The 62,326-nt window shown below is 28.0% G+C and overlaps 8 protein-coding genes across 8 annotated transcripts; 3 read left to right on the top strand and 5 right to left on the bottom strand.

Annotated features, from left to right (window-relative positions):
* Positions 1-347: 347 nt before the first annotated feature.
* Positions 348-1,923, bottom strand: LOC132925307 (uncharacterized). Its single transcript, XM_060989715.1, has 4 exons — positions 1,875-1,923; positions 986-1,099; positions 831-938; positions 348-511 (listed from the first exon to the last, which is right to left on the bottom strand). Exons 1-4 carry the CDS (start codon positions 1,921-1,923, stop codon positions 348-350), a joined length of 435 nt encoding a protein of 144 aa, XP_060845698.1.
* Positions 1,924-17,129: 15,206 nt separating this feature from the next.
* LOC132926710 (uncharacterized) lies at positions 17,130-18,707 on the bottom strand. The gene is made up of 2 exons (XM_060991111.1): positions 18,553-18,707; positions 17,130-18,471 (listed from the first exon to the last, which is right to left on the bottom strand). The coding sequence occupies exons 1-2, from the start codon at positions 18,705-18,707 to the stop codon at positions 17,130-17,132; spliced, it is 1,497 nt and encodes a 498-aa protein (XP_060847094.1).
* Positions 18,708-19,956: 1,249 nt separating this feature from the next.
* On the bottom strand, positions 19,957-20,612 carry LOC132925308 (uncharacterized; the record flags this gene model as incomplete). Its single annotated transcript, XM_060989716.1, is given in 2 exon segments — positions 19,957-20,141; positions 20,144-20,612. Coding segments are annotated over 2 exon segments (654 nt in total), but the record flags the coding sequence as incomplete, so codon positions are not given.
* Positions 20,613-21,098: 486 nt separating this feature from the next.
* Positions 21,099-23,048, bottom strand: LOC132925309 (uncharacterized). Its single transcript, XM_060989717.1, has 5 exons — positions 22,754-23,048; positions 22,337-22,686; positions 21,735-21,924; positions 21,298-21,617; positions 21,099-21,212 (listed from the first exon to the last, which is right to left on the bottom strand). Exons 1-5 carry the CDS (start codon positions 23,046-23,048, stop codon positions 21,099-21,101), a joined length of 1,269 nt encoding a protein of 422 aa, XP_060845700.1.
* A 242-nt stretch (positions 23,049-23,290) lies between these two features.
* On the bottom strand, positions 23,291-24,719 carry LOC132925310 (uncharacterized). Its single transcript, XM_060989718.1, has 5 exons — positions 24,642-24,719; positions 24,202-24,291; positions 24,011-24,091; positions 23,635-23,880; positions 23,291-23,511 (listed from the first exon to the last, which is right to left on the bottom strand). The coding sequence occupies exons 1-5, from the start codon at positions 24,717-24,719 to the stop codon at positions 23,374-23,376; spliced, it is 633 nt and encodes a 210-aa protein (XP_060845701.1). The 3' UTR covers positions 23,291-23,373.
* Positions 24,720-25,668: 949 nt separating this feature from the next.
* Positions 25,669-27,615, top strand: LOC132925311 (putative nuclease HARBI1). Its single transcript, XM_060989719.1, has 3 exons — positions 25,669-25,676; positions 26,718-27,085; positions 27,203-27,615. The coding sequence occupies exons 1-3, from the start codon at positions 25,669-25,671 to the stop codon at positions 27,613-27,615; spliced, it is 789 nt and encodes a 262-aa protein (XP_060845702.1).
* Positions 27,616-31,451: 3,836 nt separating this feature from the next.
* Positions 31,452-42,539, top strand: LOC132927237 (uncharacterized). The gene is made up of 9 exons (XM_060991734.1): positions 31,452-31,846; positions 36,556-36,761; positions 36,839-37,110; positions 37,178-37,340; positions 37,416-37,568; positions 41,439-41,576; positions 41,645-41,791; positions 41,875-42,106; positions 42,169-42,539. Exons 1-9 carry the CDS (start codon positions 31,687-31,689, stop codon positions 42,327-42,329), a joined length of 1,632 nt encoding a protein of 543 aa, XP_060847717.1. The 5' UTR covers positions 31,452-31,686; the 3' UTR covers positions 42,330-42,539.
* Positions 42,540-44,145: 1,606 nt separating this feature from the next.
* Positions 44,146-46,208, top strand: LOC132925312 (E3 SUMO-protein ligase ZBED1-like). The gene is made up of 4 exons (XM_060989720.1): positions 44,146-44,330; positions 44,695-44,807; positions 44,878-45,077; positions 45,192-46,208. Exons 1-4 carry the CDS (start codon positions 44,146-44,148, stop codon positions 46,206-46,208), a joined length of 1,515 nt encoding a protein of 504 aa, XP_060845703.1.
* The last annotated feature ends 16,118 nt before the right edge of the window (positions 46,209-62,326 follow it).

Raw genomic sequence — 62,326 nt, forward strand, 5'->3', positions numbered from 1 at the left:
TCTCACCAAAGCAACTTGCAACTGCAACTAGATTGAAACTCAACTGCAACGCGACCGCGCGCACTAAACTGATGAACATGTTCTCACTGGTTGCAACGCGACCAAAAAGTGATCCAACTTGTACGAAACTTATTTGAAACCGTTTAAAGCAACTCGAAATGCACGGTTTTAGTCGCCAGTTCTAGTTGCAGTTGCAAGTTTCTTAGGTGAGAACACGGCCTAAATGAAAGAACCACGTTTTCTCCCTAACCATATTCAACATTACCATCTGATTTTTTTTCGGTGTACACTTCAAAGTTTAACAAAAATCCACTTTGAGAATCAGCTAGAGCCCAAACTTTAAAGCCTCATTTTATTGGCATAAATTGTTTCATTGATGAACGGCCTTTGAATGCCACCATACTCTCATCAACAGCAAGGTGTCTTGAAGGCTGGTATATAGTTTTATAGGTTTCTTGGAAATGAGATAACAGAGGACGAATCTTAAAAAGCTTGTCACTCTTGACACTGTCTTTGTGGCATTTTTGAATTATTATTAAGATGAATACAGCGAAGGAGTTTTAAAAACCGTTTAACCGACATTACTTGAGCGAGTCGATCACAATATAAATTTGGATCATTTGACCAATACAGTCTAATACCGGGTAGCTCATGGCAACCCATATATATCAGTAACCCCAGAAACAATTTTAATTCTTCAATTTTGGTGTTTAATGTTATATTATGTGGTTCAGCATATAAATTAGACTCAAATACAATTTCTTGATACATATTGCCTATAATCATATCAAATATCTGTATGGGACACATTTTATAAATATGTTTATCACCTGAACCTTGCAATTCTCTAAAATGGGTTATTTTATATTTTTCTGGAGAACATCCAGATTTTTCAAAATCGAAGTCTAATATATTAGGTGGATTGTCTGCAGCTAGGTCTGCAGTATCATAAATATATTTTCATTGTTAAGAAAAAGGTCCAAACCAAGGGGGAAGTCTTCAAGTGATTCATTTACATCTTCATTGCATTGTAATATAGTAGGTATATAATCTTTATCCTTGTCTGTTTCATCTATTTCTTCATCATCACTTGACAACTCTTCAAAACCAATAAACACATTATTTTAAGATTCTAAAAAAATTATTTTATACTTTTAAAATATTTACTATTGGAAGAAGATTTCTTTGCTTTACATTCATTGTAAGAATTAATTATTTATGTTTTTGCATTTTCAGTTAATTTTTCTTTTTGATTGTTAATACAATAATTATTATCATTAATAATATCTAAAATAAAAAAAATAATTTTATAGGAAGGCACACCTAGCTTATTCTATAATTACCAGTTGTATAAATTAATGTTTCTATATTATGTTGTTCAGGGTCGTCCTTAGGGTTTGCGAGGCCCAGGGCGAAAATACTTGTACAAATTTTAGGTATTATATATTTATATCTATCTATATTATAGATAGATTATAATATATTTATAGATTCTATAAACATATAATGAAATCAATAATTCTTATCACACAAACAATTTGGTAGGTACCTCCCTAATTATAATTAAAAATGAGGGTTTTTTTTATAAAATATTATAATCTAGGTAAATAAAATAAAATAATTTTATATAGTAGACTCAAATACCATGTTTTTCTTTATTTACTCATATTATATAATTCATTAATCGTCCCATAAAGATATTTATACAAATTTGCTTTTTTATAAAATAAAAATAAAACATAACAATAAAAAGACAAATTCAAATACTAAAAAATACAATAAAAATCATGTTATTCATCAAAAATTAATTTTTCAGACTTTTATTTCTGCGAATTTTTCAATAATATCATTATACTCTATATTTTCACACAAACCATGTTCAATTGAAATAATTGCTAAATCAAAAAGACGATCTTGCCCCATTGTGGTTCTCAGATAATTCTTAATGATTTTTAACTTCGAGAAATTTCTTTCAGCAGTGGCAGTGGTTATCGGAAGAGTTAATTATATTCTTAATGCGATAGCAATATTTGGAAATGAACCACATGTTGATTCTATTAAATCAAGACACTCGATAGAAGTTTTTTATTTGTTTAAAATTCTACAAAATATTTTTAACTCGTCAAAAAGTTCAATTCCATTTAAATCGCAATTATCCATTATAATCAAAAGAAAAAAGAAAAAAGGAGAAAAAATTGCAGTGAAAAAGTTATATCTGACTACAACAAGCATATGGGTGGTGTGGACAAATTCGGCCAATATATGGCTAATTATTTAATATCCCAAAAGTCTCGCCGTTGGTGGTTGAAGTTATTTTATTACATGATTGATACTGCTGTTATAAATTCATTTATTTTATACAAAGAATGTTGCAATACAATTAGTCAATTGGAATTCAGATCGAAACTTACTGATGAGCTTATAATTAATTTTAGTTCTAGAAAAAAACAAACTTCCTCACCTCAAGATAGAATTAAAAAAAAAAAATTCTACCATTAGTCCATCATTATTCATTTGATAATGTTCAACATTTGCCAAAATGTATTGATAAATATAAACATTGTAAAATGTACAGTATTAAAAAAAAAGAAAAAAGATCAAATATAGTACCTATGCATAATTTGTTAAGTGACTCTATGTAAAAATAGTTTTGAAGCTTACCACAAACGCATTACATGTATTTATTTGTATTTAATTTTAGTATTATTACCTACAACTACTACCAGAAACTCAAATACTTACAACTATTTTGTTTTTATATACATATATATTTGAAGTACAGAAAAAGTTATTTTGATATAAATTAACCTTAAATAGGTTAAACTTTTGTTACATTGTTATCATTGAATTATTTTTTTTATTATTATATTTATTCAATTGTTATGAAAAGATTTACAAAAAATATGATTAGTTTTATTATTAAGAAAGAAAAGTATTTTACTACAAACAATGACATTAACAAATACATTACATGTATTTATTGTTTTAACATTGTTACCTATTACTAACAGGAACCTAAAGACTTAAACTATTCAGTTTTTCTATTTGTATTATTTGAAGTAAGGCAAAAGTTATTTTAAATATAAAATGTATTCTTATTTCTATATTTTATTTTTAAATTTTAAAAGGTTTTGTTATATATTTTGTACTAGTATTAATAGTATTATATTATATTATATTGTTTATTCTACTATTATGAAAGGAATTACAAAAATTGTTATTATTTTAATTATTCAAAGAAAGAAGTTTTTATTTATTTAATTTTAATAAAATTGAGTTTGTTTTTTTATATTTGTTTTATTATTTTTGTAGAATTATATTTCTTAATCTTCAAAATTCATCAATTTTTAAAGACATTTTTTTTTATTTTTATAAAATAATATCTGGGTATATTTTCTTAGTTGGGAAAAATAATATATCCATTACCAGTGTGGATTTTATTTACCGTAGATGGGCAATGGGATACTATTTTCTCACCACTTTTCCAACTATGCAAATCATAATAACATTTTTCCCAAAATCCAAGTACTCCATACTACAGTGTACTAATTTTCAGAATCATTGGATATTTTTTTACGTTCTGCCCTATAAAGGGTTAACTGTACCTAGAGATCTAATAAAAAAAAAAAATTGTACGAAGGAGTAAATATATCAAAAATGGCTGTTATACAGTTATATTTAAATATTTCCAATGTACCCTTATTATTAAAGTTATAAATAAATATTTCTACTGTGGTAGAACTTAAAGGAATAAGATTTTAATCAAAATATTTATCTTATGACGTTTAAAATTTATTAACCGTTGGCTATCCAGCTGACTGCCCAGGATACATGATTACAATATTACGGACAAAACATGAAAACACCTGGCTTAGTTCCCATCTAAGTGAAACAAACAGGTTAAACATCTTTACTGAGTAGAATATTGTAACAGATGGATTTAATTTAAATTCAATGATAAATCATAAAAAAAACGATTCTATGAGCATATAGAATATTAATATTACACAGATCCCCTGTATTATTTAATAATTACCTATAATATCTTTTAATACATTTTATACTATTACTAGCTGCTTTATAATTAATCATTTTATACATCAAACCTGTATCCAAGATGAATGTACCCAAGTGTGTGAATAGGCTCACGTTATAAATTGATTAAATTAAAAAAATTAAACATTTCTACCATTAATATTTATTTTAATTACGAAGAAGGAATAAAAATTAATAATTATTAGTTAGTTTTACATAAAATTTATTTTACGAATACTCCTGTTTTAAACTATTTTATTTTTGTTTTTCTCATTATTTTTAAACGTACTTTGAAATTTTTACTTAACTCCCCCAATTATCAACTAAATGCAATTTTCTATCAGAAACACCCCTTGAAATTGAAAATTGATGTAATTTTATACTGCTCCAAAACTAATTCAGAAACAGAAAAAACAGCATACATCATTGTAAAACACAAATTGGAACTGTATCTGTAGATAATATTATCACAATTTTAATAATTATATTAAACCATAGATAACGCACGCATAAAATAAGTGCAACACTTAAATTACTTAAGAAGTTAAATAACGGAAGATGGCCGTAGTAAAAATGAAATTCTAAATAGAATAGCACAAGCGAAGAGGGCTTTCTAGAATAAAAAACAACTATTAACCACCAATAATATGGCCTTAGAGGTAAGGAAAAGGTTCTTGAAAATATATGTATGGAGTATTGCTTTTTATGGCTGTGAAACCTGGACAATCAGTAACTAGAGGCCTTCGAAATGTGGTGCTATCGTAAAATGTTAAGAATTAAATGGATTGATAGAATAACGAATGATGCAGTACTAAATAGTATAAAAGAAAAGAAAGTACTATGGCATACAAAGTAAATAAAAGTTAGAAGAGCTAAAATGATAGAACATCTACTACGCCATGAGAATCTATCGAAAACCGCCATAGAAGGCGACGTTGAAGGCCATATAGGAAGAGAAAGACCAAGGATGGAGTACATGAAGCAAATCATAATTGACATGAGGAAGAATAGTTATAAGGAACTAAAGGAATTGAGTAACGATAGGGACGCATGAAGAACTGCAGCAAACCAATCTAAGGATTGAAGACTGAAAAGAAGATTAAAACATTGTTTTATACTAGAAACCGGTTAATGGTAGGCCATTTAAAATCTAACCTATGAATTATGATGATATGGTATTAGAAATAAAAATGTTTTAATCAAAATATAATATTTTGTTCATTGCTTGTAATTAAAAAATAAAAATGATACCGATAATAACGAAACAACAATATATGATTAGGATTCTACGTGTACTATATATCAAAGTAAATTACGTTCTCAAAACTACGTCCATCTTCTTGATCCTTCGTTATAAACATAAAAAAGTGGTTTGACAGTAACATGATTTATCGATATTCACTTGTGTAGTACAAAATAACTGTAATTAAGGTTGTTATGAGGGTCATGGTATATTATAGTGGGGTAGTGGAGTCGGATCAATGATCACATGACCTTGGTCGGGAGGTAGGTATTAAACACCTGCAAAACCGGTCCATAATAACTATTATACAACATACATGCTTTTATAAGTTATTAGATAATATTGTTTAAAACTATAATAATATATCCAGCGCCACGGTCGAGGCGTGAGCTAAGTAAAAAAAAAAAAAAAGCGGCGGCACAACACGCGACAGTGTATATTATCTCAAAGCAGGAGTGGCCCATTTAAACGGTGTAAATGTGGGTGTTTACTATAAACGCATCTGTCTTAATTTGACATTAATTGACTCATCGTTAGAAGTATATAAATTATAAATTCAAATGCCACGCATTTCGATTATACAGGTACGCTCACAAAGAATATTGTTATACTGCAGGTGATGGTTCATATATCTGTTTGTATGTTTAAAATAGTCGTGTTCATAGGCGTGCGCACGGGGGGTTCCGGGTGTGCCTGGGCACCCCCCGAGATGTAGTTGGGGCCCTAAAATGTAAGTCCTATAATATAAATATGGGTCCGTATTTTAACTAATGTTACTAAAATAAAAATGTTATTTTATCTAAAATGTGGTAAAAAAAAAAATTGTTTCGGGATAAAAAAAAATAATACAACGTAAAATATTTTAAATCTGCGCGGTAAAATTTATTATGATTATAACAGTGTTATTGACTATACAAGTAAAAATAATAAATTAATATTGAAATTATCTTAAAAATAGATTTTAGATCCAACTATCTAATGAAATACTTGGTACCAGTGTCCAGTAATACCACTGATTAATATGATATAATTCCATGATACGATTGGAGACGATTATACGGGTTATGGAGTTATTTTTACATTTAGTGAAATCGAAAATAAACACAACAAACTAATATCTGTTATTTGTTATAATTATAAATATTATGAACTATTATGAGTTGACTGTTTATTAAAATAAATATTATTTACGAGTTATTCTACAACGATCGCTGTCCAGTGCGACTACTGAACCAACAACCAATGTTATTATATTGTTTAATTTTTTTAAACTAAAATCATGCCACCTAAAAGCGGTTCACAGAAAAGGAAAGAAAAAATTAAAAATGATTTGGAATTGAAGAAAATTCGAGGTTCTTTAGATAAATTTATTTTGCCCAGATCAAATCGTAAGTATATACATTTTATATTTTTATATTAAGTAATAGTAATACTAAATAGTAATGTTTAAGTCCTATAAATACTGTTAAATACTAAAATATATATATATAAAAAAATAATGTTTATTGTTATTTCTCTTTGCCATTGCCATAGCCCATAATACATTGTTTATTATTATTATTGAATTTAAAAATGAGTTACTTTATTATCTACCTACTTAATAAAATCAATAAATAAACTATTCAAATAATTTGAAAAAATTTAACAAAGTATATAATTTAATTATAACATAAAAAAAACGTGAATATAATGATGTTTAGCAGTGCCTGATTTAATAAAATTAGGGCCAAGTGCACAAATTTTTTGGGGGCCCTCAAGTCAAAAAAATGTTATAGAAAAAATTTACATAGAGGGGGGAATGTTGATAATAATAAAAAAAAATTATTTTTTAAAAGCATAGAGTATACTCTATGGTTAAAAGTATTAAATGCCAAAATACCTATCTCAAAACTCATAAAATATTTGTATGTTATTTCATGTACTATAAATACAATTTAGTTATTTGGTCTAGTAAATTAAATAACATAACAAAATTAATAATTATACTATATTAAAATATTAAAAATACTTAAGGATTTTATTATACATATTTAAATTAAAATAATTAATTTTCAGTCTTCCATAAAATTATAAAAATGGAAAATAACTTATTAATTTAACAATTTATTTTATGTAATTAAAATGAAATAAAAAATTACCAATTTCTATAATTTCTATTTTTATAACATTTTATCATAAAAAAGTTTAAATTAGTTATTAGGTATCAAATATTTCCAATGTTCAAACAATTTTCTATTATTATTATATTTTGTGATGGTACCTGATTAGCACTAGGGCATGGAATGACAAAAATAACCAAAATTCAACTAACAATTTAATGATAAGAATATACTAAACTTTGAACATTGACAGTTGGTATTACATTTTAGAAAATACATTTTTGTGGAATTAATTTAAAAAAAAAAAAAATAGGGCCCTCAGAAATTGGGGGTAAAGTTCAAGTGCTCCATCTGCATTTGCATAAATCAGGGCCTGATGATTAGGCAAAGTAAAAAATATAAATTATACCTAATTATTAAAACAATTAATGGAAGTAGAAAGTAATAGTTACAATATAGTATATACTTTTAAAACTACCAATTACTAAGTCTGTATTTTATTATATTTTAATATTTTATATTACACAAAATAAGTGCAACATAAATCATAATCTCAAATTAATATTTTTAGTATAATTATTAATGATTATAAATATTATATTCTAGCTACAGTTGGTGACGAAAAGCAAAATTGTAAAAAAGATGATTTAGTATTAATTACTTCTACAAGTTTTTCTTCTATACCTTTTGTAAAGTTGCCTACTGAAGAAGACAATTCTAATTTACAATGTAATAGTAATATTGAGGAATTTGAAAATGTTAATGATGGTATGGTAATTTGAATATTTACCATATTGTCTGGTAAATTGTTTTTTTTACGAAATCCAGTAAAATAACGATATACAGTAGAATCCGCTTATTTGGGACACCACATAAAGGGGACAACCGCTTAATAGGGACAGATTGGCATAGTCCCGAACGAATGTATCTGTTTATTTGTTAATCGGTTAATCTGGACAGTCAGATAATGGGGAAAGATAGGTCACCGCCCAATGTGTCCCAGTTAAGCGGATTCTATTGTATTACAATTTAAATATAGGTTATAATATAATATATCCTACTAATTAATCTAGACTGATAAATCATCTCCGTTCAGAATCTTTTTTTGTATACAATGAAACCTGTCATTGCATTCAAATTTAACACATCCATTATAGTGACCTACTCATCTCCATCTCTACTATACAGCAGAGCGATATCCACTTGCCCACATTTTTTATTTTTATATAATATATACTTAGTCACATAAAAATATAAAACATACTCTTGTAGTTAATGTACTTAAGAATTATCAATTTAACATAGTACCTATAGAGTTACTCTTGCAGTTTTGAGTAAGTACACATTACTGACGTGATCGAGGACATGTGTGACAGACAAGAATAGGTGTGACTGTTCTTTTTTTAAATTGGATTATTATATAATAATTTAAAAAAAATTAAAAAACTAATGTTTTTAAACAAGACATGAAATAAAAATATCTGATATGCATTATTGTTCAAACATTTTGGTAGGTACTGTTTTAAATATAGTATCACAACCAGCTGCGCGGACCTAAAAATTATATACAGAATTGTACTTAAAGAAATCTCCATTATATTTACATAAATTTCTTAATTTTTGCTCGAATGTCTGCTTATTGGGCTGTATTGCAAAATAGGATACTTTTAATAATTCCATTCACAACTAATGATCCTTGATAAAATCTCTATACCTAGGTAATTACCTATTAAATAGATTTAATTTATTCAATTTAATTTTGTTATCAAATTGTATTTTACTGTGATTGTTGTAATATTAATCTAAAACTTTGGTTTTCATCGTTCATTAATAGATCACGGAACTGTGAAATACTTTGTGGTATTTCTGGGAAGAACTGTGAAATACTTTGTGGTATTTCTGGGAACAATCCTTATCACGATTGCCTGATTCTTTCTACATACAAAATAAATGTGTAGTTATTTGCAGCTTCCAGAAAATGATAGAGTAAAAATATTAGATTCAAACATTACATCATTATTATAGGTTACCTAAATTGTTAAATTTAAAATTTAGTATTAAATTACTTAAGTTTGTTTTATTTTTATACAAAGAAAAAAATGAATACTAACTTCACAATCGATTTCATATAAGATACCACGGGCACGTATGAATTCACAATTTTTTAAGCCTTTTCTGTTATGTGCTGTCGAAGAAATGGAATATCTAAGTCAAATGGTTTTACTGGATGATTATGTTACTTTGACAACACAAAACTTTTGTTTTCTCTATTTGATGGTATGAATGTAGTTTCCCAACATTCACCCCCTTGTTTATTTCCAAGGATGCCAAATAGCTAAAAAAACTAGTTACAATCATAAGGTACTGAGTAAATTTAAATAAACAGTAATAGTAGTATTAGTATTTGTTCATAAAATTATTACCGGCAATAGTCAAAAAACTCATTTCTTTTACTTCTATAGTAATGTTATCTTTTTGAACAAGTGAATCCTTAGTTTTGAAAATTTAAACAGCGGTTCATAACATTCATTATGAGAAAAAATAATTCTTGTTTCTCGCTATTTTTATGATATATTTTAAATTGTGTATCTAAAGATTTTTGAGCTTTAAATGTTTTCACAAACTGTACAAATAAATTATTTACAGTTACAGAATCACTTCTGTGTATATTTCTTAAGTAAGCGTATTATAAAACTTTTTTTTTTGTATAAATTTTATATCATGAATTGAACATTCAATTTCAAATATACTAAATGATATGATGCTACGATTCCTAGATACTAATAAAAATAAAATACTAGCATAATGAAAATCACAATAAGTTTAAATACTATAAACACAGTACCTATGTAGAGTATGAGGTTCAGCATATTACAAAAATTAATTAGAATTCCATAATACAAGAGGAAGAATTATTATTCTTTATGATGAGTGTGAGGTATGCGAAAGTTTAAAAATCCATGAACACGCAAAAGACAATTTAGTTGACGATTGTGAAATTTGCCAAACTTACTCTGTACATAAAAAAAGCGGATGTTGCAAGAGCTCTGTACCAAGAGCACGCGAAAAATGATGCAAAAATCTATTTATGTTACAGTAGATCTGCAAAAAGTTATTATGTTACCGCGTGTTGATACATTTAAAAAAGTTTTGTTTACTAAACGAATAGTTGCATACAATGAAAGCTTTGTACCTGTCAGAAGAAATAAACATATTTTTCCATTTGCATGCGTATGGCATGAAAGTGTAAGTGGGCGTAAAAAGGAAGACTTGGTCAGTACAATTTATTCGTTTTTCTTGCACTATCGCGATACCCATAAGTTGACAATTTGGCTGGATAACTGCAGCAGTCAAAATAAGAACTGGTGTTTATTATCATTTTTAGTATACATAGTCAACTCAGATGATATTTGTGCCCAAGAAATTGTTTTAAATTATTTCGAAGCCGGGCACATATTTATGTCGGCCGATATTTTCCACCATCAAGTGGAACTCTCTTTAAAACTTCAGAAGAAAACATACGATTTAAAGATTTTTCTAAAGCAGTAGGGACGGCCAATAATGGAAATGTTAACTTTAAAAAATGAGTTTTTCTGATTTTTTTCAATGGAAAGATTATAAGGTAAAGCAGAAACTATAAAAGTCCACAAATAGAGTTTTTTTGAGAGACATTGTTTCAATAAAAGCTGAACGCGGAAATACGTATTATTTACTAAAACTCAGTTTAATGATGTAAAATACACAACATGAGATTTCGTTCAAAAAAAGTACATGAACAAAAAAGGGATGACTCTGTCATCTTCGCATACAGAAAATTGTGGAATACCAAATGAAAAACGTGACGATATTCTTTCGAATTTGTTATTGTATCTCTTTTAATAAATTATTTTTATATTTCCATTTTTATATGTATTTTAAAAATGTATAATGACTAGATATTATTTTGATTTCAAGATAAAGATATTGTTATTACTTTCAAATTGTGTTATAAATATAAATTTATAACTAAAAATTAGTATTCATAATATACGGCGTTATTTCTTCAATCGTTAGTGATTAGTACATATGGTATGCTACGTAAAGAAGCCGTAACCAGAATTACGGCATTTTTGCCAAGTAAACTATTCTAAATAATTGATAACGTACTTAGTATGAATATCAAAACAAAGCATATCTTGGTGAAATAAAAATTTTAAATAAAATTGAATAGATCCATTACATTCATCGAGTATATTTCCATAAGAAACTATGTATTTTACTTTGAAAAATGTTAAAAATAGAACTACCAAAAACCACTAAACATAAAAACTCATTTTTCTCGAAATGTCATGAAGGAAACTTACGGCATTCTTCCTTAGGACGGCAGAATAGTGGTAATTCAAAATTAATCTTTATTTTTCATTAAATAAATTAATCGAAAAAGTAATTCCTTAATTACTACTCAACACTAAAAATATAGAGCATAATTGTTTTAGTTAGAACAGTGAAACAAATAAAAAAATTATTCAAATTCGCGCGCGCATAATCAGATTATCATATTTGGAAATATGAAATAATATTTGTATAACAACCGTAGACCTTATACTAAGGTACTATCTATAAAGGTCATCTCTAGTGCTATACTTGTACTAACAGTACTATACTACTTAGTATAAGGTCTATGATAGTATGATAACAACTAGAGATGACTTTATTGCTGAACCATATATGTCTGAAATTAAGATAGTAGGTGATCTACTTAATGATTGGACTAAAAGAGAAGTATTAAAGCGTAATTCAATTTGCAATGCATTACGACAAGAACACATTTAAATATATATTTATTATTTTTCTAATTTCACTTATTACTTATTGGATATTTTTACCATTTATAAAAAGTTATAAATAAATAAAATGTCAAGTATACACAGGGGCGGTAAAAGCCTACTGTCCTAGAATTGTAGAAGGCCCCCTTTTTAACAAATTCAGAGAAACAATTACTTTTTTCTTACATTATTTGTGTAGGTATGCATTATTAAATGCATATCCATTAGTCATTACACTTATAAATCTGTACGACTATAGACACTGTGCAAGTTATGGAAAACAGCGCGGTCTGGGAGACAACTGTTACACTTAATGGAGGGATAAATGCTATTATAATAATGTATAGGAATTAAAATATTAAATTAATATTGTTGTTATTTATAATATTATTTGCAATAATCAGTGTTGACATTTTAATATTATTATATGATTTATTATTATTTATCATATTTTGAATAGATAAGATATTTAACAGATAAAAAGACAAAAATAATAATTAATAAGCCAACTCAAATAATTCAAATTATTGCACATTAGAAAGCCAATACCTAATTAATTTAGTTTACCTATTAAGCTTTAATGTAATGTTAACATTTTTAAAAATGACATCTAACCCAGATATCGTAATAACTTGTGGTTTTCAAACCATATTTTACGAAGTTGTACAAAATAATAAAAAAGGCATGAACTTGGCTTACAGTGGATATGTAATAAATTGCACTGAAGTAATAATTAATGATGGTATTTCATTTATTAAATCACTTGTAAATAGACAAGCATCTGTTAGTAACCCACCATATGAAGTTAAACTTGAAGTAAGCAAAAGAGTAAAACTATAATATGTATATTAGTATACTAGTTACTACTTATATTTAAATTGTATGTTTTCTTTGTATTTTAAATTAAGTTGGACTCTACTAGAAATGTTACTAATGCAGAATGTCAGTGTCCAGCTGGTGCTGGGAAGAAGTGTAAACACATTGCTGCATTGGTACACTATATTAATCAAGAAGATGCTAAGTCTAAAACAGATTTTGAGAAACAATGGGGGAAACCTTCAAAAGCTGGTGAGCAAAAATACAAAAAAGGAAAAACAATTTCAGAATTATTTATTCCAAAAAAAAAATTTAAAACTAATGACCTAGTAGAAGTAAATCATATTGAGTTAGTTTCAAACTATAATATTCTTGATATTCCATGTAGCTTCAGTAAACTTCTAAGTGTAGAAACTAAAACAGAATTAGACAGAGAATGTGAAAGCTGTGTTAAATGGTTAGTAGATCAAACAGAAATAAATGAATTATATTCCAGACATGGACCAAGTTTAGATTTTATTTTGGTTAGACAAAAATTAATTAACTTTTCTAATTTCAACAATTTTTACAAGTTTCCATTAAATATAAATGAATATAATTACTATTTAAACAATATTGTTGTCAATGACAATGAAGTGAAAAAGATATTTATTCAAACTATCAAACAGTCTGAATCAAAAACATGGGTTGAACAACGAAAAATAAGGATTTCAGCTACAAAAACTCATCAAGTTATTAATACAAGAATGTCTTACCAAAAGGTTGCTAATATTTTGATGTCAAATTCTGTACTTAAAGGTAAAGCATCAATAAATGTGTGTTATGGTATAATGACTGAAAAAACTGCAATTGAATCTTACTTAAAAACATATACTGAATGTGATTATATTGAGTGTGGTTTAATTATTCATACGGAATACCCATGGATTTGTGCTTCTCCAGATGGGTTAATTATAAAGAATGGTAAAGTTGATAGAGTCTTGGAAATTAAATGCCCTATTTCATGCACAAATACACCTATAGAGACTGGTGGAAAATTAAACTTGAGTTATCTGAAATATGACAGTTATGGTAAGGTAACATTAAAACCAACACATACATATTACACACAATGTCAATTTTTAATGTTTTGTACAGGTTTAACAAAATGTGACTTATTTATTTTTAATTATGTTAAACCACTTCTGATTACTGTAGAAAGAAATAATAATTTTATAAGCTTGGCAGTATCAAAAATTGAGCAGTTTTATTTTTCCACATATTTGACAGAACTTTCATTAAAAAAATAATATGTACATACTTAATAATTAATTATACATGTAATATTTATATTTCTTAACAGGTTGACTGCCATGCTAAAAATTTGTAACCTGCTATAATTGCTTTGTGGGATCTAATAACCCTATAGTATACTTTTACCACTGGGCTTTGTGGGGTCTTTGAACCCTAAAGATTAAAATCATTTTTAGGCCTCGTAGGGTTATGAAAACCGTCAAAATATACACTTTCGTACGGAAACATATTTTGTCATGGCCTCCTGGGCAATTCTGTTGAATGGTTTTGAGATTAAAACATTTCTTATGAATCTAAATCTATTTTTAATTTAACGACGTATTTTTCCAATGAATGTGCGTATACGGGTAATATACGTATAAAGATAAGCTAGTTTTATTTTTATTATTATACTATTTTATGTTATTACTTAATCGTGTTCTATCGCTCAGTGTACACTGTTAACTGCGTTGTTATTTCTACATTGTACGGTTTGTACGGTAACGACAACAATATATTATCAACTGTTACAATATAGGTATTGAACGTAATTAATAATTATTAATTACAACCATTTATTCAAGAAATGGAAGAAATTATTGAAAATTGGTTAAATGACAGTGATGCGGAACTTATAAGCGACAGTGATGAGGAAGTAAATACTTACAAATATTTTTATTTTGATACTTTTTAACAAAACAAATTTATTTTATTTATAAATAGGAAGTTGATGTTCAGACAAAGATCCTGATTGGAATGATGGTGAAAATTACGAAGATATCGGTGAAGAGATTGAAGTTGAACATTTTGAAAACGAAAGAGCTGAAGTTGAAAATAACATTCAAAATGAAACTACAACACTAACTTGGGGACCAGTTATAGGTAATCTTAATAATATACAATATAATCTTCATAATTTGGAAGTTGGTATAAATTCAGACATTATGGAAACAATGACGGATTGTTTGCCCATTGATTTTTATGGTTTATTTCTTGATGAAGAAATTTTAGACTTTTTAATAATAGAAACAAACCGATATGCCTCGCAATCTCTTCGTAACCGTAAATTGAAGGCATATTCTCGATTAAAAAAATGGACCCCGATCGATCGTACAGAAATGAGGAATTTTCTGGGCCTTGTTATGTGGATGGGATTGGTAAATATGCCCAGTTTAGTTGATTATTGGCGGAAAGATATATTGTATGCGAATAAAGTTACTGAAGTAATGAGTAGAAATAGATTTGAGTTAATTTTAAGTATGTTTCATTGCTCGAACAACGAAAAACCAGAACATGGAAGGTTAGATAAGATACAAAAATTGGTGGACTTATTAGTATTTAATTTTCAAAAATGGTATATACCTGAAGAGGTCTTATGCATCGATGAAAGTGTTGTACCATTTATAGGAAGACTTATTTTTCGACAATATTTAAAAAATAAAACACATCGTTACGGCATTAAAATTTTTAAGCTTTGTGCAAAAGATTTCTACACGTTACAGTACAATATTTATGCGGGAAAAGAAGCGGTTCGTGAAACTAATGTTTCACACAAAATAGTTTTAAAATTATTGAAACCTTATTCAAAATTTTGGAAGATTCATTGATAATTGGTATTCTAGTGTAGAGTTGGCCGAAAAACTTAACTGTGAAAATACTCATGTGGTCGGAACTTTAAGAGCTAACCGACGTGGTAATCCACGTGATGTAATAAGTAAAAAATTAAAAAAAGGAGAACTTTTCGCTCAGCAAAGTAATTCTAATATTGTTGTCATGAAATGGCGAGATAAACTTGATATATACTTAATTACAACTAAACACACTGATGAAACCATAGAAATACGACGAAGAACTGGAGATATAATAAAAAAAACCTCTTGCGGTGGAAAATTATAACGTTGGAAAATCTTTTATAGATCGTTCAGACCAAATGTCATCTTATTCAAGTCCCTTAAAAAGGTCAATAAAATGGTACAGAAAAGTAGCGTTTGATATACTTTTGTCAACTTCTGTTGTGAATGCTCTTTCACTTTACAAATCTGTTACTATGAATAACATCACTATTACAAGATTTAAAGAAGAAATTATTAAACCACTTTTATTCAAACCTACTGTACCAGCTTTACCAGTGACTCCTACCTCTCATAAACTTATATCTTGTGGCAATTTAAAAAAAAGGATTTGTCAAAAATGCTATTCAAGGTTGTCATCTGAATTTGGAAGGAAAGTGGCACAAAATAAAACAAGGAAAATATTAACACGCTGTGAAGGATGTAACATTTTTATGTGTAGGGATTGTTTTATTAAATTCCATAAAAGTTCTTTGTAAATTATAGAAATATGTTGTTGCCCATAATTAACAAAAAATACATTATAATTATTTATGTGTAATTTTATTTTACTTTTATCTATTATAATAAAGATAACAATATGTTGTAATATCAATTTATTTTATGATAACCTTGTAAAAAATATAGTAAGTCGAAAATATTAGTTTATAAAGACTATCTATTGTCTTGTAGGGTTTTTTCACCCCACATGTGTCATAGAGGCCTCGTAGGGTTCAATGACCCTACTTGATTTTATTAAATAATTGGGTTCTTCTAAGTGAGATAATGATATAATGTTATTAGGTAATTTTTTTTAAATTCATTTTTTCAAGGTCAAATTGGAAAAGTTTGTTAGACAATACAAGACAAATTTCCGTTAAACGATATGTAAAGGTAAATGACGGGTCAATAGACCCCCCACGGCAGTCAACCTGTTAAATTATAATTAAACCTAAACTCATGTATACAAATTGTATAGGTAAGTTGATATATAATTATTTTAATAACATAATAAATATAAGTACATTGGTTATTGCTTAATAATTGGGGATTGTAAGTTTGTTAAAACACAACACATTTTAATAATATCATCAATATGAGGTAGAAAATCAATTTTTATATTATTTAATATTTTATAAGTTTTTAATCTAGCAAACAAACGTTCTATATGTATACGAACACTAGCAACTGAATAAGTATTAATTATTTCTTCCTCAGTAAATCTCCGATTGTGCAAGATAGGTGGCATTACCAATATAGACTTTTGGTCATCACATGTTTTAATACCTGGAAACCCTTTGTCAGCCAAAACAATGTCTCCAAGTTCTAAATTCTTAAGAAATCCACTATCATTAGTGATATAAGAGTCACTGCTTCTTCCTCCATAACTCTTTGAAAGAAAACATATACAACCATTTGGTGTAATTCCAACAAGTATTTTTATAGTATAGCATGATTTGTATCTAGAATACATATAATCTCTTTGTTCCACTGATGGTGGTTGCTCAACTTTAAATTCTGTGCAATCAATAATACAGCGACACTCAGGAAAATTAATTTTAAATACTTCAGGTAGAGTTTCTTGGATTGTTTTTTTATTTGGCCAAAATATAAATGCACTGGTTTTACTTACTAAAATTGTGAGTGTATCAAAAAATATTCTACTGATTGTGGTACGATGAACATTAAAAAGCACACTTAGTGCTGAAAAAGTTATACCCAGCTTTAATTTTATAAGAAAAATTAGTAGTTTATTATTACAATTTAAATTACTATTACTAGAAGATTCAGGCATCATTGATAAAAGAAGATTAAATACTTTAAAAGATGTTCCAGTTAAATCTTTTAGGGAAGACTCGTGCTTAATTGATTCATATCCATGGAATTTCTGACAATCAAGACATGAAATTAAATTGTCAGAAATAGGGCCACATGATTTATCAACTAATATTTTTTTTGAATTAGTAAGCATTTTGTTAGAAATACTTGCAACAAATGTACTAACTGAATTATTACCCCTTTCAAAAGTGCATTCAAATGAAAAACATTGGACGTCAGAAACATCAAAAGCTACTTGAGTTCCAATATCATGGCTACAATTAGTTGATACCACATTTTCATTAATTTCTAAATTTGAGTCATTTATTGTCATAGTAAATGGTGTGGCAGTATTGCATTTTCTTTGTTTAGCTCTGTAGCGATTGTGTCTATCATTTTGCTGCATTTCATTAATTGATATCTTTTTATATGTGTTAGGAAATAATGTTGGAATATAGGCAGGGCTGTTGGGATTTTTAGATGGAATGTTTCCAACGAAATGAGCACTGCACACAACATCATGCATTTTTGGTTGCCATGGTGATCCATCAACACTAAGTATAGAAATTGTTTATAGGTACTAGTTATTGAAAAGAAATAGGTACCTACATTAAAAATCATAATCATAAACATACTTGATTCGTTTAATACTATTTATCCATTTTGCTTTTAATTCTCTTCCATAGCTTCTATTTGGAAAGCTGAACAATTTATGTCCTGTTTGATAGGTATTATGACAATCCACTACACAACACATTTTTTTGCATTTTATTTTTTTATTATTATTCATTATGAATTTATGATTTAAAAAAACTTAAAATACCTAATAAAATTTAGAATAATAAAATTACTAGGTAGTAAGCAATGAAAACTAACAAGTACAAATTACTTTTAATTACCTACGTATCAAAATACAGAAAATAGCAATAATAATATCATCAGAATATTAGATAAATAATATATAATATATTAGGTATATGATTATTTTTAATACAAATTATTAACAAGTACCTAGGTAGTGCACTGTTTTTAATTATCTATCATTAACATAAATATTATATTTATTTATTAACATTCAAATAAAAAAAAATCACTGTATCCCATATACGTTAAGTGATAATGCGTTTTGATGTTCCCTCCTATTAGTACAATATTTGTCCACAAAGCGCTGTTGTACAGCTTGCACAGCGTCTATACCCATAAGACATATTTATCAAAATTAAAATTTAAAACAGGCTAAAACAGCATCTGTTATAATTAATTAATAAATAATTCTAATTTACATATTGAACAAGTATATATTCATAGCTGGTATAAAATTCAACAAAATTAAATTTTTGATTAAAATTTTACTATTTTATACTGGTGACATTCTATAAAAACCAAACATTTTTCAAGTAGATACATTTGGTTAATTTTAAGGCCGGGCGCACACCAAAAGAACAAAACTGTTCCGAACTGGTCGAAACATATTGTTTCAAACAGCTCCGAACAAATTTCATTCCCACTGACAAAACAAAACCAAACAAGACAAAATAATTTTCTACTCATTTTTGTTTTTATACACCAGTCGTCAAGATGAGTTCTGATGAAGATGATGTTGTTGTACCGCTTTTGTGGCAATTTTTGTTAAATAGTGAAATAAATGAAAATAAACGTAAACGTAAAATTTGGGTACACGAAATAAATAAAAAACGTACAGAAAATAATACAATTTTGAATTTTTTGGCTGAATTGCGTAAAGACGAGTTAAAATTTAAAAATTTTACTCGTATGAGTTCAACTACTTTTGACTTTATATTAAATGAAATTGATGAGGCAATAAGATCACAAGACACAAATTTTCGTAAAAGTATAGATCCTGCTGAAAAATTGTTAGTAACCTTGAAGTAAGTTCAAATAATAATACTATAATTATTAATTATATTATTCTAGAAATATTTATTAATCAAACTTTAAACTGAAATAAATGTAAAACAAATGTACATAATAAGTATTAATAATTTAATAAGTATTCAAAATAGTTAATAAGTAGGTAGTCAGTATGTTGAGCTATTTGATGATGAATATCCGGGTGGGCTGAAAGTATAGTTGTAAGTTTGAAATTCCTGTACTGGTACATGTGATGTAGTACTACTATATGATACTTTATCATTACTTGCTGATTCTTGAGCTTCTTGACTGTCGATGTACGAGTTTAAAGTTGTTAACACAAACTGTTTAACTGGCGCTGGTTTTTTCCATTTAATTTTTTTAAATTAGGCAAAAGACTTTTAAAAAATAATAAATCAATATCTTCAACAGATGACTTATTTGTTTTTGAACGTAAAAATTCAATCATAGGCCCTGCAACTTGTTCCGCAGCCGAATTTTTAGTTTGAGTTTTTTTTGGTTTTTTAAATACAGGTTCAGAAGATACCAGCTCTTGCCTGTCAATTAAAGATGTAGTATTTGTACTTTCATTTTCAATTTCATTAATGCTCTCATTGACATCTGTATTTTCTGTACTTTTCTCAGTATCAGTTGCCTCACTTTCATCATCAGATGCCTCGAGATTACTTAATGTTTGCTTGTGCTGCATCATAAAACTTGACAAAAACGACATTTCCTCGAATAAATACCACTTTTTTTTTCTCGAAGCAGCAGAACCAGATTTTTTTGATTTTTCTTCACGTAATGCTCTTGCAAAACTATTACGAAGACACGCTCACTTACTTTTAAACTCTGCCACTAGAAAACGTATGTTAAATTAATTATTGTTATATGCATTTAATTTTTTGAAATATATCAAAATATCGAAAACTGTTAATGTATAGATTGAGCGGAGCGATGAATGTATTGGTTTTATAATGATGTGTGTTGTTTTTTTTTGAATTTATCATCAAATTTTAAGAAAGTGAAAATGCTTAGAATTTCAGTATCTTCAGAAAACAGTATCTTTCTCGTGGGAAGTGAACCTAGTTGGTACTCTGGGGAGCAGTGGCGTAACTGAGAATGTTTGATGGGGGGAGGGGGATCAAAATAAATTTGTAGGGTAAACTTGTGGGGGCCTTAGCGCCCACGGCCCATACCCCCTCATCTATATTTTGTATAATTTAATAACTCAACACATGTAAATATAATCATTCTATATTATATAACATTATACATTTACAAATATGTTTTAAAATGTTTTAATATTTTACAATATTATATCCAGATTCCTAGGCTTTTTGGCAAGCTCATCAATGACCTCTTCATTTGAAAATATAATATCATTATGAATTGCCAACATTGCCAGACCATTAAGTCTTTTCTACAAAAAAAAAATAAAACATTTTTCTCATTAGATATTATGAAAATGTATTAAGCACAGGTGCACAGCTATTATAATTACTAACCTCGGACATAGTGTTTCGATGATACGTTTTTATCCTTTTAAGACTGGAAAACATTCTTTCAGGCGTACTTGTCGAAACAGGAAGTGTGCATAGTATTTTTAAAATAAAATGCACATTTGGATAAATATTGGCATTACACACATGTAATGCTTCAATTGCAGTTTTCGGAATATTGTTTATTCGCTCAAGTTTTATCTTCCACAATTTCAATTCTGCAATTGAGTTGTTCACATCCAAAGAAGGTGAATAAAATTCAAGTAATTTTCTAAATGATACCTCCTCATTAGAAGTTAATGTATAGGAAAATAGACTTTGAAATCCTATAAAATATGACATAAATACATTATACATAAACCGTTAAAGGTTGATTTTAATAATATAGATTGATTATATGAATATTTTATTTCAGTGATTTGTTTTTAATTTAATATAGGTACCTTTAAAAATTTCAGAATGGATTGAAAATCTTTCTCCTAGTTGTTGTATAAAAAAGTCCAGGTAGGGTATAAATACTGACACTTTGTGGTATTCTTCAACACTTAAATTGGGATCTGGATTTGCTCGATTTACTTGTCGTTTAGATATTCTTTTAGTACTCAAGTCTATATCTATAATTACTGACATCTCCTATTACAAATGTAAATTCATATAATAATATACTTTATATTAGTATACTTACTTTTGCAAGCAAAAACAATTTGTGGAATTCAGTATCACAATTTAATCTGATATTTTTTAATACATTTATAATATCTTCAGCAAGGCTTACTGCTTCTTTCAAATCAATTTGTTATTTTTGTAGCAACTTACACAATGGTAAACCAAAAGAAAAAACCAACTGAAAAAATATTTTATTATTAAATAAAATAAATTATATTTATTAATTACTATTTACTTGTATAACTTGTAAGGATATAAGAAATTCTGAATCAATAGCTTTTAATAGTATATTAGCTTCCGTTGCTGTGGAATCATTCCAATTAGAAATATTTTCTAACGATTCAACTACAAATAAAAATAGTTCAATGAAATCTGTTACCGCATCATAACGCTGCACCCATCGTGTAGCACATAATCTTTTTAAAGTTTTAACCTTAGGATCTTCATTACTATTTTCAATGTTGGTTAAAAGAACATTTTGGCGTTTTGGTGTATTAAAGAAAACATAGTACTTTTCGATAATACCTAAGCAGTTTCTGATTGGTTGAATTCCACTTGCAGTTGATACTGCCAAGTTCAGAGAGTGTGCTGCACAGTGCACATACATAGCTTTAGGATATTTTTTTTTGATAATTGCCTGAACACCTTTATATTGGCCAGACATGTTGCTTGCACCATCATATCCTTGACCATATAAGTAATCTAAATTAATTTCACAACTATTCAGACCTATTTACAAAATATAATAACCATACAATTATTAATTTATTAAAAACATAATATCATTTTAATTTACCGTTGAGTATTGATTCAGCTAAATCACAACCAGTTAAACTGTTAATAGTAATAAATTTCAGGAATCTCTCATGGATACAATCGTTATCGTCAACATATCGAACACACATAGCCATTTGTTCAATAGTAGAAATATCAGTAGTCTCGTCAACTAAAACTGAGAAACATTTTGAAGCATTTAAATCCTTAACTATTTTTCGCAGCACAATGTCCCCACATGCCGTTATGATTTCATTTTGGATTTGAGGAGTTAGGTATTTGTTTCGTCCTTCATTTGTAATGATATGCTTTAACATCTCATCACCATATGCTCTATACTTTAATATGGCTCTAAAGTTGCCTTGATTTAATGAACATTCCACTATAATATGAAAAATTTATATTAAGGTTGAGTTGAATGGTAGCATTATTATATAATATGTAATGCTATAACATTATTTAATTTTAAACATACTATCAATTTTTCCATAATCTTTATGCCCTCGTAGAGCAATCTCTTGACGACCACAAAGTATGACACAATCAACGATTGGAATGAGTCGCTCTCTATTCGCCTTGATTTGTTTAATTCTTTAACAAAAAAAAAAAATATCAAAGTAAGTACATACTTGCAGACTTAAGCTAATTAATAATTAAATACCTATCTGTATCCAGTCGTTCTATTATTGTTGGCTCTTTTTTTAAATATATTTTTAAAAATTCATCAGATTTCAAAACAGAAAATGTGTGGTACTCTAATGCAGAATGATTTCGAAATACCTATCATTTAATTACAATTATAACAATATAATAACATGTATTCACAGGGAAATAAAATTAAAATTAAAATAATATTAAATTATAAGGGATTAAAAGTTAAAACATTAATATAATCAATAATACCTCTTTAGCTTTTTTCCAATTATCAAATACTTCAGTAACCAAATATTTTAAAGGTTGATTTCCTATTCCACCGGTTTTTGCAAAAACAACACAATGCTTACAAAAAGCTCCACCTTCAACTTCCGAATAAACAAGCCAATTGAATTCGTTCAGCCATTTATACTGAAATTTTAAACCTCTTTTTTTGTTTTTTTCATTTAATGGAAATACGTAATTATGATTTGGTAACCATAAATTGGTAAGTACCTACAGGTTTTAAACAAAAAATAATAAAAACAATTACAATGTAATTTATATTATATTATGATATATTGGTGGGTTTTAACTATAGTTCAGACTAAATCCGACATAAGGCATTAGCATTCGAAAAGCTTACGGTATTTTTTTCTTCGTGTGATAACAAATCACGTTTAATAAACAAAGCAATGTCATTTTTACGAGCATCAAAATGTTCCATCTAAAAAATTACGAAGCACAATCTAATTTATTAATTTTAATGCAATGTTAGCAGGCAGGAGTCAAGCTTGGGTATAATACCATAGAACGATAGAACAATAGGTACTGTACCTTATTTGTTTCTTGGACAGCTTGAATCAAATTTTTATTTTCAACATGATTTTTTTTACATGATACATCATCAGATTTCTCTATGTTTTCCTTAAATAATAAACAAGAAAATGTATAGGTAAAATCGAATTAAATTGTTATTAAATATTAGGTAGGTATTATTAATTATTATTATAAATTATTAAATTCTATTTTTTTTTATAAACTCATTTAAATGTTTTATAATAATTAATATGACATAACTAATAATTATTGAATAAACTGCAGTGACTGCAATTATATTTTTAATAGGTACTTTTTTTAACTGGTGTTAATTTAATTTTGCATATTTTAGCGCGAGTTGTAATGCTAATTATAATAAGTTGAATACGTCATACATAATATTTAAACATTTAATTCCGGGTCTAATAATGTTTAGTATTTTAAATTGTAATACTTACGTCAGGCCCAGGCTTCTTTTTAAAAAAATTCAATAAAGTACTGCTAGTTGCTGGTAATTTTCTTTTTTTTTGCTCCATTTTGCTTTAAGCTTATAAAAATGTAACTGACACGTGTGTATACCTACTGTGTAGTGTTTACTGTTTATACGTAATCGCAATAATCAATGTAGATACTTTGTGTCGACGCACGTTCTTAGTACTTACTATCTATGGCTATTATTCGTTCTACGAAATGTAAATCTTGAAGTTACATTTTTATTATTATATTATGTTTATGGAATGGTGGTTTTTCCCATTATCGGATTACTGCAAGGCACCCAATGTTTATTAATAAATAAGAATTAAAATGAATCAGACCATTTATTTGAAATCATGCTTATCGTTAACGGGTAAATATTTATATACGGGTAATATTTAAGTATACACAACTTCAAAACTTTTTTTTTTTAGTTTCGTAATAATTTATAAGTTTTCATTTGAACTATTTGTAGGTATAATAGTATAAGACAATATATAAATACAGCTCATGGGGAGGGGATCTATCCCCCATATCCCCCCGTAATTACGCCCCTGCTGGGGAGTTAAAAGTGAACATTTCTAAAAAAGTATTGAAAAACGCCGGAAAAATAAAAAAAAACTAATGAAAAACGGGAATTTTTACGCAAAAACAGTTTTCAACAAAATCGATTTTTTTATATGGTTGCAACTCAAAAAACGAATCACTGTAAATACTTGAAAGTTTTACAAAATGTTTAAATAAGCATTATCTATATACGGTTAAATTTTCAAAATATTTTAACTTTTTTTGAGCTATTTATAGACAACTGAAATGAATTTTTCGAGTATTTTTGTTTTTTAAACGTCAATAAAATAATTTTGGGTGCTCAAAAAAACTTGAAAATTTAATACAAGGTTTCTTATAAGTTTTTCTTATTGTAGTTAAAAAAAATTCAAAAACCATTGGTTACAATTTATTTTATAAGCGTTTAAAGTTCAATTTTTTACGAAATATGTCAAAATTGCGAAAATGTACAAGTAATTTTGTAGTTGAAAATTCATAAAAATTTTAAATTTATATCTAAGGTTACAAAATTCAACACTAAGTTTTCTATAAGTTTTTTTTCAAATAACTATAGAAAAAACTCGAAGGAAACTCTTATAGTAAAAATATAATGAGCGTTTGAATTTTAATTTTTTACGAAATCACGTAACGATAACTGTTTATCCTCAAACAATTTTCAATAATTGTTTTTATTCAAAAAGTAAGTCATAGATACTTGAAAATGTTATCAATTCTTTAGATTGGCATTTTTTAACATAATTTAATTTTCAAAATATTTCGCTTAATTTAATGTTATTTATAGGCATTTGAAATATTCGTTTTTGTTTAGTATTTTTTTTTATAAATATCGATAAAATGATTTTGCTGAATCAAAATACTTGAAAATTTAATACAAAGTTCCTCATAAGTTGGTCTTATAGTGATTTAAAAATTATAATAATACTACGTCCCATATTTTTTTTTTTTTTTTAGCGTTTGAAGTTAGTATTATTATCAATATCATGTTTATCTTATGTAGTTTATCAACAAAAAAAAAATGTTGGTTATAAAAAGCCTGGTTGAAGAAAAAAATCTATATTTAATGAAAAACATCCAATTTTAATAAAAAATCTAACTCTTTTTATTCTATTTAGATTTTTTTATTTATTTAATATTTTTACTAAAATATAAATTTTTGTTCTCAATTTGACTTTTATCAAATAAAATTTTTTATCATCGTTTGATAAAAAAAAATTTAATTTAATTATACCATGTATAATGTGCCAATAAAAATTTGGTGAAATTTCAAGTAAGAAAGTATTTAAAGTTGAAAATCGAAGCATTATTTCGACTAGTAATCGTGTACACATACATATAAAAAACAAACCTCTTTGTAAAATTAAAACATTCATAACTCCGTTCAGAATCTAAATATGACGTAAAAAAATTAATTATTTATGGCTAAAAATGCCTAAAAATGTAAAATAAAATTAGTATAATAAATAAGTCTAATAGAATAAATAATTATTTTTCAGCTATTTAGCTTCTGGAGGACACTTTAAACGGTTACATTATCATTTTCGTCTTGGTGCTTCAACTATTGGAAAAATTATACGTGACGTTTGTTGTGCCATATGCGATATATTATGCCCTAATTATATGCCACCACCTACAACTGAACATTGGATAAAAACAGCAAAAGCTTTTGAAGAACTGTGGAACTTTCCGAATTGTCTTGGCGCGATTGATGGAAAACATATATCAATACAATGCCCTCCTAATGCTGGTTCAGAATATTATAATTATAAAGGGTTTCATTTCATTGTAATTCAAGCTGTCGTTGATGCTAATGCTAAATTTATAGCTGTAGATATCGGTGATTATGGACGAAATAGTGATAGTGGTATTTTTAAAGAATCCAATTTTGGAAAATTATTAAAAAACAATAAATTAAATATTCCGCAATCAAAAAAAATTGACCCTCAAATTAACGATGAGTTTCCATTTGTATTTGTTGTAGACGAAGCATATCCTTTACAAACCAACTTAATGAGACCTTTTCCAAGAAAAAATTTAACTAATGAAAAAAGAATTTTTAATTATCGTTTATCAAGAGCCAGAAGAATTGTAGAATGTGCATTTGGGATTCTTGTGAAACGATTTAATGTTCTAGAAAATAAAATGCTAGTTTTTCCTGAAAAAGCTACTATAATCACAAAGGCGTGTTGTATTTTACACAACCTAATAATGGATAAAGAAGGGGTTCTAACCGAAATCCAAGATGAACTTCAACTTCAAACAATTCAAACGGTTACCCAAAGCCAACTTACATCAAGACCAATTAATAGAGCATCTACTGCAGCAATGGATATCCGAGAGAAGTTCATGAATTATTTCAATTCAGACATAGGTTCCTTGGCAAAATATGTATAATTTATAAGTTTTATAACATTTTTTTAAATTTTAATTATAGATACATAATACACTACGTATTCATTATGTAAAAATTAAAATTATTTTATTATAATATATTATTATTATTTTATTTTATTTTTATATTTTTATTAACTAACCTGATATTTTCATTCCTGTACTGATTTCATTCCATAATCTGTCTTGGATGATTTTATTGCCATGTTATTTATCGGTTACATAATGTTCTAATTGCCTCCAAACAGCTCGGAACAGTTGTGCTCTTTCGGTGTGCGCCCGGCCTAAGACAAAACACTAGGTACTGGACCATAGAATTAAAATCAATTTTATTCAAACACAGTGAATAATAGCGAATATATTATAAACAGCAGCATAACAAATATATGAATATAGGTAGATTTATAAGTAAAACACTTTATATTGAGAGTAGTTTATTAAATAATGCTGAAGATTCTTTTAGAATGTCGAGGAAATCTTCGAAATTAACATTTTTTAATACTTTCTTTTCAGAAGACATCCACTTTAATATTTTCTTTTTTTATTGCCTTTTTCACTCATTTCTTCTTATATAGTTATATTAATGTAAATTAATTAATTAAAAGTATGTTTTTAAAAACACGATTAATTCGTTTTATTTATATTAAGGATCTAACAGTTATGATCTTTTTGAAACTGCGCATTTTAAAATGATCATAATTTATTTAAAAATAATAATATCAATAAAATGCTACGTAGGGCCCTGGATTATAATCTTACCTTTAAATTTTATAATAGGTTAGTTCACTCTAATACCAAAACTAACAGCACAATATTGAAACTGGTAAACGAAAATTTGATATGTTGTACGTGTGTAACTATGTAAGACGTACACATGCAGGTACCTACTACGTCCTCTTAATAGAAACAACTTGTCGTAATACCTGTTATAATAATTAAGCATTCTAGGAAACTAGATAAAATTTTATGGTAAATTATCAATTAAAAAAAAAATTTTAAATGTTAATAACTATAACTTAAACTAGTTAAACCATACTAAACTTTTAGGTACATTTATATTGTAAATTATTATCATTATAATTTAATTTAAAAGCATATAATTTATTATTTGTTTGAACATGGGGTAGTATTATGGTAACAGATTTTAAATTTTAGATTTGATTTAAAGCAGGCGGATTTTTTGTTTCACATTTGCCCCTACAATTACAACTATGAAAATCTTGCCGTCCTGTTGTTAAAACCACTATTTTCCTAAGACTTACCTCTTTTGCTTTATTGACCTTTGATATGTTAATAAAATTAGATGTAGCTGGTCGAAGAGTTGAAGAATTAAACCATTCCTTAATTAATCTGTGTTTGGTTCCAAGACAATTTAGCTCATTTTTTTTGTTCTGCGACCATGGAAATTATATTCGTCGAGTCTAATATATCTCTATCCACCTTAGGAACTGGAACTATAACACTATCTCTGACTTTAAATTGAGTTAATTTAAATTTACTTACCTGTGAAAAATAGAACTCATATTATTTTATAATAATTTTAAGTAATATACTTAATATTATATTTGTATCTTTAATATTTTTTCCGTAGCATTTTGTAAGCTTTATAATCTATGTTTGTTCAATCCGATGTTGTTTTCATTTGTTTTTGCATAAATTACAAATAATAGCACTAGCAGAGTTGATTTCCAACGCTATTATTATTTTTAATTTGTACGTGTGTAAGACGGAGACAACACATGCGGGTACTACATCCTCTTAATAAAAATTATACACGTATATTATTAGTTTCGTCATGTATACAGTGCCGCAATAACCGGGTGTGTTGCGTGTGTCAAACACACGGGCCCAGGGCCCCAACCTATAATGGGGGGCCCAACGATAAAAATTGAAAAGTATGTAGAAAGAAAAAAATAAAAAGATTTTGTTATAATAATATAATAATAATTAATAATTATTGAACAATAGATCGATTTGGTCTTGTACAACACAACGTTATCGTATATTAACGTTTCTTTTGCGGCCCGTATAACCGAAATTAAAAATAGTTTGGTTGCAATTGATTAAAGCGCGTCATGCGAAGGAACGCGTATTTTGACCGGCCTATATAGTATGAGTTGAGAGATCCTTTTCAAAGCTTAAACTTATCAAAAATTACTTACGAAACTCCATCGGTCAAGAGAGACTTTCAAGTATAGCTTTGCTTAATATTGAAAGACAACAAACAAATGATATTAACATAGAAAATATAATTGACAATTTTGCCAACAAAAAGGCAAGAAAAAAGAATTTTTTAAAGTGAGTAATGTATTTTTTTTTTCAATTTTTTAATTGGCTGTTAATGCTTATGTATAGTGTGTTCAATTAAATTGTTACTTGATAATTATTTATATTTAAAATTAATAAAAAAAGGTTACAAATTATTACATTTATTTATTTGTAAATACATACTTGTATGTGTTTTCCTTATGTTAACCTTATTTTTGTTTATATTTGTATGAGTAAAAATTCAAAATTCCAAAGTATGTTTTCAAATTTGGAAAAATTAATTTTCAAGACAGGAGGGGGGCATTAATTTTATTTGCACACGGGCCCAAATTGGTGTAGTTGCGGCACTGCATGTGTATGTAACAAGTTCCGTACTACTAAAAATCCGTATCCGTTTTGTGAACTGGATGTAATTTGAAATTTCTATCTATTTCACGAAACCGGTCAGAACGCGAAATATTATACATTACATTTCAATTAAACTTTAGTATAAATAAAATTGTTTGAACAATTTAAATAATTAAAAAGAACATAATATTTTGTTCAATCTAAAATAATACATCAATCTTCTTAATTATTATACTTTATACAATTAAAAAAACAATATAACAGGTACCTATATTATTTTGATTAATTATTTCTAATTTAATCAATGTTTAACATTTTTTTGAATATGTCCAATTTTTTAATTTCCATATCATTAGCTGTGATTAATTTGTTAACAAGTTGCTTTTGAAATTGTAACATTGCATGTTCTCTTGTTTAGTTGTCTCCAATTTATCAATTCTGAATGATATCAGTTTTTAATTAAAAATAATTTAAAATCAAATTAATATTTTATAATTCACCTTAATATGTTCAGTTCAATACCTACTTCGTAAACTGATTTTTTTTCATATTTTCTTAATTTTAAAACCATGCCGGTGTCTCTGATTTAAATGAAGAACGAGAAGAATTTTGTAACAATGTTGGTGATATTGTTGTTTGTGGCGGTGTTGGTATTGTATGTGATGGTGGATTTAGAATGATATTTGATCTCATTGTTGTCAAAGTAGAAGTAGAACACTGAACAACAAATATAATATTAATTAATTACCAAATGAACCAAATCGTTTGTATTACTCATTTTGTCAATTTCTAATTGGGATTTTTGAATCGGAAAGAAATAATTAAATAAACTATATTTTTTTATAAAAAAATTGTTTGTTGGTCAATATGAAAAGTGGAAAAATTGGTTGTGTCCTATTATACCTATACTACGGTAACTAGATATAACATTTTTCTAAAGAACACTAAAACTAATATATATTTTTTTTATTATCTATAAAAAATTCAAATATTGGAAAATCTAGTATTTTTTTCAAAATTGGAAAAAATTATTGTTGGAACATCGTAATATTGGAAAAAGTGGCGAAGTCCCATTTATAACTACTACCACAGTACCATCATATTATCTACCTACTGTTCTATGTTATCACGTAACAAACGTTGTGAAACGTTGCACGTATATGATACTAAAATGAAAACGGACGTGCCCAAGCAATGACGGTTGATTATCGTGATAAATATTTGTGATTACACCGTCTATTGTTTTGTCTCAAAATTATTATTCACATAGTTTTAATGTTCGCACTCAGTATTACTGTTACTAAATACAATTATAAATAATGTTATTACCGCTGTTGTTTTTTTTAAATATAATTTTAAACATCGATTTTGTCATCACGTATTAATTCCTGGACCAAACGTGTAATTGCCAGTAGTTCATTCAAATTATCAAAATCTGTTTTATTTCAACAGTCCAAAATGGGTATAAACATCGAAAATATTTTAAATGAAATAAAATTTGATCAGAAATTAATAAGTGTGTTTGACACATATAACAAATACATCAACTATCGATTCGACTATCTCATCAGAACAAGTATTACTCAAACACCTGATGAACTCAATCATAACGTTGACTGTGAGTATTTATTATTATTATTGAATTGAATGGCAACTATTCACTATGTCTGTACTACAAATATCTTTCTATATATAAAGTGAAACAATGCTGAATGAGGTGACGTTAAACAAGGACCTACTGTATTAATATTTTCTTTTATTCAAAATACATTACACTTTACAGTTTGAATAATCATGCATTAACATTATTATTATTGTTATTAAAAAAAAAAAAAAATTAAATGTTTTCTTCTTGAATTAGTGTATTACAAATACAATCACATATGGTTGTACTGGTTGTAGTATGTTTATTGCAAATTGGACTTGAACATGTTATGCAACTTATATATAATAATAAGGAGAGTATAGAGAATTTTTCTCACGATGTGCATGCAAGATGCGTTTGATGGATACTGATATAGATAATCAATTGCAATTTTGGTTGATGCCCATGGCCCATCTACTTTTAAATTAAATGTATTTGATAAGACATAGTATAACTACTAGGCAATAAATCAATATAAAAGATAATGGTGACCAAAATAATATTGTGGTGAGAATCTGAATAATTTTTATAAGTTTCATGGGATATAAATACAATAGTTTGCACTGCTAAAAGAGTAGTGACTAAACTCAAAAAACACAATTTTTGGTAATCAGCTATTTTAAGCTTAAAAAGACAACAATTTAAATTTGTATTAGATTTTTATGTTATTTGTTAGAATTATGTTAAAAAAAATTATTTTTAATAATATCTGGTGGATGATAATTTGGATGTATTATTGATATTATTAACAAATGTTTGGAATCATTTTGACTTATGTTTGTTTCTATTCGTGACTGAAATAATAATTTTTTTTATCTATATGTGTCTTTCTTTCGAGTAGTAAATAAACATGAAAATTAAAACTATAAATTATATTAGATACAATAATACTATTTTAAAAACTTGACCATACATTTATGTTAGGTAATTATTAAAAAATAAATTATCAACAACAATGTAAATAACATATTATTTTATTTTATATTATTTTAAAAGTATCATTAAATAAAATAAAAATGAATTATCTCACAACTAAATTAAATAAAAATAATAACCACACATTTATAGAAAAGTAACTTTCAAAATAAACTAATTAAATTTTTTGACTAAAAAATGATTATTATGAAATATAATTATTAGTTAAGACTGTTAAGTTTTATAAAAATCATGGTTATGTTTGGTATGTAGTTATCGTCATACAGTGTTATCAGATCCTGTTTTTATTTTTTAATATATATAATGTCTTTATAATATAACAATTTAAAAAGTATGATATATAACTATATAGAACTTTTTATTAGCAGATATTTGTTAATTGTGTTTATATCACAATTATTAGGGGTTATAAATTATATAAAAAGTTTAGATCATAGACCACAGTAAATAGATTAAGTTATGATTATCAAGATTTTAATAATACAAAATTCATTGTAGTATAAATTGAGTAATATAAATTTAACATTTTTAAATAGTATTATAGGTACTGGTCTGTTATCGCTCCGCCACGGGAACGAAAAATTTTATCACCCCGCCAATTACGAACGCGGCTACACTATTTAAAACGTAAATAGAAATTGAAGTATATATATATAGGTACATATTATAGTGTATAGAAATATTAGAAAAAAATCATCAATTTAATTCGTTAATTCATTAATTATTTCCAAAATTATATCATTAAAAAAAATATTTTAAATAAATAAATTATTTTATATACTTATACATAGTTTATAGATGTATTATACATCGTTCCCGTGGCGGGGCGATAACAGACCAGTACCGTATTATACCTCATAATATCTGATTCCTGCTATTTATAGAATTTTGAAATTGAATTTTCACAAGATCAGGATTACTTATACATCATATACTATGTCCAAGTAACTAACCACCATCACCAAGCACCCACACTAGTGTTGAATAAAAATTGTAAAATTATTTGTTTTGCTGTAAATAATATTTTGTCAAGTGAATCAGGACTTATAAAAATGTATAAAATAATTTTAAGTTGTAAAACTATTCTTGCACAAAAGTTATGAATAAGTTTAATAAGAATAATGACATATCATATTATAGTTTGTAAGTTAGTTTGAGTGAAATGACATATTTAATCACATCAACTATAAAGAACAGAGCACTTTATATTAGAATCAATGAAAACCCAAAAATAAAAAAAATAAAAAATTGTTATAATTTATCTCTGGATTAATAAAAATAAAAATAAAGTACACCTACAACCATAGTACTATAACCTGAAATAAAATTAGAAAATTTATACTATATCAACAAATAAATACAATAGACATCGCTTATAAGACTCACTTTGGGACCAGCATAAAGTGAATCTTATAACCCAATGAATCTTATAGGCGAAGTGGAAAAAAAATATGAATTATTTATTTATTTTATTTTATTACATACATATTTTGCTTTTACTTATGTATATACATATGTAGGTATAATTAATATTTTGTGTGTATGTATATATTTATTATTTTTGAAAAAAATTTGTATATTTTAGTTTGCTTTTATTTTGTTCCAATATTCTGGAAATGTACTGCTAGCGCGTACTCATATTGTTTATTGAAATTAGTACCACGGTTATGGATAGCTCTCTTTAACAAGTCTAAAATCTCTAGATCCTCTTTATTTGATAGTGGTTTAACTACAACGTCAAACTTTTCTTCATCACTTTTGTCATTCTCCTCTACGTTGATGTAGCTTCATTTATAATAGACTGACCAATTTGGTCCTCAGAATACTCTTCAGAAGTTTGAATATATATGTACTCGTAATTACAATAACTGTGCAGCTGCCAGATAATCGCCAGAAGTATATTTATACCTCACTATAATAACAATAATCGTTGCAATAAATGTGAACTTTTACCTGCGATGAAATTTGTTATACGTTAGAAGGTATGAACAGAAACTAGAAATAACCAACACAAATATTATTTAATTTTTCAATACCAATTTATTTCTAAATTATAACCAAAAAAGTTTATTTTCTACTATTTATTTTACAAAATTTGAGTCTTATAACCGATTTTTTTTTAATGTATTTGGATAATATGTCCAGACCGTTCCAAATAATTTTGAGTCTAATAAGTGACTGAACCTTATATCCATGAGTCTTATAAGTGGCGTCTACTGTATAATATACATTACTACGATTCAAAGAAATATAACATTAAAATAAATAACTAGTTTTTATCGTCACCCCATCATAGTTTACATCATCCAGTCTTCCTAAATGACAGTTGATTTTTGGTTAAGCTACTTTTTGCTGTCAAACGTCCTCTGAGTTGCAACATAGCCGACATATTTTCCATCATCAAATTTATAAACCTAGATCTTCAGTGAGTAGCTGATGATCCAAAACAAATATTTGGTTACTAAAAAATTAAAACAAGAAATAAATTAAAAATTAAATTTATATAAAATACAATTTTATCATTAAAAATCGAAATTGGTGTTATTTATTTTTGATTTTTAAAATTAATTCTCATAATTATTACAGTAATGAATTTCAAAAAGAAGATTAAATTATCGTGCTGTTTAACCTTCTAATCGTTGGCCATCGTTTAAATTCCTCACACTTTTCTAAGATTATTAAACAGCAGGAAAATTAATATATATTATATAAAGAAAATACGAGCTAGCTATATGATAAAAAAATATTGAAAAATTGTGGTAATTATCTCTGAATTAATAAAAATAAAAATAAAAATACACTTACAACTGTAATGCGGTATATAACCTGAAATAAAACTGAAAAATATAGAATTATAGTAAAAAACATAAATAACTATACTAAATTATAATACAATAAGAAGAATATTAAAATAAATAGTTTCTACACATTTATTAAGACAAATTATTAGCATCATTGTAATTTACACAATTTTTCGCAATAACAGTGGTATCCTAGTTGAGATCCTATTAACTGTCGATGTTTCATGCTCATCGGCGAGTAGCTGATAAATAAGGACTAAATATAATGAAAACAAGAAATTCATATTAATAAAATACAAAGTTATTGATAGTCATACAATTAATAGTTGAAAATTCTTTAAAAATTTAAAATAAAAATGTATATATTATATATATATATGATTAAAATAAAGAGCAGACCACTTCATAACAGAATCAACAATTTTTAGTTGCGCTACAATTTATTTTAGCAGTCTGAGTTAAATCACTTTCACTGAAGTCAAGATAATATATAGCAACTTAATTTTGATTGTCTTTTAAATTTTTTATAAAACATATATATTGGGTAATAATGACAAGAAATTAATCAACTTTATTATTTTCTTTTGATATGGGTCCATAAGCTGGCTCTAACATTATATTTTCTAAATATCTAGATCCTATTTCTCTCACATTTAATGTCTTAAATTATTTTTTAATCTTGCGATAATCAAACAAAATTTTTTCTTTCAATAAAAATTAATAAAATATGAAATGTATGATTACATATATAATATGTATATTATATATATGCCATTACAAATTCTATACAAATAGTTAAAAATCTGACGTCTTGTACTAATATGAATTTTTTATCAAGAAAATGACCATTAGCATTATTTCTTAATGAATTGTTGATAATTAAAATATATATAAATAAATTATAAACTGTTATTAATAATAATTATAAACTCTTATTATTTACAGATTCTAAATTTGATCCAAGTCAACAAATTTTACTAGCCTGCATAAATAGTAATAATAATGTAAAAGATATTGCAAAACTGCGAGAAGAATTAAAAACCTTAACAACAGAAGTCCATGCAAAAAGAAAAGAATTGAGTATAATTTCTATTAATGAGGAAGGATTGAGAAAAAATATTAAACACTTAGAAGACATTATATCAATAAAGGTTAATTTAGTCATATTATAATATTTATATTTTTCAAATTGTTGTTCTATAAATGATTTTAATTTTAATTAATTTAGGAAAACTTTGTGCGTGAAACTGCTAACTATGCAGAAATTAGATGTAATGCAAAACACAAAGTTCAAAAAGAATATTGTAGAATATTAAAAAAATATAATAAAATCTTAAGTGAGTTGAACAAGTCAAATAAAATGACGAAAACAAATTCTAGTAATGGAACCAGCAAACATTCAGATTATGGAGAACGAATAAATGAAAAAGTTTTACGATATGAAGCTAAAATTAAAAAAATGGATGACGTGATAAAAATTGCTGGTGAAAGTAAAGAAAAGTATGTAAAATATTTAATTGCGTATTCTACAAATAAAATGGATAATACTAATGGAATTTATTTTCAGATTAGTACAATATCAAACTGCTTTACAAACTTCTAATGATCGTTTACAAATATTTTATGACCAATTGACTAATCAATTAAAAAATAAACAAAGAATTGCATTAATATTAATAGAAAATGATAAGCGAATTAATCAATTGAAAATTTATTTATCTAATTTGGGAGTAAGTAAAATAAATTATTATACATTTTTAATATTGACTTGAAAAATGATTATTTACTCTAAATTTTTAATATAGGTTATATCAAGTATTGAAAAAAGTAGAGTTCATACATCTTCAAACTTGATTGAAAATGACAATTTAAAAAAAGAATTTTTAGAATTGCGAGATATGAGGACTGCAGTTTTAAGTTCACGGCCCAAAGGGATGTTCAATCCAAAGTATCAAAAGGTTTATTTTATATAATTTATTAAATTTTTTAAATTTTTTTGTTTAATTAAGTTGAATTACTAATGTGACCAAATTTTTCATCCAATACCATTATAGCTTTTAAATGGGAAATTAGTTTAACATTATTTGCTAGTCTATGTTTACACTAAAATATAAGTCCTATATGATATTATTATCAAAAGTATTAAATAATAATTGAGGGGCGGTAATCCAAAATTTTACAAAACTAAGTTATATATTGATTCTTATAGAGAGAAATGAGGGAAATCGAATGGTGCTATCAAATGTTTACTAAAGTACTATGTCCTTTATTAAAATCAATCTGAAAATCATAAGTTATGCCAAAACGCACTAAATCCAATGGAAAATATAAAACAAAAGTAACTATTTCCAAATTATATCAAAACATAGGATTTCCCATGTTAAATAATTTTTCATCAAAATGTATTAATTCCTCAAATTTTTACAAAATGTATTATTTCCAAAGTAGGCCAATATTGCACTGTTTCCCATAGTACTGACATAGGGAATGGAATTGAATTAAATGCATAATGTACTATTTCCATAAACAGTAGTCTTAAATTTTTATGAAACAAATTTTTAGTTATATTATTATTAAATTAAATTATAAATAAATATTGTGCAGATTACTTATTTTCATTTGTTTGTATAATAAAATCATCAAGACGTCTCTACTTTCATTATGATTGATAACAAATTGTGCCAAAACTACAGTCTTGTCTATGGTCTCATAATTCATCATAAATTAATAATAATTAATGAAAAATAAATTTTATATTTTATTGAATAACTAATAACTATGAATAAAAAATATTAATTAATATATAAAATTAAAATGTATTCCAAACAATTACTATTCCAAGAGCTTAATAAAGATTATGTAAGTTTTAGCTTAATATACTTTTATTATTTTATAATCTAATATTATTCATTTATTTATTATTATTATCAAAAATAAATTATTAATTAATTGTTTTAGAATACTACCTACTTATGTACATGATTTGAGTTAAATTAAGCCAAAGCTTACTATTGGATGGAAAAAATTGAGGACGGACGCTGGTTTTAGTTCAGAAAACACCGTTCCATAGTAAATAAATTATAAAGTAACCCGTTGTAGACTTCGTCCCCCCACACCCCCTGTACATATGGTAAGGTGCTATAAAGCTAGTATTTCTCCTCGCTTAATTAAATGAAGGGGGACGCTGAAATCTATGAAAAAATGAAAGCGGACTCCGTCCACCTGCGTCCCCCCCCAATTTGAGCACTGGAGTAAATAGTACATTTTGGCACTATCAATAAACTTGGATGTTAAATTTAGGACATTAAACTACAATATAACTTAGGGGAAACAACAAAAAAATGTTTATTATAATTTTATAAATGTTTTGGTAAAATACTATATCTCTAAACTGGTTTAGTAGTTCGTAATAAAAAAACCATTAATACTGAAAAAAAGTGAAAAATAGAAATAGTACATTTTGGATTGTCACCCTCAATTTTCTTTTACTATGATAGGGCACAAAACATTTCTTACACCTAGCATTTATCATATGCTTTACAAATCACTGAGAATATTTTATTTAGTTAAATACTACAAAAAGTAGGGTACCTACTTTTGGTAAATGATCACATGTATAATTTAAAGTATTTCTTGATTTTAGTTGTTTTTTTTCTATTTGTCTAGAAAAGTTTTTAACTGCTAATAGTTGGTCAAATATATTAACATTTTCCGTAATTGCGTCATAACCATTTATTAATTCTGTAGTGTTTACACTAAAATATCGTTATTCTTAATATTTAATATATCTTTATCTCATTCAGATATTTATCATACTATTACGCATATTGATTATTATATTAATAATATTTTTACAGAGGTAGAGAGAATTTCTTAGTGATTATATATCTATAAAATTTGTTTTATTGACAAAATTATCTTCATTATCACAAACTCCTAAATCAGAATTCTCAGATTGAGTTAAGCTAAGTAAAATGGCAATATTATATTGTTAGGTCTTGCACTATGTTAAATTTAAATAACATGTTATTTATGTATGTATATATAATATATATATAGATAATTATGTAAGTTTAATACAATTATACCACATTATCATATTGTCGGTCTAACTCGCAATGGTCCTAACTCCAACATGACAACTTTTCAAGAAAAAAATTAATCAAAATCTAAAATATTTATTTTTAAATAATTTATAATTTTATCAATGTTTCTTTTAAACAACTTCAATGTATAAAAATAATAGAACATTAAAAAAAGGAGGTAGGACTTTATTTTATTAAAAATAACAAATATTTGGAGTTAAGTTATTTCCTTTTTGTTGTATTTCAACTTAGAAACTATGTTCAAAAACAATAATACTATTAAAAATTATATTATTAACATAAGAATTCAAGAAAGATACTAATTACTTGAATATTATACATTACTCATTAAAATAATAATTTACTTAATTAATAATTAAATTAGTGTCTTGATAGATTCATTTTAATAAATATTATGTATTTATTGAGATAATTAATGTAAACAAGTTGTGTTGTTAAATTATCATATTTTTTTTATAGTTACAGTATTTTTAATCACAATATTTAAATAAAAACACTCATAATATATGAAGATTAACATACCTAATGTTCTAGTCTTTTGGACTGCACTTACAATATTAAATCAAATCATCAGTCTTAGGTGGTAATCACATTTTAAAAATAGTTGTATGATAGACAAAATAACAATAAATTTATGCTAGTAACTACAGTAGCTAGTAGTTGGTATTCTTTTATCACTATAATTATAGAGATAGAAAAATTTCCTTTTATTATCACTGAGCAATTAAAACTAATTCCCTTAGAACTTTTAAAGCTAATTTCATGGATAAATAAGTATGATTAAAGTGATAATAATTTTAAACAATGTTCAAAATTATAATCTATAGGAAAATGTAATAACCCTAAACAATTTTGGAGTAGAACAACTGCGAATTAGACAGACAAAATATAAATAATAGTTTATATTTATATGTATATGTATATATTATCCAAATTTAATGTTAGCATAATTGAGAAATTATTAAATCAATAAAAATATATATTCATTGGACCATACCAAAATATATATACACACGCACAGACACACACACATTATATATATATACATGTATACATAGATATGTATATCTTATATTAGTATCAGATGATAATATTAAAACAGAAATAAATTTGTTAGAAAAATCCAAATATATCCTTTTATAATTTTAATAGAACTATGAAACTAGAAACTACTGTTTTAATTGTAGTGTTTATATTACATTTTCTTTATATTATATTTATTTAGTAAAAATTACTGAATTAAAATAAAAATATATTGAATTGTACTATTCAGAAATATTTTTGGCTCATTTTGTAGTATTAAATTAATTTTTATTTAATTATTTATTTATAAATTAGTATATCAACTAGAAAACTACTTTTTTTTTTTTACTTTCCTCTTTTACAGTAATTTAATAAACACAATTAAAATGATAGTCACAATTTATGTGAATTTGACAAATCTGATAAGAAAAATTAAAATCAACATATTATTAATCTTAAACATAAGACATTTGTTAAAATAAACACCACATCCGAAAATTGTTTATCCGTCATTATTCTCCACCAAGTTCTTACCAAATACATTACTGTTTTTTTTTTTTTTTTATATCATGGTAACAAATGTTTTATAAAATCAAAACTTGGTGGAGAATAATGACGGATAAACAATTTTCGGATGTGGTGTCCATTTTAACAAATATAATATACTAAATTATATAAGTTTGTTATTTTATTTTTAAGGAAGATAGTTTATCCAAAGAAGATATACGAAAATATTTAGAAAATGATGAAGCAATTGATACAATAGACTTTTTAACAGAATTAAAAAATAATGAAGTGTCCAATAATGAAACAAATTTTTTAAAGTATATCCAAATGGTAAATAGTAATGTAATTCTTGGATAAACCGTGTTTTTAATCAATTAATTACATGTATCTGTGTACAGAATTCAAATGAATCCAAAATTTTCTGGAAATGTATATCAACTTTAAGTATAGATGAAATGAAAAAGTTGTTGGTACATTATTTTATAAAAGTTGTTGATTTAAAAGAATCTGGGCGAGAAAATGATGAACTAATATCTAAACTTGATGTGAGTAAATATATATCATTTAATGCTTACAAAGCAGTTTTTTTTCTACTTTAATAACATTCTGTATCGAATTATATTTACAGCAAAATAATGATAGACAAAGGCATACTATTGTGTCAATAAATAACAATTATCAAGAATTTCATTTGTCAATTGAGAAAAAATTTGCATCTTTAAAAAAATACTATCAAGAAAAAGTTGATACGTTATTCCAAGTTGTACAAGAAGAAAAAAATGCTATAACTTTGTATAAAATGAAACAAGAAATTAACGCACTCAAAAAAAAAATAATTGAATTGGAGAAATCTCAAACAGGTTAATATAATTATTTCAATATAACTTGGTTGTTTAGTTTTATGAATTCAATTTTATTGTAGTAAAACCTAAAGGGCCTTCAGTAATTCCAGAACCCCATGTCTGTTTGGATCATCTAGAGGCATCAAAATCTGAGGCAGAAACTGTGTCATCTGCCAAAATAACATACCACAAAAACAAGCTGAAGATACAAAAAAATAAATCTAAATTAACTCAAACATAAAAATCTAAATACATAATAAATTCTTATTATTCGAATTAATATATATGTAAGTGTGCCTAGACTTTACCTTCCCAAATTTCATAATATGTAAGTCTTAAATATATATATTTGAATATTTTTATGTACCAACAATTTTGTATATGTTATTTATAGCTTCAGATATAAAATCTACTACAGAAAAGTAAATAATTTAACTTGCTGTTTATTAAATGTTTTTATTCATTGTGTATTTCTATACCTAAATGATAATTGTATTTTGTTTTTAAATAACTAATCCAACTATTTAGGAGTAAAAATCTCACAGTTAAAATAAACCCTGAGGTTAATGTATAATAAACTTAGATTTAGGATATATATTTCTTATCAAACAATTTTTAAAAGTAACCTATTGATTTTTTGTCTAAGCCTTCAGATTATTTTAACAGCCAGTTGTTCCTGCCGTTTAGTTGCAAACTACATGGTTAATTATTATTATCAATGTATGTTTTGAATAGGTAACTAATAGGGAACGGATTTAAATACAAATTGCATTTTTTTCCCGAAAACATTGCTTTCCAAGCACAAAGTTCATTTTTTATACCAAAGAATTAAAAAATGTAACTTTGATTATGCATTTTTTGACATTTTTAGTGCACCTAAAAAGTGCATTTTTTTTGTTTTTACTATGTTTACTATACAATGCTATTATGAAACACAAGGTAAAAGTATAACAAATGTGTACTATGGTATATCTATACCTAAATTGTATATTCATTTTTCAATGTGAAAAGAAGATAGGAAGACTAGAAGATGACGAAAATGATACAAAAAATTAATACCTAAGAATAAAAATGTATATAATTAAACAAAATTTTAAATTCTGAACAGAGTTATAAATTTTATGAGCATATGAAATTTAATTTTTTACGGAATTGCGTAAAATAACAATATATTACAATTTAAGTATAGGTAATTACTAATTAATAATAATAATATAATATTCTAGACTGACAAATCATCTCCGTTCAGAATTGTTTTTCGTATACAATGATACCTGTCATTGCATTCAAATTTAACACATCCATTATAGTGGCCTACTTTCAATCTCCACTATACAGCAGAGCGATACCCACTTGCCCACCCTTTTTCAATGTTCAAAATAATTTTAAGAGCATTTTTTTTTCTTGAAAGTGGGTATGGAGTAGATAATGATAACAATTTTAACTAGAGGTCTCAATAGAACACGTGTTTTATTGCAACCGTGTCACGTATGCACGGATATATATTTTGTATATACACTTATTTCACGTGACACGTGAATTCTGTGATGACACTCACGTGAATTTGCAAAATACGTGAATTCCGTGATTTATATTCACATAATCTGTGATCATACTGGTTTTTTCCCAAACCATTTAATTATATACATGAATCTAGACAATCTGGTAAAAAATAATTTTACACTGTTTATAACAATTAACAGCTATACTTATTTTTCAAATTGTATTTACCTACCTCTTTAATTACAGAATAAGTTAAAATTAATTTGATATTGGTTTTTAGATATTACGTTTAAGATCTCGTTATTAATTTGTTATCGGCTATAATAATGACTTAAGCTAGATTAGAAGTGTATTGCGTATTGTCGCATCGTTGGTTGATAGTTGATACTTACCTACTCAACTATTTTTACATTTACACGTTACAAAGTCTAACATTTTATAAGTAAGTTATCTTATATTGTTCCGCATTAAGTGTGTGTATGTGCTCGCGAATTTCGATTCAGTCTCATTAATTTTTCAACTTAATTAAAAAAGTTTTAAAATAACTTATTATAATGGGCAACAAAAAATCAAGTTGGGTTTGGCAATATGCAAAAAAAAAAGAAAATATTGCATTGTGTCTTTTATGCGATGAAAATGAAAATAACGAGTTTATTTGCAATGGAGGTACAACTGGATCTATTGGGCGTCATCTTACGGCGATTCATTCCATGAGTAGCAATACAAGAGAAAAAAGAAGGTAAATAGTCTAACAATAGTCTCTAGTCATATTTATACGTATATTTGTTGAAGGCATTTGAAATATTCGTTTTTGTTTAGTTTTTTATTTTAATATCGATAAAAAATTTTTGGCGAGTCAAAATACTTGCAAAAATGTAATACCACAAAGTTCCTCATAAATTAGACTTGACTTGTAGTGATTTACTATAAAATTATAAAAATACATGGGTACAACTTTTTTTTATTAGCGTTTGAAGTTCAAATATTGACAAAAATTCGGTAAAATCATGAATATTCGCAAATTATTGTGTAGTTAAAATTTATAAAAAAATTTGTATTAGTAGCTAAGAATTTTAATTTTATTATTTTTATATATTTAATAGACACAATTCTGGTTCAGATAATGAGGTGCTTAATACTAGAAATAATTGTGAATCTATAACAGACAATTTTAATAGCCAAGCCATTACCTCTTCAAATACTGTAGACCTTCCAAGTACTAGTTCTTCGAGTACCTACTCTGATTCAACGTCGAATACAAATTTTATTTCAAATTCTCAAAAAAGTCGAAAACGCCAAAAAAAGAAATAAAATGAACACTACGGCAGATAGACTTCTGAGCTCTGAAAGAATTGAAGAAATTCATAAAGCCCTTTCGAAAATGATAGCTATAAATCAGATGCCTATATCATTTTGTTCAAGTCCCGGTTTCAAACATTTCATGAACGTTGTTGAACCAAATTATAAGCCATGTTCTACAGAAAGTGTAAAAAATCGTTTAAAATTATTGACAAGTGATATAACAAATATAATTAAAAATGAATTAAATGAAGTAACAAGTGTGTCATGTACAACAGATTGCTGGACATCCCGATCTCAGGAATCATATATTACAATTATCTGCCACACTATCGATAAACAATGGATTCCAAAATCATTTACATTGACTACTCATGAAGTTGACGAGCGACACACAGCTGTGAATATAGCACGTCATTTAGAGAAATCACTTGTAGAGTGGGATATCGAAAAAAAAGTTATTGCAATAGTAACAGATAACACTGCAAATGTCATCAGTGCTGTATCACAATTAGAACTAAATGATAATATGGAAAAATCTGGATTAACATGTGCAGCACATTCTTTGCAGCTAGCTGTTAATAAAACTCTTTCGGATGATGAAATTCAAAGTATTCTAATGAAGTCAAGTAAAATTGTTGGTCATTTTAAACATTCATCGATAGCAATGAAGGCTTTGGAAAAAATGCAACAACAACTTAATATCCCAAAATTAACTCTTTTACAATATTGCAAAACGAGATGGCATTCTAGTTTTTTAATGTTAGAAAGATTATATTTAAATAGAACACCTATCATGAATGTTCTCTCAGATCGTACCATTACAGTATCCAGTATTGCTCAAAAATTAGAAATGTTAGAATCTGAATGGTCAGTTATTGAAAAATTATTAGTACTTCTGAAACCATTGCAAGCTCTTACTACATTATTTTCCGGAGAATTAGAATCTTTCGTTTCAATGGTACGACCTTTAATACATAAGATTTTAACTTCCCACTATGAACATGCTGTCGAAGATGATAGTATGATGGAACGATTTAAAAATACAATTTCATATCAACTAAATACTCGTTTTGAATTAATATGGAACGAAATTGTATCTGCAAGACACATCGCTTCTTTTCTTGATCCAAGATATAAAGATATGGATTATGAACCTGTAGAGGCTAGAGAGATAATTCGTTCATATGTCTTGCAGCTTATTCAATCAAGCGCTCCGACCATTACAAATCATAACGAAGAAGAAAAAAACGATTTTCAGATGAGTAATGTGTATAGGAAATATTGTGACACCAAAAAGAAGTTGCCTTCTTCCTGAAAATGTAGACATGTTAGTTTTTTTATACCAAAACAGAAAATTATTTTGTTGAAATAATTAAAACTATAGTACGTAAATGTTTAGTTTAACAATTATTATTATTGGAACACGTGTTGTTTTTTTTGTTGTTTTGTAATTATTAATTATTTATCACTCCGTGAGTATTATTATTATTTATTTATTTATATTTTGGTTGTATTCAACATTTATTACAATTTAAAATGAAAGAATATTATTGTTAATTAAGTAAATCATGGGCACCCATATTTCTCATTTATTATTATTTGGTTTTTCACGTGTAAGTTTTCGTACAAATATACGTGATTCGCGTGAATTACGTGAATTACGGATAATACGGTTTTCAGCACGACATTTTTAATTGCACGTGTACACGTGTATTGCGAGTACACGGATAATAAGAGCACTAATTTTAACTGAACCTAGCACTGAAGGGGAACAATTGTACATTGACTCATTTATTAGGACAAAAAATACAGTTTTTAGTGTGTTAGAATAGGTATTTATAGAATATAAATTAAAATAAATATTTTTTCTTTTAATTTAATTAAATTTTATAAATTTGAATAATAATAAAATAAATATTAAAATTAAAAGCTCTTTACATTAAGTACATTATACCATGGTTACTAACATCAATACTATAATTTTGGTGTTAACCTAGAGGTTGCCCAAACATAAATGTTTAAAAAGTTTGTGAGAAATATATTAGCTTAAGTTGTAGGTTTATACTCCAGTTAACTCAACCTATAGGTTAGGGTAGCCATCAGGTTAAAAAGAAGTAACTCTCACTTGGTAAGATCGGCTCTAAGAATTTTATATATATTCAGTTTATTTAGAACAGTGAAATAACTTTAATTTAATGTTTCAAAAACTATATAAAGGTTTTTATAAGGCGCATTGATGAAACGACGGGGAAGGGGGCTTATCGAACGGTGTTAAAACCAATGCAATGTCAGAATAATTCCAACTATTACAACATTGACTGATTCACAATCACAAACTGTCCGATAAATTGTGCACCAGGAGGCCGCCTTTCCTATTCACGTAAGTCTGCCCGGGTGGGTCTAACTACGAAGTTGGAAAAAAGGAGAATGAATGATAGTGGTGGTGGTTTCGCCCAGCCTATAACTAAGTTAGGTCCAGGTGGATAAATGGTCATTGTAAACACTGACCGGATAAAGTTTACAATGTTCGAGTTGTTCAAGCCAAATAGATAATTATTCACATAAACCAGGCATTGTATACAGTGGCCACTACTACAGGTGCCAAGTGAACAATTATTATGATGAATATATATTATATGAACATTATAATTATAATTAATTATATAATTCTATTTAATATGTTTTAAGAGATTTGATTCGTAAACAAAATGGAGAATATTTTATTAATTGTATTCATTTTTATTAAATAAACTATTTATTTTTACAAATATTACCATTATGGCATTTGGAGTTGCATAAAATTCCAGTAGCTTTACATTTGCATCTCTTTGTTTCACATTTTTGACCACAAGTGCAGCGATCATAGCCTTGGCCTCCTAGATGAATGGCCATGCGGCGTATGTTGAAAATGGCCCACAAATTCCCGATTATCTACTAATGACATTACTCATTACTGATAAAAGTTATCGTAACCCGTAGGACGCAGTGCCTAAGAGAAATTATAAAATATAATACTTTAAAATATCTTTAATATTGACATTGCCCACACCAGTTTTAACATTGTATACAATGACTAGTTTATATGGGAATTGAATATGCATTATTTACTTTGCCCAAATATCTTAGACATTGTAACATATATATTATAACAAGTTCATCGGCGATTACACCGGGCCAATCTGCTACCAACTTGGCAACTTACGCGGCCGGTGCCGTGTTCTGTGACAGAAGAATGCAGGAACCCCCAAAATTGCAATCGCCGATGAACGCACAGTTTTAATAATGTGATAAAGAACAGGTTGATAACAATAATAGGTTAATGAAAATCATAATAATAATATTTTAATTAGGTTTTTCATGAATATCATTAGAAGCCTTGCGTTTACATTCATTACGTAGGTACTTCTTGTATTTGAATTTGTACTGCTTCCATCTGTTCATGTTTATGTGTGTTATTAGTTTTTAGTAGGTATATTCTTCATTTTAATGCATGTTGTAAAAGTGGATGTACAATTTTTAATAAAACACCGCCAATGGCGCCAAACCACATTACCAGTATTACACACGCTAAATGTACTATATTTAATATTGTCAAGTAATAAACATTTACCCCCTTTATTACTTTTCGCACTACTAGACACCATGTCCCTTTCTTAGTTCCTACGCACACTACCAATTATGGCAGAAATAATCCTATTCATCGCATGATGCGATTGGTCAATGAGAGCACCATTTATCATAACATATTATAATATTAAAAATTATTGGTACTACTTGTATTATATTTATTCTATCTTACCTATTATTATTATTGAATTATTAACATGGTTAAACTTTTACATTTTATCTAAATTTTAAATTGTTCTGTGTTTAAATTGTTGTATAGGACTTCGCCCGTTAATATATAAATAAATAAATTACTATCAATAATTTTAATATCCATTATAGAAATGCAAAAAATACAAGAGACTGACTAAAGACTAGGACGTGTTTAACATATAATATATACCATCAATATATAAATATATATATTTAAACATCTACCTTTTTGACTTCCAAACCATTTACAATCGCTTGTTTCAAATTTTAATAGTGTAGGATAATAACGTTCTCTATAGATTCAAGTCTTGCCACGAGTTTTCGTATTTTAGATCCATGTGGTATACTACTGTTAGATCATTATGGTCAGGTTGTAACCTAACCTGTGCAAGTGTTGTGGATACTCTAAAAATACTATTAAATAGATTTCATTCATTCGTCCTATCTCGGATGTTTCATCTACATTTTCCAATCCATCAAGTGTAGATTCTACCCATTTGTTGCCACCGTACAACATGTACTCTGGTATGGCAAAATGTCTCCAAACATCTTCTGAATATTCCTCATCCTTAATATTTTCCTCGGTCAAAGTACTAAAGAACGATTTTTTAGGTGGTAGTGCAGCTTTCTCAAATTTCTCCCAACTATCCATGTACTCCCTCTTTTGTATTGATAGAGTCATATTCTTGCGAGTGAAATATTTAGAAGTTTCAGTTTCTCTTAACTTTCCAAGTACGGGTATTATTACATTTTTTGAGTGTAGATAGACTCGAACCACGAACCGGAAAGTGTTTACTTTTACCTTCAAACTCTAAGATAATCCCCTATGCTGGCATGACTGGGTGTATTAGCTTGTGTCCCGCATATCAGCACAGCCTGTCCAAAAAATTTATATTTATGAAGCCTATCATTGAATGACGTAAAACATTGATTACAAAACATAACACGATTGTTGTGCTTAGTTTTCTACGAACGCATAAGTCTTAAAAAATTTGAAATGTATACGTAATGCGCCTCGCCGTCGTCTGCCACCTAGCTGGTTGAAATAATTCGGTTTTTCATTGTTAACGACACGTAACGGGTACACTTTATATATTTATTTGGTATTTGCTTGGTGGTTGGAATTTTTTTCAGATTTCGGTATATCTGCCATTATTGTCGGGAATGAAATACTAGGTACTTACTGAAATTATATTTTTCCTTGTATTGCTATTAATTTTAACCAACCCAATACCTTGGTTGTTCCGCAAGAAACATACTTGAAATACTGCAGGTCGATGTTATGAGGTTTATAGTGGCCCGTTTTCCTTTTATAAATTCCGGTAACGGTATGGATGAGGAGCCACCATTCAGAGTGTATTTATATACGGCTAACAATAGCCTATCTATAGACTCCATACTAAATCCACTTCCATGTGAATTATATATCTCTTCCTCAGCCATCAATTTTACAAACGCCCTCTATAATTATTGTAATATTACTATCTATAAAAATTCAGTTGAATTTCCTAACAACGAAGTATAGAATTTTTGATTAGGTCATCGTTATGTAAGGTAATTTTTTTCATTTTATGTTCTGATTTAATTTACAGTACAGCAGTTTATTGTGTACTTGCCTTATGTTTTAGGTATTTCTTTGAAAGATATACATTAAAATAATTGTACACAGTTGATTAAGATATCAAATATTTGATTACCCATGTAAGTATTATACCTATTAATTTAGTAATGAAGTTAAATTATACCTGCAGTATTAACTTTACTTATAGACGATGACTACATTTAATTAATCTTAATCAATCAATTGCATATTTATATGGATACATAATAGTTAACAAATCAATAGGTAACTAGTAGTTTTTATAATATGGATTTGGAATATGGAAGTCACTAGTAAAAAGTTAAGTGATTTACAATACAAAATGTTTACAAGTGTTCAAAAGTATGCTGACTGGGATTTAAAAAAAAATATATATAAAAAAATGCAAAAAGGACTTGTAAAAATAAAAAAATATAATTTATAAAACCTTAAACAATTTAAAAATATATTACTTGTGTAATTTTGAAATTGTATAGCAAAAAAAACGTTATAAGTAAAGTAAAGCCACAAATTATTGAGAAACAATTAGGGATAAATAAAAGAAATGTTATTGAATCATTGGTTGAAATTAAAGATAGTTGACAGAAGGGAAGCATACATAGTATTGGGTGTGATCCACTGTCGGTGCATTATTGGACCAATTACTCGTTACTAATTTACAAATACATGTCCAAAGGATACTGTCGACTTGTCATCGATACGTCTGGTGAAAGAAATCAAACAAACTAGTCTTAATTCGTTATCTGCTGATATATATTTATAATATTTATATGAAGTTGTAGTTAACGAAGGTTTTGGATAGTTTCCTGTAGCCCAGATAATTTCTGAAAGACATGACCCGATAACTATTGCTTATTGGCTTGATATTTGGTTAAAATCAGGTATAATTATTCCAAATAAAACAACTACAGATTATTCTAAGGTCCTGTTAGACGCAATTAGTCATTAATTTTATATGTCGGATTTCCGAGCATATGTAGTAAAATGATTTATGGTAATAAATAATCAATCGAATAAGGTGCCACCTTGTTTTATTAGGATTCATGTGACACATATCATACAATTTTGTCGATAACTGTAGTTAGGAGTGATATGAGGGAAGTAATTAAACTGTTAAATTCAATTAAGAAGGAGATAATCTTTGATTATTATTAAGGAGTAATGATATAAATAGGAAGGTTGATTGTTTATGGGTTTCTCAATAAAAATAAATAAATCTAAATTTTGTTTTAAATCTATTTTAATTGTATTGATTACTGTTATATTTTAATTTCGATAAGTAAAATATTGTAATATTATTTATAAAGATTAGTAATAGATTAAATGATTTATTTAATGATATACAGTATATACACCTTCGGGCGGGCGCGTAATGGCATTACACCGCTTTTGTTTCCATCCACATTTAGTATGTAAAACATTTGTTTTTTTGTGGATGAAACCGGTTGTGTGAAGAAGCACTGAGTTTTTTACTATGGACGGTTGATTAATATTACTCTGATACCTATTGTTTGTACTGCTTCAATTTTCCTCCACGTGGATGTGCTGATGAAGGGTGCCCAAGCTTCACCGGCGTAAGTTAGGATAGAGATAATGTACATTTTGAAAAGGTTTAGTTTGGTTCTGGTGGGGATTGGGTTTTTATTGTTTAAAATTGAATATAGTAGGCCGCGAATTTGAGTAGCTTTTTTGACAATGTTTGACGCGTGAGTAGAAAAGCTTAATTTGTGGTCAATTGTTACTCCTAGATATTTAACGCTCCTGGACCAAGGGATTTGAATGTTATTTATCTGGATATTTTTGATATTTTTAGTTTTTGAACGGCCGAACAGGATTGCAATAGTTTTTGATTCATTTATACGAAGTCTCCATTTTTTGAACCAGTCTGATGCCAGGTTTATTTGTTTTTGGAGTTGTAAAGATTGCAAAACGCGCATTGTGGTTTTAACAGTAAAACATTGTGTCATCTACAAATAAAGAGACTCGAGATTTAATATTCGTAGGTAGGTCATTTGTATAAATATTAAAGAGCGTAGGGGAAAGACAAGAGCCTTGGGGTACGCCCGCATTTGCCTTTCTTAGTGACGAGTTTTGGTTTTCAATTTTGACAGAAAAGGTACGTTCTGAGAGGAAAGATTCAGTAATTTTAATAAGTTGTAGAGGAATATTCATGGACAACATCTTGTGAAGAAGTTCGTCATGCCAGACACTATCAAAATCTTTTTCAACGTCAAGGAAGATGGCAGCTGTTGAGATACCTCGGTTGAGATTTTCGCTGATTTGGTCCATTAGATTGGTCAGTTGTAGGACAGTTGATTGATTTTGACGGAAGGCGAACTGCTCGTCTCTTATTTTCCCAGCTAGAGATTTTTAGAGATATTGAAGGTTTATACGTTCGTATATTTTTGAGAGGGGGGGAGAGAAGAGCTATAGGCGTATAATTTTCTGGTAGTTGATGATTTTTGCCAGGTTTCGGAATGGAAATTATGGACGAAAGTTTCCATATGCTTGGAAAGTAACATAGATTAAAGCAACTGTTTATTATTTTAGTTAAATCTAGTAATTTATTCTTGGGTAGGAATTTAAGTGCAGTGTTTGTGATTAGGTCTCTGCTTTATTTTTTGCTAACTTGGATATAAGTTTTTAGATTGATTCTGGAGTGGTAAAGAGATTGGGTTTATTTAGCGCTGAGCCTCTGATTGTTGTCGTAATGCTCTCAGTTACTTCTGGGAGATTTGGACCTTGAAAAGTAGAGAATTGTCGTTCCAAGGAGTCTGCAATAATCTCCGATTTTTCCTCCGCGGAGTAGGATAAACCATTTGGTCCAAGTAGTGGGTGAGTGGCTGGTGTTTTTTTAAGTAGACCTCTATTTAATTTATAAATTGAGTTTACACTGTGGTTCAGGGAATTTAGGTAATTGTCCCATTCATCTTCCCAGTGGGTTTGCAGCATTAACCTTATGAGCTTTATTTTGGCATTTAGAGATCTTTTAATCAGGGGGTCTCGGGTTTGTTGCCACTCTCGGTGGATTCGGTTTTTAGCGTTTATTTCGTGCTGTATTTCTGCAGGAATAACTGGGCGGCGACTGTTTTTGTTGCGAAGATACGAGCTATTGTCAAGAGCTGAATGAATGGAATTGGTGAATGCTTGTATGCTGTTGTCAATGTTTTAGTGTTGGTAAGAAAAGTCATGTTAGGTTTTTCTGCACTAAGTGTAGATAAAATTTTTCCCAATTGATTTGGGTGTTTAGAGTTGGGGGAGAGACTGTGATGGGTGAGTCAGAGAATTCAAGTAGTATTGGATTGTGATCAGAAGATAACTCGTTTAAGTTTGTGACGTGTACTAGAAGATGAGTGCGGACTATAACAATGTCTAATACGTCAGGTCTGTATTTTTTGGAGCTTGGAAAGTGTGTAGGGGTGTCAGGAGCGACGATTGAGTAGTCTTTTTGCAAAAGGTGGTTATAGAGTATTAGCCCAGCAACGTTTTTCCTGCGGCTGTTCTAGAGTGGGTGTTTTGAGTTTAGGTCACCAGCAATAATAATACTATCTGCACCATTGATGAGAAGGTCGAGGTCGGATGTAATTAAGGTTGACGATGGAGGCTTGTAGACTGAAGTTTAGTATTTATGTTGGTTGGTTGGTGGACTAATTTACGATGAACTAGGATAGCTGTACCACCATGGGCTGGAGAAATTCGGATAAGCGGTAGGTCGTTTCTATATGTGATAAAATTAGGGACCTTGAGGCTTAGATTTGGTTTGAGATGAGTTTCATTTAGAAGTATGATGTCGGGTTTGTTAGTGAAAATGAATGCACTAAGTTCATTAATTCTTCTTGTATTGCCGTTTGTGTTCCAATGTACAATTTTTAAATTTTAAATCATTGTTGGTTTGCAAATAAGGTAATAAAGAATTTTATGGTAGACATTAGCATGGATTTGGGATCGTCCAATGTAGACAGAACTGAAAGGAGATCACTTAAAAGTTCAATTACCTGTTCGCTGTTTAAAGTCTTCTTAGGCTTAGTTGCGGAGGCGTAATCCTTTATAGTGGTATCAGCTTTATGTGGTTGATTTGGTTGTGCTGTAGGGGATGAAGGGTTTAGCTGTGGAATTTTGGCTAGCTTAGTATTATTTGCGGCTTGGGCAAGGTACGGGCAACCACGGTAATTTGCCGTGTGATTACCACCACAATTGCAACACTTTGGCTCTTGGTCGATGGTTTTAGGGCATAGGCTGGCTTTGTGTTCCCCTGAGCATTTCACACATCTAAGTGGGTGGGTGCAGTTTGAAGAGCCGTGACCAATGCGTTGGCAGGCGTAGCATTGAGAGGGTCCAGATTTTTTGAAGGTCTCAACTGAGATTTTTATGTAGAATAGGTTGGTTAGTTCATAAATATGTTTGGAGTGAATTGCGTTGCCGAGTATAACTAGGCAGGTTGGCATGCGTTTGTTAGCCGGCCAAAAGCGCTTGATTAGTTTAATGTCGAAGTTTAACATTTCCAGCTCGGATTTAAGTTCCTTAGTTGAAATGTTGGTAGGAATGCCTCTTATTATTACCTTTAATGTACGATCTTCGAGGAGATTTGTTGTTTGAAATAGGATTTTATTATCAATTCAAGATTTTTGGATAAACCGGAAGTGGGCAGCATGTTGTGTTTTAATCCGGCGGTTTCGAGTTGCGTGCGAAAATCGTTTTCTGGGTCGAATTGCGTGCGTGGTTTTTTCATAACAGGGTTGAGTTGCGTGCGCGGTTTTTTTGTGACAGAGCCGAGTTGTGTGCGAGATATAGTGTTGATGCCGCACGGTATGCCAGATTTATTTACACTAAATAATTAAAGAATACATTTACTCTTCGAATACAAATTATTAAAACAATATTAATTCAAGTGATAATACAATAAAATTATTAGGTATCTCGTAAAAACGATTATATTTAAATATTTTATATGAGTAGCAAAAAATGTAATTTAAAATTACAGTCAAAATATTATAAAAATAAGAAAAAATAAAAAATAAAAATAAATAGGTTTGTTTATATATATATATATATATTGAGTTTTGTATTCAAACTAAAACCCAACTGGCAAATTTTTGTACTCCAACTTTTCAATAAATTCCAAACGAGTTAACATTTTTTTTTGAAATTGATGCATAATGTCATTAATATAATCTTCTTTTTCTAATACCTCCCGTCGTTTTTTGTTACATTTGAGCTACGAACTTTGACATAAACATCGGTTTGTACATTTTTCAAGATTTCTACAAATTGAAATATATTTGGATACGCAGAGTAAAACATACTGTTTAGTTTCGAATGGAATGACTCGCATGAATTAGTAGTGCGCTGCAATGAGTTAGAAAATTCAGCCCATAATGACGGTGGAAATTTAGAATTTGGTAAAACATAATTTCTTTCGATTATTTGGTTTTATGGCCATGAGGTCTTCAGCAAAACATTTATGAACATTCTCAGGTTTTAAAAAAGATAATCCAAAGAATAATTTTAAAAATTTTCCCACTTCTGATTTATTTTTAAAATTCTTACAAAGACCAAGTGATTGAATTTTTCTCCACATATACTGGCCTAAGTGAAAACGACAGCCTTTGCGAATTACTTCGGGTAAAATTTCTGAAATTACTGTGTGTATTGCTTGTTCAAAATCAGCGTAAATTATACCTGGTGTAAAATTTAAATTCAATTCAACCATTTTTTCTATTAACTCGGAAAAAGCATCTTTATATATTTCTTTAGTTTTTCCCGTTAATGAAAAAGTACTAACGGTGTATAATTTGCATTTTTAGCTCCATGAATTATGAATAATTGGTAAAATGGTCTGGGACAGCTTTTAAACGTCCCATCAACATACAAAACATCACATTCAGTTAAATGTTTTAAGTTGGATTGTATTGAAAATACTACAATATTTTTTACTGAATTATTTATGAATAAAAATAATTCATCTCGATTTATTTTAATTTCACCTAAATTTGTAAAAGCCAAATGTAGTTCTTCTAAATTTGTAGGCAACTTTGAAATAGAGCTTGACCGCACATAATGAATATTTTTTCTTATCAGCGTCGTATCTGCAGTAGTCAAACTGGATATGTCTCCTTGGCGTAATTCTTTATGTAAAATTTTACACGGTTTTTCATACGGATCATCCAGAGCTTTACGTTTTAATTTGTTGCTGACTTTTTGTCGAGTTAAAATATTTATATCATCCTTGTCATGATCGTGATTTAAAACACTAAAAACAATATCATCATTTTCACTTAGCTTAAAAAAAGATTTACACAAACGTTTAGTACATGCCCATCTCTGTATGTTGTTATTTAAAAATTTTTAAAATGAAATTTATACCCGTTAATTATATATAATTTTTTATTTTTTTCGCTTAACATTTGATTCACTTCCATTTTGGTCGCGATTGAGTGTTGACTATTAACTGATATTCAATTCCAATTTCGTATAGAATATAGATCGTTTAATATTATTTATCAAATTATCAGCTTATATCTTATTGCCGAAAAGTCCCATTCCCTACATAGTACATAATACCATTGATTATAAATACTAGTATTTATAATCAATGATAATACCCATATATAGCTATCATATTAAATACAGATAAATGATTCTCCGGCCGACACACCCAGCTCAGTGAAAACCGGTTGTCTTTAAATAAAATATGCGCACGCATATTCGGTTGTTGTCAAACATAGTTCTTTTTTTCCGCACGCAATTCGGATGCAGCCTTTTAATCATTACAGATCCGTCAGAGGAGGCCTGGGTGGAGATGGATTCAGGTGAAAGGATGGAGTTGTTGAATATGATTGGAGCGATTTTTCGCCAATCACAGGACTTCTTGATGAATATCGGAGGTATACGGTGAGAGGGTTTAGTGGCTGTTTCTGTAGGCTCAGAGACTACTTGACCGTCAGCTACTGGTTGGTTTGAATGATCAATAGAGGGGGATTGGTTTTGGTGAGCGGACGAAAGCGAGGTAATTGAACTATCTGTTAAATACGACTCACCAGAAACTGACTCTTCCTCGTCTTGGACTGGAGAGGGCGGGGCACTTCGTTGACGTCCTTTCTTCTGGGAAGGTTCTAGGAGTGGTGGAGAGATGCATGACCTCTTGCTCACTCCAGAGTTGACTTCGTGGCGAGGGGAATTGCGACCTGCGGAGTTTTTGGAACGACCCGGTCTGCGGCCGCCCATGTTGACTTCTTCTCTTGGGCTTGATTTTCGTAGCAAACGGCGACTGGTTCAAGCAAAGGGTGAAATCGGAATGTGACTAATGATTATGTGAACCGGTCTTCGAAATGTACCCGTATATATATCCATTGGGGGTAGAGGTGGGTCGCGAACGAACGAACGAATCAAAATGACCGAATCAGTCTAGTGACCGAATTGCGACCGAATTATTTGACTGATTATGATTTATGGTCTGGAACGTATAAAATCGTATATTTATATTTTGAGGTTAACTAGACTGATTCGGTGATTAGGTCACTTCTTTTTCTTTATTATTATTCTGTGTTATTACATAATAAGATAAAGAATTTTAAGAATTACAACGAATTATTATAAAGGATAAACTATAAATAGTATAATATTCTTTTATTTATTCATTATCATAAATGTTATATTGTATATTGTAATAGTTGAATAATTTAATAGTTATAAATTATAACTTATAATATAATAGTAAATAGTGCAATAGTTATAATATTATAATAAATATATAAAAAATAGTGCAATAACTAATAGTTATAATAATAATAATAGTCAAATTGTAAAATTAAGTTGTATAAAAAGTAAAGATCTAATCTGATTATAATAGTAAATATATGAAAAAATTCAAATTGTCTAATAAGGTAAGTACCTATACAAAGTAAAAATTTAAACTAAATTGTGATTTAAAAATAATAATTTTTCAACTTTATCTGTACTTAGTCTTGACCTCCTATCTGTCAACACCAAGCCAGCCTTAGAAAATATCCGTTCGCATGGAACAGACGTGGCTACAACACATAATCTTCTACAGACCAATAGGTATAATCTAGGATATAACAATTTTCTCTCATGCCACTAAACTAACGGATCTTCTGTTCTTTTCAACAGTGGTTCAGCCAAATATCGGTCAAGTTCTAATATGCCAGCCAAAGTTGAACGTGTCCCTCCAGATAATTGACTTACTTTTGTATCAAAATCTTTCCATATAGTTTCTGACCCAGCAGATTCACTATTTTGGGTGTTCTCCTCTATTTCTTCATTATCGTTACCAATAGATATTCCCTGAACTTTTCGAGATAGAGATTCATAGGCAAGGTTATACTTTTTATCATTTAAAAATTTTTGTTTTTTAAACCTTGGATCTAGCAAAGTAGATTGTAAGATTACTTCATTGTCTTCCAAGGGATTAAATCGTTGTTTTTATTTTTCACACAAAATGTTTGTCACTGAAGTTATTTCAAGTGGCATACATTTATAATTGCTGTATACCAAGACGTAATTGGACATTGCTTTTGAAAATATTAAAATTTTGGATATGGATACAGATTTTTCGCTACTTATTTCATTAGTTATATCATAAAATATTTTTAATAATTTGCATAGGTTATTTAAAATATTCCATTCGTGGTTCGTTGTATTGTTTTCAAATTTTGTTTTAGTTTTAAAATGGGATGACCTCCTTTTATTTGGTTATCATTGAGACGGATTAAAGCTTGGCTGCTTTGTTTAAAATATTGTACTATAGCCTTTACTTTTAAAATTATAGAATTCACATCCTTATATCCCAAACCAGAGTCTACAACTAAATTTATGCTATGAGCAAAACATTCAAGACTTCTCCACTTACATAATTTAATTGCTGCAAGTATGTTTGATGCATTGTCACTTACAACCATTGTCACTAAATTGTCTAAATTCCATTTTTTAACCAAATCTTTCAAGAAAGAAGACATTTCTACCGCTGTATGTCTTTCTAGAAAATGGTGACATCCTAATAGAATTGAAGATTTAGTATTATCATCTATATAATGAACGGTAAGAGCTATAAAAGATTGGTTATTAATCGATGTCCATGCATCTGTGGTTAAACAAATCGCTTGTATATTTTTTAATTTATGTTTTATTTCAGTAACCGTAGACTCATATAACTGAGGTATTAAACTATTTGCGATTGTTTCTCTGCTTGGAAGTGTGTATGAAGGTGCCAATAAATGTATTAAGTTTTTAAATTCTTTCTCTTCGACCAGGCTAAAAGGGTAATAATGCTTAATAATTAATTTTGAAATTTGTGAATCGATTTTTTTTTATTTTGAAATTGTTATAGGTTTCTGAATAAAGGAATTTATAGAAGTCTGGACTGGTTTAGAAACTAATTGTAATGGCCTTAAGGACGTCTGGGCTGGTTCGGGTTCAGGATATGTCAATTGTGATGATGTTGATGGCTGATTAAAAATAGTTGTTCCTGTCGTTCCTGAGCTACTAGGATCATCAAAATTTTCCTCGTTCACTAAGTTTTGAGCCTGTTTTCGCATGCCTTGGTCAAGTGGTACTGTTATATGTTTTGTTTTGATGTGGCGAGTTAAGTTACTAATGGAACCACCACCATAACTAACTTTAGCGGAACAATAACTGCATTTTGCATATTGTTCATCTATTATTGTGAAATTATTCCAAATATGACTTCTTTTTTTAGAATATTTGGGCATTTTAATTAATTTTACCTTATTAGTTAAAATAAAAAACATGATTGTTAGGCTTTTTACAATTTTTATTACCATTAATAGTATTATTTTTTTTTCTTGTATGAGACTACAACAATAAACATTTTAATGGTTTTTTTGAGAATATTAGTTATGTCTCATTTAAAGTAATTAAAAAATGTTAAAATTATTGAATTTCGTAATTTAATTCTCATGTGTTTTAAGAAAAAATAATAATTATTATTAACTAACAACACAATTATTGTAATGCTTACCGTAAACAGGTGTAATAGTCAATTGACAAATATCTAATATTGGATTGTATGGAGAAAAAATATCACAGTTGGTCAAATAGACAGGTGAGACTGAATGAATTTTATAAAACAGTTCTATCTTAACCAAAGAAAGGGAATTTCCTTCAATAAAATGCCATAAATTGCACAGAAATAACATGGCATTTTGTGGATTAACTACCTACATATTATCTTGAAATCAATTGATTTATGTCTTCTACATCTATATATATATATATATAACTATAATGTATATACTTTGTACAGGGTGATTCTTTTTTAATAGTACATATTCTAGTATGAACTACTTATATTAAGTTATACACAGGGGTTAAAGTGGAGACTCAGTCACCACTCAGTTAAAAAGCATTCTCTTTAATAAATTATTCGTAAAGTCATGCTGTATTGCTGTTTAATTTTAATTATAAAAATTTATGGTTGAGTAAAATGTGTCACATTTCAAAAAATTGATTTTGCGATTTAAACCTAAAAAACCGGGAAAAATAACATATGATTTGATAATAACAACAGCAATCTCCTTAGAGAGATTAAACCGATTAAGGACTTCATAGTTCGTTCTATCGTTCTTCGTTGATGTTCGTTGTAAAATTGACCGAATTAACGAAATGAACGAATCAAATGACCGAATCATTTGACTGATTCGATTCGAATTAGTGATGGTAAGAAATAGCAATAGCAGCTATAATAGCACTGGTATTTTACCATAGCAATCGCAGACTGCTACCTAGTTTAAATAATAGCAGTGATTGCTATTTTATGTCTATACAATATACATTATTTACTTTTAGCGTGCAGGCTACACTGACGTCTGGCATAGTGGCTAAACAAATTATTATAGAAAAATAGCAGCTACTATATTGCTATCACAGAATAACAGAATTCTGTTATGTTATCCTGTTATCAATAATAAATAATAAATAGGTTAGGTTAGATAGGTAATACAGATACAATGATTGAATAATTCGTGAAAGGTAATAATTTAAATTTTAAATAAGTCACATATAAATAGTAAATACATAAATAATAATATAATAATTAATAAGTCAAATTAGGTACTTTAATACTATAATTAGATATTTTGGTTAAGAAACATGAGCATCTCTACTTTATTACTGCTTAATCTAGTACGCCGATCACTAATCAATAACCCAAATTTTGAAAACACACGTTCACAAGGTTCTGATGTGCCAAGACAACAATGTTTTCCTAGCTAACTGGCTGAAATATGGGTAATAATGATTATTTTCTTGCCACCATTTCAAAGGATCTGCATTTCTTTATTGCAGTGAGTCTTCCAAATACCGCTGTACTTCTATTATTGCCCTTGATGTATTTGTGCCAACAGGTTTCTTTTGGGCCACTTTAGTACCCACGGTACTCCAAATAGAAAAACTATTTTTAGGTTCGGTTGAATTTTTTGGAATTGATTGCTCCTCGGATAACCCAGTCCCACTAGATGTTATTATGGCTGTAGTTAACTGAATGATTTCAGTTTTGGTTGTCTGTTGCAATACTTCATTAAATAGAACATCTTTAAATCTAGGATCGAGAAACGTACAACGGGCCAAGATTTTACTCTTTTCAATATTTCCCCATCTATCTTTTCTTTCATACCACTTTAGATATTTTTTATTACATCATTGACCCTTAATGTATAATTCTGTTTCTGCAGTTGTTCATAAACATTTATTAGCCCCTGTGCTATAACAATAACTATAGAAGCTGTCATATAATTACCACCACTAACAGCCTTAGTTGCTTCTTCAAAAGGACGTAGAATATGGATACGCTCTTTGATTACTCTCCACTCGTCTGAAGTTAATCCTTTTGGTGAATTGTCAAGAAGCCCGAGTGTTCCCCGAATAGAAGTTTCAAGCTCAACAAAACGCTCGAGCATATAAAAAGTGGAATTCCATCGGGTACTTACATCTTGTAGAAGCTTTTTAGGCTCTTTGGCACCATTACTTGTTTGATAAAC

This window comes from Rhopalosiphum padi, chromosome 3, assembly GCF_020882245.1.
Source record: "Rhopalosiphum padi isolate XX-2018 chromosome 3, ASM2088224v1, whole genome shotgun sequence".
Lineage (NCBI taxonomy): Eukaryota > Metazoa > Arthropoda > Insecta > Hemiptera > Aphididae > Rhopalosiphum > Rhopalosiphum padi.

Excerpts from the sequence above, each read along its gene's own strand:
- LOC132925307 (XM_060989715.1), bottom strand. The coding sequence starts at position 1,923 with ATGGGGCAAGATCGTCTTTTTGATTTAGCAATTATTTCAATTGAACAT. Across the intron at positions 1,100-1,874 it reads AATTATTTCAATTGAACATG|AGTTGTCAAGTGATGATGAA; the intron begins GTTTGTGTGAAA and ends TTGGTTTTGAAG. Across the intron at positions 512-830 it reads TAGAGAATTGCAAGGTTCAG|ACAGTGTCAAGAGTGACAAG; the intron begins GTGATAAACATA and ends AATGCCACAAAG.
- LOC132926710 (XM_060991111.1), bottom strand. The coding sequence starts at position 18,707 with ATGAATAATAATAAAAAAATAAAATGCAAAAAAATGTGTTGTGTAGTG. Across the intron at positions 18,472-18,552 it reads AATAGTATTAAACGAATCAA|TGTTGATGGATCACCATGGC; the intron begins GTATGTTTATGA and ends TTCTATACTTAG.
- LOC132925309 (XM_060989717.1), bottom strand. The coding sequence starts at position 23,048 with ATGTTAAAGCATATCATTACAAATGAAGGACGAAACAAATACCTAACT. Across the intron at positions 22,687-22,753 it reads AGCTGAATCAATACTCAACG|GTCTGAATAGTTGTGAAATT; the intron begins GTAAATTAAAAT and ends TTTTGTAAATAG. Across the intron at positions 21,618-21,734 it reads CCATTCTGAAATTTTTAAAG|GATTTCAAAGTCTATTTTCC; the intron begins GTACCTATATTA and ends CATATTTTATAG.
- LOC132925310 (XM_060989718.1), bottom strand. The coding sequence starts at position 24,719 with ATGGAGCAAAAAAAAAGAAAATTACCAGCAACTAGCAGTACTTTATTG. Across the intron at positions 24,292-24,641 it reads AAAAGAAGCCTGGGCCTGAC|GAAAACATAGAGAAATCTGA; the intron begins GTAAGTATTACA and ends TTATTATTTAAG. Across the intron at positions 23,512-23,634 it reads ATTGGAAAAAAGCTAAAGAG|GTATTTCGAAATCATTCTGC; the intron begins GTATTATTGATT and ends ATTAAATGATAG.
- LOC132925311 (XM_060989719.1), top strand. Across the intron at positions 27,086-27,202 it reads TGGACGAAATAGTGATAGTG|ACGAAGCATATCCTTTACAA; the intron begins GTATTTTTAAAG and ends TATTTGTTGTAG.
- LOC132927237 (XM_060991734.1), top strand. The coding sequence starts at position 31,687 with ATGGGTATAAACATCGAAAATATTTTAAATGAAATAAAATTTGATCAG. Across the intron at positions 31,847-36,555 it reads ACTCAATCATAACGTTGACT|ATTCTAAATTTGATCCAAGT; the intron begins GTGAGTATTTAT and ends TATTATTTACAG. Across the intron at positions 37,341-37,415 it reads TTTATTTATCTAATTTGGGA|GTTATATCAAGTATTGAAAA; the intron begins GTAAGTAAAATA and ends TTTTTAATATAG.
- LOC132925312 (XM_060989720.1), top strand. The coding sequence starts at position 44,146 with ATGGGCAACAAAAAATCAAGTTGGGTTTGGCAATATGCAAAAAAAAAA. Across the intron at positions 44,808-44,877 it reads AAATACTGTAGACCTTCCAA|TCGAAAACGCCAAAAAAAGA; the intron begins GTACTAGTTCTT and ends TTCTCAAAAAAG. Across the intron at positions 45,078-45,191 it reads AGCCATGTTCTACAGAAAGT|GAATCATATATTACAATTAT; the intron begins GTAAAAAATCGT and ends TCCCGATCTCAG.